The following is a 72089-nucleotide window of genomic DNA, read 5'->3' on the forward strand; positions in this document are numbered from 1 at the left end:
TTTTTTCATTATAGAAATGGTTCTTCCTATACTGTTTGCAATTTCTTGCCAGAGAGGAACACCGTTGTCAGCTGTGATCTTCTCTACAGGAAGAACATGGGACTTTGCTAGCTGAATTTGTTCAAGAACCAGACCACACTTTTTGAAAACCTACCCAAACTTGAGTTAGAGGTGTTAAAAATATGCATCTGACTTTTTTGTTCCTCGGTGGCTTGAGTCTGAGCTTATATCTGTGGCATCTTCCCAAACCTTTGTCTTTTAGTTAGGATGCTGTTCCATTACCGATTTGTTTTCTCTTATAGATATATTAAAAACTGTGTTCAGCTCGGCTTTTAGCCCTTATTTTTTTTTATAAGTTTAATCATTTCAGGCTTTTGAATGATTCATTATAGGATGCTTTTTCTGGTCCTTTGATATTTCTCATGGTTCTAGTCTGATTCCTAGTCAAAATGTGGATACTGGCAGTGCACTGTATCCTAGTGCCAATTATGCAGATGATAGAACTTCCCTAGTGTATTATCCCTCTTGGCTATAAAATTTTACTGTAGCTCATATTCAACAGATTACCCACTATGGTTTGCAAACTGATTTCAGAATTATCATTTTCTAAGAAGCAGTTTCCTGTCCTGTAAGGATGACATCTGGCTTCTTGTTCTGTTTCTACATTACACCACTTTTAAATTGCACAGATTTTGCCTTCATATTTTTTTTACCAGCCTCTTGCACATGACCTGTTGTCTCCTTCATTTGGAGATCCTCTGATATCTATACACCCACAAGCTTTGCCAGCAACACTTTCATACTGAGTCATCAATAATAATGTTACACAGCGTGAGGACAAGGACAAATTCTGAGAAAGCCAAACCAGGACACTGCAACTTAGTAGGTTCTTTGTTTACACCCTGAAACTTGTCTTTCAAATGTTTCTATAATTTCAGATGTGTGATTTATGAAACGGAATTGGCTGTTCAGACAACATGACATTCCTGTATAGAAGTTGTATTAGCCTCTCCTTGCATCCAATTGGTCTTTCACGGCACATGGCTCGCGAGGTTGTCCTTTGCCAAACAGGCATTCAGATATGGCAACCAAGCAGTCATCTGCAATGGCTGAATGTGAGGGGCAAATATCTGGCTACAGGCAGGTTACGGGCATGAATTTTTATAGCATTCTCCTTGCTATTGCTTGGGGTGCTGCAAGCAGGATAAATTACTGGGCATATCTAGCTGCAAATATAGCGTTTCTTTCACAGAGGATGTGGAAAAGCTTTTTCAGTATAAAACCAAAATCTACTGTGAAACGACCCCTAAGCATCATTTGGGCCTTGCTGCAGTGTCCTGGTGGTGAAGTGCATAAGCACTTGTATGTCTTGCGTAGCCTCCAAAACAACCACAATGGGAATCTATGTTTATAGATATGCCTGCCGTACAGATGCTGTGTTCACATGTAAAATTCAAAAACTCAGATATTTGAGTTTTGGGTGCTGTTTTGGGCTTTATTAACTAATGTGTACATTCCTCTAGTGTCAAAATCAAACTTATTTTTACTGAATGAGTGGTGGGGTGGAAACATCCAATTCATAGAAAGGCTGACATCCATTCATTATAAAAACCTTCCTTATTAGTGACATGATAAAAATGAAAGGGCTACTGCTGTATGTTTCCCTTGTCAGTTTTTGCCATAATAAAGATAGATGGTCATACTCTTGTGTTGAAAAATGTCTGGCTGTTACAGAAACTGTTAAAGGAAACACTTTGTGGAAGTTTGTTTTATTGTGAAAAGATCTGTCTTTGAAAAATAACAGAAATCCCTCATTATCCAGAAAGAGGGGGAACTTTCCAGGCTGCAGTGTCTTACATTTAATCTCTATGTTTAAAGCTCCACACCAGAGAGTGGTGACATTTATTATGCTCTGTTTTAACATATTTCCTTTCAGCAGAACTATCTGCCCATCAGGAATCAAAGCAAATCCAGATGGCTCAAGAACAGATGGCTTATGGTTTAAGAAGCATGGGACAAGTTCAGCCATACAGCATACAGAGTTCACAAGAGTGCTTTTCTTCTGAAGATTTTGAGTTGCTGAATACTGATTTTGCTTTGCTTTGCTCTTGTCAGGTTGTGCAAGCTAGCACGCATGAGAGAGTGAAAACAGAAGGTGCTGCGAAAGTGAAAGTTCAACATGCTCCACTCCAGGGAAAGAGCAAATTTCTTGTAAGGTAGAAATGGTACAATGAAGTGGTTGCAAAGCCAGAGATCTGAGAGTTATTTAAAAAACCCGCTTTGCTCTGAAATTTGAACAAGGGTCCTGGGATAGGTCTGAAAACAATGCTGGAAACAGCCATGGTATTGACAGGGAAGAAGAGTACGTGGCATCTGGCAACATGACAGTGACTTCCCTTTTACATGACCAGTAATATTTCTCTTGCAGAAGGGAAGGGAAGGGAAGGGAAGGGAAGGGAAGGGAAGGGAAGGGAAGGGAAGGGAAGGGAAGGGAAGGGAAGGGAAGGGAAGGGAAGGGAAGGGAAGGGAAGGGAAGGGAAGGGAAGGGAAGGGAAGGGAAGGGAAGGGAAGGGAAGGGAAGGGAAGGGAAGGGAAGGGAAGGGAAGGGAAGGGAAGGGAAGGGAAGGGAAGGGAAGGGAAGGAGACAAAATAGTGCCTGATTATGTCTAAAATGCAGACCTGTTTGCAACTATGTGACTGTGATACAGAATATCAGCAGACACTGCAGGACACTACAGTTACATATTTCAGTAATGACTCAGGGCAAATTTTTGTTTCAGAGGTCTGAAAGGCACATACGACAAACTCATTTTCTTACCTCATATCTGTAGCATGATAAATTTTCAAGACGATATTCATCACTAGTCTTCACTATCTGCCTCCACTCTAGAAGGAGAAAAAAGAGCACAATGATCGTGTCCACACGTTCCAGGTGTTGCAACATCCAGGGGATAATTAAAGAACAGGACTTGATTAGTACAACCAGTAAGACTACTACATATGATGTGTGAACATAATGCCAGTAGAGATGAAGTGCTTTGGTTTTGAAATACTTGTAAGGATGGAGTCCACGTGGTATTTTTTAATCAGTAAATCCCAGCTGTAGTACAAAGTCAGTAGTATTATCCCTATAATACAGATGGACAAAGAAGGAGAGGGAAATATAATCAATCAATCTTGTCTTTCAATATCATGCAATAGAGCAGTATTTGGAAAAGAAGCCGGCTCCTTAAAGCCTTACTTCAGTGCTCAGTTTATACACCATTAAAATGTAATGAGTGCAGTTTTTAAATTCTCAATACCTTTTGCAGAAAGGGAGTTTTGAGTAGGGAGATTAAGGAGTGGGAAGATTGAAACGTAATCTTAAGGAACTAAATTTTGAGTATATTTGGCTTCTCTCCTTTGAAAGACTTTCTGTTGTCCCCTTTGTCCTGGATTGTTCAACTAAAGGTTGGATGTCTTTGGTGTACTGGGGAGCCCAGAGCTGAACACAGTACACCAGTTGTGGCCTCACCAGTGCTGAGTAAAGGTGAAGCATCACCTCCCTCGACTTTGCCTAATAACGCCCAGGGCACCATTAATATTTTTTGCAGTAAGGGGTCCTTGCTGGCTTATGTTCAACTTGATGTTTACCAGAACATCCCAGGTTCTATTCTGACAAGTTGCTTTCCAGATGGGTGCCCCCAGCATATATTGGTATCTAGGGCTGTTTCTCCTCAGTTGCAGGACTTTACACTTCCCCTTGTTGAATTTCATGATGTTCTTACCAGCCCATTTCTCCTGCTTTATTGAGATCACTCTGGATGGCAGCATGACTGTCTAGTCTATAAGCCACCCCTGTCACTTTGTGTCATCAGCATACTCGCTGAGTGTACACTCTGCTGACTCTGCCTTATCATGCAGATCCTTAACGAGGATCATAGAATGGTTTGGGTCAGAAGGGACCTTAAAAATCATCTAGTTCCACCCACTCCGACCATAGGCAGGGATGTCTTCTACTAGATCAAGTTGCTCAAAGCCTCATCCAACCTGGACTTGAAGATGTTCAATAGGATTTAACCCAGTGCTGTCTCCTGGGGTAAATTGCTAGTTACTGGCCTCAGACTAGACTTCATGGCACTGTATAATGTTTTTATTATGTTTAGATTGCTTGTCATGTTTACCTGTAGACCTTACACTAACAATGAAGACTTAAGAAGATAAGAGGGGTGGGAAAAAAAAGTGGCTCCCGTATGGAAATTGAACGTGATAATTTTATTCTTTATTGCACTGTTTATCAGACATTACTTAATATCTCCATTTGGTTCCTGCATTCTCTGTTCCTTTCCAGTCCTTTACTAGAAAAGGAGACATCGCTGGAGGAATACTAGTTCCAGAAAGATCAGCATAGGTAGGCATAAATTAGGAAGAGCTTTAAGATACTATCTTTTAGAGTGAAGGACAGGCTAGCCCATTCCAGTACTGAAGACATAATGGGGACATTTCAGTTGCATCAGGGTCTCAGCTGAGCATACGGACCAAGCCTCTGATGTTAGTTCTTACACTTAACATTGCGTTGCTGCAGACTCTTACCTGACTGAACTTTACAAAACCTACTTATCTGGCAGAAAACATGAAGAATAATATTAAGCCTCTAATGATTCTGTTTCAGAAACCTTGCTCTTATTGTACAAGTAACAACATAAGTCTGACTACCTGAAATACAAATACAAATGTTTGTCTGCTGCAGAAAGGATTGATGCTGACATGACATGGATTTACATGAGCAGAACTGCGGAAGCAGCATGAGAAACACGTTCTGCCTAGCTCTGGCTAATACTCCCAGTCTCCTGGTTATTATAAGATTTCTCAGATTTATGAATGTCATCCCAAGTATAAATTAGACCACTGAGAGAGCTACAGGTCTCTGTCTGTTCTCCTTTCTTTTCTTCCAATCATTTTCAGCAAGCAAAATTAAACCCTTCCAGGTAAGAGTGGTAATGTATTATATCCATCTTGCATAATTTAATATAGACGATGTGAGACAATGGAAAATAAAAAGTCCAATGACAGTATCATCCAAAAAACTACCAAAACTTAAACTACAAACTGATTTTAAAGTATTCTCTTTTTCTTTGCAGAAATTTAAACCTTTTTTTATGAAATAGAACTAACTACTCAACAAGCACTTTTTTCAGGCTTTTGGTATTTCCTTAAAAGCAAGCTAAATATTAATAATAATTTTAGTCACAGATAATACAGTCAGAAGGACTCTTAAGATAAGATAATCTGACATTTTGGATGCATAAGCCATGGAGTTTTCCTAGCAAATTGTATTGAAACATTCCTTGTGTTGTAAGTTTACATTGAAAAAGTATGTGGGGTGCAGTTACCCGAATCAGCTCTAAATAATTTAGCCAGACTACCAGCTGCTAACTATGTTAACTGAGAACTCCATCAAGACTAATGAGTTCTGCTGAGAAACAGACAGCATTAACTCAAGTAAAGCACCCTGCTACTGTGATATTCTCTTACTCCTGATTTAATGGTTTAACTATTGTGTTGATTTTCGGCAGCTAAAGATCTTTTACATATATTTAAAATTTAACTCTGCTTCAGTCAGAGTTAATTCTACTCTGTGTATTATGTATATAGGACATAATGAACAGAATATATTTCATTTTAACAGCTATTTATGTCAATTAAAGTATAGAATCATAGAATGACCTGAGTTGGAAGGGACCCACAAGGAACATCTAGTTCAACCTTTACACCTGCATAGGACAAGCCCCAAATTCACAGCATGTGTCTGAAGGGATTGTTCAAATGCTTCTTGAATTTTGTCAGGCTTTGCGCCATGACTACTTACCTGAGGAGTTTGCTCCAGTGCTCCACCACCCTCTGTGTGAAGAACCTTTTCCTAACATTCAATCTAAACCTCCACTGGGTTGTTGTGTCCCAGGTGCAAAATCAGGCACTTGCTCTTGTTGAACTTAATGCAATTGCTGATTGCCCAGCTCACCAATTTGTCTAGACCCCTCTGCAGGGCCTCTTTGAAGTAATATGCTTTATGTGAAAGGAAGTATGGAACCTAAAGTTATCTATCAGAATATCATTGAAGATAATGTGGAATTCTCTGGCAAACTCGCAGCTTCCATAAGTACTCTTCCTAATGCATTTCCCAATGAATGGCCATAATTAATTTGGGGAGGGAAAGATGAAGTATAGCTTTCTCATTCCAAGATTTAGCCTGACAGGGAATTGAGAATAGAATATCACAAATGCAGATGTAATAAGAAGATACATATTGTAACCCTGCTGTACATACAGCTTGAAAACATTGTAAAAAGCTGAATTTTCCACTGTGTGTTCTTGAATACCCAATGAGAGTAGAGTAAGTGTGCTGCAGACCTTTCAGGCTGTTCTGGGAGTTTTGTTTGCTGCTTGTTGCATCACATTTATCTTACTTTTTTTATCACAGTTAAATGGCAAATCTACCTCTATGCCAAAGCTCTAGGATAAATGTTTTTTCTGAACTTCTAAAAGTGGTAAAATCTAGTGGGTCCTATATCCTGTGCAGGTCACAAATGAAAACCATTTAGTAGAAATGTTGTGGAATCTTATACATACACAGATGTCACTTTTAAATGGAAGAGCCTTTAAACTACAAGGGTTCTACAATAATTTTTTTGGTAGTTGATTGCTCTGGCTTTAAAGTTTTTGGTAAATGTATGTGGAACATGATTTGTCCTGGAGCTGATATAGTCTATGGATTCTTATTAAGTATATGGATATTGCCTACGGATTCTCATAGGAAGTGTCATTGGCCATAAAAATGACTAAAATATAGTGTATTAATTTAATATCCTCCCCCTTTACACACATATATTAGAAATAAAAAAAAACTTCCTATAACAAAATGTATGTTCTTCTCAGTTAAAGGAAAGAAAGAGTAAGATCATGAGAAATATTTAGTTATTTCTATTTTTCACTAGGTGCAATGAGTTACTACAGTGACAGTGGTCAAAAAAGGGGCACGCTAGACGTAATTGCATAGTTAGAGACAGACAGACAGACTTATCTCCCATATGGCTGAGCCCCCACAGCTACTAAACATTTGGCCTTATGACAATATCTAAAGCTGTATGGGTGCTATATGCAGAAACATAATACTCCATGTCTCCTCTTCTTCAAAACAAAAAAAAAATGTACTTATATCTAGACAAAACCACATTGGCATACATTTGAAATTAAGTGTTGAAAATCAGTAGCATTTTGGAAAATGCATTTATGTACATAGAAAGTGTGGGAGGGGTGTAAGAGCTTGAGAGACACAGCCACATGGCAAGGCTGTTTGCAAGTCCTCCAAGTTTTTTTTCATTTGAATCCCTTTTCCTTCCCAGAAACTGCTCTCCATAATAAGTATCACTTTCTCTGGGCATTTACAATTTGCCAAATTGAAAACCTCACCAAGATTTCAATTTTTTACCAGATATTCAAAGGATGGGAGTTGCATTATCTTCTCATCCAGGACAACTGGCTGAATAACAACTTTCTCTCCAGTAGTTTTTTTAACTTTATCCAGTGAAATAATAGAATTCTTTTCTTGAGCTCAAGCAATTTATGTGTTATATGTTGAGGTTTTCAGAATAGATTAATAACTTTCAGAATAGATTAATAACTTTCAGAAGAAGGGCCATAATAACCAGCCATTCACCTGTGTGAACTCTCAAATAGCACAAGCTGCAGAACAAAGCCTTGCAGTCCTTTGTCAGGTCAGGTAACACCAGATTAAGCTAAAGCATAACTTTTCGAAAGGTGTTCTTCAACAGCCTATAGATTTCAAGTCTAAAAAAATGGCATACACTCCTTTGTAACATCTTCAGCACCTAATTATGATCTCCTTTCTCCTATTAAAGATTACTACAGTAGAATTCCTACTAGCCGCATTGCTGTCCCCTAAGGTAAGAATACCTTATAGAATAAGGAAAAATTAAACTGTTTTTCACTCCTGCATCAGCAATTATTCAAGTTCTGCACAATTTTATAAGCACTCAGTTATTGCAGTGATGGGCACATCATAAATAGCCAGAGATTGTTTCCAGGGTGGATCCAGCATATCTGTACATGTGACTGCAGCATATGCTAGCAAGCTTCACAAGCAACATTCAGCCAGTGAAGCTTGCTAGCATGAACAACAATAATAATGCAGATGCAATGGCACAGGCTTTGCCCAGTCTATGCCAGAACCAAGGATACATGCCCCAAGTCTCTGTGGAGTCCTTCTGCTGGATGCCAGCCCAGATGCAAGCCTGTGCCCTTTTATCTCAGTGCTGCTGCCACAAATGCTGCTTAGCTGATGTTGAAGGGATGCAGGGCAAGGCTAAGGCTGCCCTGCACGTTGGGCAAAAGTCAGTAGTGGCATAGAGGTTCAGAGCGCAGACTGTGGTGAAGCAGTCTTGTCCTGGGAGCCTTGCTGACTGCCTTACCTGTGAGGCTGAAATAACTGGAACCACTGACTGGAAGGAGAGCTGTGAAGTGACCAGCTTCTTCTCCCTCCTCTTCCTCTCCTCTGCTTGCAACTGCTTATTTAGCTTTCTCCTAGTGAAGGAAAAATATGAACTCACGAAAGGACACTCTCTTACTGGGATGACTGGGGAGTTGACTGCTCAAGTGGTATGTGATGTTGCTGGCTCTGACCTTTAGGCTGGACTTGGAGTCATGTTAACTCTCATGAAAACTGGAGGAGCAAGACTTGGCTTTGTGTGTAAGACTGATTTTGCCCTACTCTTCCGCCCAATGCTAAGGCATAGCTTGCTTAACCTTAAACATGTTGAATGCCACAATCACATGCCTTTTGTGGAAAAATGAGGTAGTGCCATGTTTTGAAGCAGGAAGATCAGTGTCTTTTGCACAAGAAGATTCTTTTTTCTACGTTGCGTTGGAGGAAAACCAGATTCACAGTACTGGTTACATTAACTGTTGTGAATGTAAGGAATGTTTGAAGGGAATTTAATAGTTAAGCTGATTTTAAGGGCCTATCAACAAGACTGTCTGCAATTCAGCTCTGTAACAGAGCCACTTGAGTAGAGTGTTCACAAGTACATGATGAAGTTGACAGATTCAAATATGGTTGAAATTACTATAGGTTTAAACAAAGTAGGAGATAAAAATGCAAACACTCTGAAGCACTTTAATAAGAGTACACTAAATCATTCTCAAACAGCATTCACCAATACATGCCATGGGTATCTGGGGCTACTTATCCAAACTGTCCTGTGTAATATTGACCTTTCCTCACTTTCTGTATAAGAAGGCTTAATCTTTACTGAAAGATTCAGATTTACCACTCTCTAACTCCTCCTGTGTGTTCCCTTAGATTACTTTGAAGAAGCTCTGTATGCTTAGGCCACATTAGACACGGAGCTTGATCTGAAGTCATTTAAAATCAACTGCAATCTGTGGAGGAAGATGAATCTTGGACTCCATGGAAGGCATTAAGTTTAAAATACTGAATGGAGGCTACGCAGCTAAATCACTGTGCATTGATTTAAATGCACACGACCTTCTTGTCAAGGAATTAAACATGTATTGCATAGATAACCATGGGATTTTTATTTTAGGTGGGCATTTTAACAAATTATTTTGCATTTTGAACAGTTGCCAAACTCTCTTTCGGGTCAAAACAGTGTAAGCTTTTTGGCTTTGCTCATAGGCTTTTTGACAGCAGGTTGCCTTTTTTTAATTTCTGTTTTTCACTGAAAGCAAAATCTGATCAATTTATGATCTTTAACAACAACAGTCTTTGAACAGAGCTTGCTCTTAATTTCTCTAGCTTCACTGCCAGGTGGCAAATAATGTACAAATGTTTCCCCTTGATTTCTAATACCTGCTGCACACAGAAGCATTAATTGTCTACTAATGCAGCACAAATAAGGATAGCAGGCTTGTTGGAGACTATGACTGTCTTCCTTCCTGCAGGGTGATAATATCTGCTCAGAGCCATTACTGCTGTTAATTGCAGAAAATGAACTAGAAAATGCACTGGCCAGGTTCTCATGCCAGCTTATGTAAAGCCCTGCTACATGTCTCAGCCTTTAGGGCTGTATTTCTCAAAACAATAGGTAAAAGGTGGCCTGAAAAAGGACTGCAACATTTTAAATACTTCATCCCCACTCTTACTTCTATGCCTTCCAGAAGGAGTCAAACATTAAGTAGGGAAAAACAGAAGCAGCAAACTCAGTTTCAGCATTCCAGCTGCTAAATAATTACCAGTGTCATTGTAAAAGATGAACACCAGAGTTTTTTAGACTTTTTTCCTTCTAGAAGTATACAATGGTCTTTGGGGTTTAAAGGAGTTTAAATCATAATCTCTAGAGAGCATATCTCTAAAGCCAACATTTGGCAACTTGTTTAGACTAAATGTTTTTGAAACATTACAAAAGTATCCCAAAAAGTTCACTACCTCTCGACAGGTTTCTGATAGTACTTGGTGCACTGATTGCATTACTATATTTCAGGTTATGCTACAGCTGATTCAGGCTGACCTCTGCTGCAGGATGAGTTAGATGGTTTAAAGCCCTATTGTGATTCTTCTTTTGCTGGTGTAGCAACTTTCAAGATCATACTTGTAATAATCAATGAAGCATGGATTTTTTTTCTCCATCAGTTATCCCAAGAAACCCGAATATTCCTGTTTCAAGTTCGAGTGGTTTTTCAGGCTACATGTAATTCAAGTATTTGTCCTTTTAGCACTTACAACATCCAGAGCTTCTGATGCAACTTGAATGAGTCATGTATCTCAAAGCCTTTTTTTCTGGAGATTCTAGCTAAACAGGGAGATCTATCTTCCTTCCTTCCTTCCTTCCTTCCTTCCTTCCTTCCTTCCTTCCTTCCTTCCTTCCTTCCTTCCTTCCTTCCTTCCTTCCTTCCTTCCTTCCTTCCTTCCTTCCTTCCTTCCTTCCTTCCTTCCTTTTCCTTCCTTCCTTCCTTCCTTCCTTCCTTCCTTCCTTCCTTCCTTCCTTCCTTCCTTCCTTCCTTCCTTCCTTCTATATTCTTTTCCCCCTGTGGAAAAATAGGTCAGCATTGTGAAAGAAAAATGCCTCAAATTTGAAAATTTCACCCCCAGGTGAAACCATTCCACTATTGAAAATTCTTGTACTTTTAATTGTTTGAATAATAGATTATCTGAAGTCTTGCATGTTTCTTAGAAACAGAGTGAAAAATTTGATTATAAATACTGACTCCAGAAGTTTCAGAGTCTGAAATGACTCACAAAAATACAGGATGAGGAGAGAGGAGCAGGGCAGGTAAAGACCATGATAACAGAGCGTATCAGTTCCCTTGCATGTTGTTGAAGGATACTGGCTGAATAAAAAGAGAGAAGAAGTTCCAATTTTGTTTTGGAATACTATGTCTGAAAAACAGAAGCTATTGTTTACCTTATATTACAAACAAATATAATGGCATTTTCTCTGCAGCCACGGTAATAAAGAATCTTTGAAAAACATCGATTAGTCAGAGGAGAAAGATGGACTGAGGTAGTGAAAGGCAGAAGACGAACAGGAATTGCTATGCAAAGAACATTTCACAACTAATAATCCTGTTTTGTTCAATACAAGTTCTTGTGGTAAGTCCATCATCAACTTATAAAGGGAAATCAAGTCAAAGGGGAAATTTCAGGTTTGCAAATAACTAATAATTCTTCCCCAGACTGCTTAATAAAAAAGTTTTTCTTCTCTGTTCTTAGTTTCTTTATTTATGTTGTGTAGTTATGGTACATTTGAAAAGAAGATGAGTAGCCAACCTTTTAACACTTTAAGTACATTTTTAGTTTTTGATAGCACTTAGACCTTATTTGTAACAGTACATAGAGAATGATGCAGAAAGAAGTCACGCAGGACAATTTAATGTGTTCACATTAGGAAATTAGGAGATCAAGGATCGATATACACCTGTTTCTGTTGGGTTTGAGTTTTTGAAGTCAATGAGTACTCTAGTTGAAATCCAACACAAGAAATCCTTAAGTATTATCTGAGCCAAATGTTTACTGACATTAACAAATAGACCCCTTTTCCTTGTTTTTCATGCCAAATCTAAAATCAGGAAGGGATCTATTTTAGTTTATCATTGTCAACAAAATACTATTAAATCCTTGAATCTCTGAGTAAGTTTTGGAAGCATTACCCATTATACTTGGTAATTTGCCAGGTCAGGAGCTGTGTGTTTTAGTATTTGAATTAAGTTCAGCAAACATATTAAGCGGTAATACGTTCTATCCTTCCAAAAGATAGACTGCCACTAAAAATAAAATTGGTACGATAAAGCATTTTTGTAATTAAGGAAAACTGCTACATATATTGCATTACTGTAATAAATCACTTGACTGTGAGGCTTCACTTCTATCCAGCTTCTTTTCTCTACACATCCCTCCTCTCACCCATCAATTCTCACTGTTTCCTTCATGCTGGTCAACACTGCTGCGTAGCTCCAAAGGCTGTTACAGTCATTTAGAGCGGTGTAAGCCAGTTGCTTATGAGAGAAGCTGTCAAGCTGTAGCAGCAAAGTTTCTCTAGTGTTGGTAAGCAGATGTCACCTGGGGAAAGAACCAGATCAAGTAAGTCCCTGCAGCAATACAGTGTGATGTTAAACGCAATTGTAACGAATATGAAAGGGCTGCTCGTGAAGACAGCTAACGGTTTTAATTCAGTCAAGTGTGACTGTTGGCCATCAGTCTCAGCAAACCAATAATACAGGTTCAGCCTGAGCATGGGTCACAGGCCAGTTGTATGTCACATGTGAGTGATAAAATGCACAAGTGGTTAAGAGGTAAAATTCAAACTAGCCCAGTATCTAAGGAGATGAGGCCTAATTGCATATACAGAGGTAGAGGAAGAAGGAAATGTCAGCTGAGGGAACAACTGGACTGCTGCACCCCTTATATCAAAAAATATTCTGGCACAGCAAAGCAATGTACAATGTCTGACACACAGAAAAAGAGACGATACCTCTTATTCTTTTTATTCAACAAATTAGGAAAATCAGCTATGATCACCTTCAAAATAGATCCCTTCTGACCTCGCACACAGCTGCATATGTTGCTGCCACTGTTTAAAGCAATTCTGTGGATCATTTTCTGAAAGGCTGTTGAGGATCTCCATTGTTTTTGCCTTCACATCATCTACTAATGAAAAATGGGTTCTTTTGAGCACCACTTGATCTTTGGGAAGAAGGAGCCAGGTCTGATGAATATGGTGGGTTCTCAAGTACAGCAATGTTGTTATTAGCTACAAACTGCCTCATAGACGAGGTATTGTGGGCTGGTGTACACTCATGTTTTCCGACCGAGGGTAAGAAAATGTCTGTATTTGAACAATTGTCCACACATATTGAGTGAAGTGATGGAGTAGAGCTTTGTCTCATTGTGACAGAATAGAACATGTTCTGTAACTATCTCCTCATATGTCCCCTCTCACTCTTGGTTCCCAAGCTATAGGGTTAAACTTAGGGGTTTTTTTGTTGTGTTTTCCCTTGGTCTCATTCTCAGAAATGGCTGAACCTGGTTTTGGCTGAAATTTTAAAACCACATACCTACAAATCCAGCCCAAATTAGATATGCAGGTTAGGAAGCTTCAGCCAGATGACTAAAGTTAAATTATGTTTGAAAAAGTTAGACACTTTCAATGCTAGGAAGTGGTACTCTCCCCACCGATAATCAAAAAGGACTAACTACGTTGCATTTCTTCTGTGGTTGGCCTGTGGTTCACACTCCAAGCAATGCAAACAGTTGAATGACTTTTTAAAAAATAAGCTTATTTCCTGGGAAGTAACTAAAAAACTCATACTGTGGCATTTGCTGTTTATTGTCTACACTGAGAGAGAAATTGAACCAGAAGTGACAGGTATTAATTTATTACTTTATTTATACTGGAAATGCTCTGTTTGAATGTTGATAAGAGTAGGAAAAGAACTTACACAGAAGAGATTTTTTTTTCCATAGAAACTATGCTTATTTTCATATCTTTTTCCTTTCAATTTCTATTTGCCAGGTCTAGGAATTAAAGTGAGGAATCAGACTGGGGCTTAGTACATCCTCACAAGCACAAGTCTGAGCAATTCACATTGTCTCCTCATTACACATGAGCAAGTCTTGTTCTCAATGATGATAAAAGAGTGCCATAGAAAATGTAACATCAAGCTGCTATGAGTAATCAGATTAATCAGTGCTAGAGGCAGTCAGTGGCAAGTCAAAGAAAAGGAAGCTGTTTACATGGAGAGGTTTTTCATGAAAGTGCTCACATTCCTTTCTATCTGCATGTCCATGGATGAAGTAACGCATTTATAACGCTACATCAGACGCAGAGAAAGAAGATCCATCTTGTAAAATTTATCTAGTCCAGAGCAAGGATAGGAGTGGGTGAATGGAAGATAAAATAATAGTGAGTCTATAGCATATCCTCTACTTCCCAGCCAAAATTGCCCTTAAACTAGGTAACTAATACACCACAGACCTTCCTACCTAGCAATGACTTATTCCTTTATCCTCTATTGACTAGAGAAAAATATATCATTAGATGACTTATCAAATATATAACCCATGATTCTACTGTTGCTTTCTAATGCTGGACTCCACCTGTCTCAAAACCTGCACCATAAAGAAAACCTTAAAGAAAATCTGTCTCATAAAACTTCTGGGAAGATATTACTTATGTCATAGCTAGGGCAGAGGCATACTTCAAATGATTACATTCAGAAGTAGGAAAAAATTGTAGGGAGTGGACCAAGGTGACTGTATCTCATCACAAATGACAACTAGATGCTTGTACAAGGCTAAATGCTTGCTGTTCCTCCACTAAGAGAATTTTCTGGACTGCTGTATTATGGACACTTGCATTAAATATACAAAACTATAGAAAGACTTAGTCTTAGTCCTTCTGTTCTAGTTCCTGACAAAATCACTTGCTGAATGAAAGAAGTTTTCATATGATGGGGGAAGTGATTTTGATAAAACTGATGCTGTAGAGATCTGTGACTTCAAGCTGACTTTGTGGAAGAAAAAGTTTACATGAAAATATAGGCGTAGGATAGACTTGAGTTTCATGGTAGACTTCAGTTTCACAATAAAGTTAAAAAGTACCTTTGTGCTGTGATCTACTGAAAAGATAAACCTATGACCCTATATTTAGTGAAGCTGTAAGAAATTATTCAACTCATTTTGAAAATATAAAGACATGACATTTATCTTTATCCAGGGATGTGAAACATGGTTTAAGATGCTGATGGATACATGCCTACCATTGACTAGAAGTCCACAAGCACTTCACATTTTTAGTGTTTTATGTTCAGATGACGTATAATAGCTGGTATTTAAGAAAACGCAAGGACTTCAGGAAGCGATTTCCTGAATTAATATTATTCTGAAGGTACCAGCAGAGAGACTTGATATATCGAGGGGGTGTATCAATACACGCCTGCTTTACCGACAAACCAGAAAGAGAGCTCCTCCCAAGTGGAGTACGATCAAATGGTCGGTGCTGGAGGTAAGAGGCAGGACATTGGTCACACCTTTCAGCTCAGCAAACTACATCAAAGAGTCAGATCCTAAGATCCAGCAATTGATTCCTCTGAGAATAGAATTTACAATATAAATGCAATTCATGCCAGTGTTTACAGTTTTCCTGCATTTATAGATACCTGCTGGCTTGAAACATTGGGTTTTGCTGTGAATTTATCATCTAATTGCAGAGTTCCATTCCTATCCCCTACAAATAAGGAAATCAAAGCCTTTAAAGAATCTGTCTTCCATATTTTATCTTTGTATTCCCACAGAGATGTATCATGCTTTATGCGTGCATGTATGCATGAATGTAGGAAACCATGTGAAACTGTTAGGAGAAAAGAGCAACAAATCTAGATTGAGCCTAAACTTTGACCTGCAAAGCTATTGTATGGTTAGTACTCTATTTTCTGAAAGACTATAGAGAATCTGAGCCACCACTCAAGTGTTGTGCTTCATCTGAATGTTTCTGCTGAGGTCTAGTCTGTGTTTAGAGTGGGAGACAGGAAAGAAGAGAGGAGACTGAGCCACCACAGAAAATTCTGTGAATGATAGAATGTTAATAGCTTTCAGGCTGTGGGTTTGAGTACAGAATAATTTTATTTCAAATGTAAAATATTCTGATAACAGTTTTTAAACTGTGTCTGAAAATCATTAGATATACAAAATTCGTTATATATTAAAAAATATTCTACATTATATTACGTTATATTATATTGCATTATATTATATTACATTATATTATATTACATTACATTGCACTATATATTTGTATAAGCAACAATTGCTTTAATTAAATAGTCAAGAGTCAGTTTTCAATCTTACTTTAGGATCTGTATTGATTCATTTTTTATCATGTCTGTGTGATAACTGGACTAAGTGGTGACTAACTCAGTAGACTTACTGTCCAATTTAATCTGCTTTAATCCTTACTTAGGACTCAGATGCAGGATTTTGTTCAGCATAGCAGGTTAACCAGCATCATGGGAGTCCTGTTAGGTGTCCATATACACAAATTCAGTAAACAGGTATTCAAAATTCTATGAACTTGATTTCACCAACTGTCACCATCACTTTTCTTTCTACCACCTCCTTTGTAAATCTGAGTGCAAATTATCAGTCTAAGAGCTAGAACCCATAAAGTATTTAGCTAATGCAGTGTAAACATTCTAGCGGTGATCTTTTCAATGTCTAACTCTCAGAGAGGTTTCCAGAGCCCTAAGCTAATATTCCCTCTATAGTGCATGAGGACAGGTGAGAGATGGCTTTCTGAAAAGAAGCCATGTTGAGGATGAAGTTTTCTGTGTTATATTAGGGATTTTATTTCCCTGTAATATTAATTAGGTGAGTGACTGAATGAAAGCATCTTGGATGCTTTATCTCATTTTCATTCTCAGGGAAAAGTCATAATAAAGATGTCAGCTTCTTATAAAATGGATTAGATTGCCATATTGACAGTTCATTAGGGAAAAAAAAGCAACAAGAAATGCAATCAAACTCATCAGATGCAGAGAACAGATGTAATTTCTAGTAAATTCAAAATGTACGTAGGAACCTGAGTCTTGACCTTTGATCTTCTGTATAGAGGAAATAACACAAAAAAAATCCTTTTCCACCTGAATCAGACCTCCATTACCACCCAAAGTAAAGACCACATTAAATGAACGATGGGTACACGTGCAAGGTCCTTGTTTTATGTGAAAATTCCTGATCCATGTCAAGGAGTCAGATGCATAAAATAAATGTTTATAATTTAAATAACAAAATATCATAGACCACATATGAATAAAATATGAACAAATTGTAGTAATTTTTCTCTTTCTGACACTATGCCATTAGCCAAATGAATCTTGAGTTGGTGTAATATGAAATGAAGAACAAACAAGCACAAATCATCCCAGTTCATGGAAGTAAGAGGAATTTTTGTTTATTGAACAGAATATCCTATTAAGGTACAACCAAATATGTTTCTGGTGTGGTTTGGTCAAATTTTTGATCACTCTTCTCTGACAGTAGGTGCTTAATCATCTACTGAGCATGCACAGAGATTTGTGTCTATAATTTACCGTAAAGTTAATGGGAGTTCTTCTGGAAACACCCATGTGCCAGTGGGCTTGGATGAATGTTGACTGCTCACGACCTCGTGCAGATTCTTTATGCATAAGAAATACAGACAAGCATTTTATGCTTACTTGCTCACAGAAATAAGGCAGATTTTTCCTTTTTTTTCCTTTTTTAATCAGTGTATAAAGAAAGCAGACATGCTGTCACCTCATCACCTCTGATTCTGTAGAGAACAATAAATGGAAAAAGGTTTCAAATAAACATACATCAGTTGTTAGTGTGAGTCATGCTTATGAATAATGGTGATAATGAGAATGGCGTATTGTGTATCTAACGTGATATCTCCAGTTCTGAAGTAGGTTATTCTTCTGATTTTTATCTTTTCTTTATCCATGTGGAGTTTATAATGGCTCCATCATAAAGTTCCTTTGTGTATCTGCTATATAAAAGATGTATAGAAGGCAAAAAAAAACTTAGATGAAGTCCAGTCCTTTAAGTAAAATCTTGACACTAAACCATCCTAAGCAGTTGCTAACTTTCCCTGTCTTTTGTGGGCTTTGAACCCATTCTGTGTAGAATTCTATCAAAAAGACAAATGGGTGTCCCCTATTTTAAAAATGGAATTGAAAAGCATTGTGCAAAATGTCTTTTTGCCTGAGTAGTAGAAAATAGCACTTCCTAAGTGAAAGAATAGGTTCCTTTTTTTTTTCATTTCTGAAAAAAATACATTACTGCTATGGAAGTTATTACCTTATACAATTAGTAATAAAAGACAATACTAGCGATGATTTCTGCTGCCTGTCTTGTACTTCAGTCCACTCTAGTCTGTTGCAATTAGTTTAGACAGAGAGGCATATAAAGAGGGGCATGTAGATGCTCACACAAAAATACACACTGCATTCTTTCCTCTGAACACGCTAAGTTAATGATCTCTCTCCATACCTATTTAGAAGCAAGAGGAAGATATAAATGCAGTTAAAAGAGGAAGAAATTGGTTAAAATGCTGCCGGATATCTAGACATATCTTTTGGTAAAATGATCCCCAGTGAAATACGATTCTTTGTTCCCCAAGGCAACTTACATTCTCTAAAAGAATTAATGGAGGCCGTTAAAATAATCTTGGATTGGCAGAATATCACCTCAGAAGAGACTTTGACTAGTCAGTATAGCAATAAAACCAGCTGGACAAGCAGAAACATTTTACCTGTTATTCACTGGAGAAGAAGGAAGAATCTAAATCTATTTAGAGGAGCATTTTTTTTTTTTTTTTTACAAACACTGATTCTTGTACAAAAATTCTTGCAGAATATAATAGAAAATTATAATGGTCACAATAGTAAGCTTATACTCAGGTGAGACAGGAAAATAAAAATAAATTTGTTAATAACCATATAACTTTGAAATTCTTCTGACCCAAAGACAATGATGTGTAAAAACATTTGTTGCTGTACCAAAATGTCAGTTTGGTACTGGTAAGTAGTAATCAGCTTTCGACTCGATACATTTAATGTAACTTCAGTGTTTTACTTGAGATACACAGTGAAGTGACTGATGATGAATTCAGGAGAGCACAAGTGCCAGTCACAACAAATCACGTCTGTTTAGTGCCTGTATTATCGTGGCTCCCATGAATAATTCTATTTTAACTATCGTCAGCAGCTATGGATAACTTCCAGCAAACAGCAGAAAACAACAAACACAGGTAATATATTTCAATGTATTTAGCCTAAGATAGAACTTTTTCATATTTTCTGGACTTATTCATGTATGAAAGCAAACTAAGTTTTCTGCTGCCTTTCCTCTCTTCTAATTAAAACATGAGAATTTTACTGCTTCATTTTCTGTTTCCTATTTTAAGACTATGTTATTCACCAGTCAGGCCCAGATGTCTCTCCCCAGATTAACAGAGGACACCAGGCACATGCTTGTAGGAGAGCGCAACTTTCCAGCGCCAAAGTGGCACAGGTGGTTGACATAAGCTTGGATAGAACTAATCTGTGCCACCCCTGTTCTAGAGGTAGATTCACCAGGAAAGAGGTGATGTGACCCAGGGTCACCGCAGAAAGTGGTGGTGCAGTCAGCAGTGAAGTGAAATTTCCCAGCTGTCAGCTCTGTGCTGTCCTCCCGTATGACCTGTTGCCCAGGGCTGCTGCAAGCCGGTGGTCTTCATTGAACTACGTAAATAAGATAAAAGCAAAACTGTAACAGTTGCAAAGCCAAGCACTCCAAACTGAGGAAATACCTCAAACTAAGGTATCCTTTACCAGTGGAATTAGATGTCTTATGTGCACATAAGCGTGCTATCCACCCATCAATACATGCACAAGTATGTTTATATTTATGCTGCAGTACTGTCTTTAATTACACCATAACATAGCATTTTTTACTCCATTCCCTAATTACAGAATGTTTATAAACCAATAGGTTGGAGACAGAACACATTGTTTGCCCCTGTGGCCTCATGTCTAATTTGCAGAGGTCACTTCAGCACTAGAAGGTCATCTACCTCTACCTTGATTAAAAGACACTTAATTACTCTTAACAAGGTGTAAAGGAGCTGGGTGAACTAAATTCTTTTTTTAAAGACATTTTCAATCTCTAACTGCGTTGTCGTAGTTACAGCTGGGGAGTTTGGGACATGTACTACTGAAATTGATTACTCAGACATGCGTGACTATGATTCATCAGAGAGCTTGGAAAAGATGCACAAGTTCTTCCTCAGCCCCATCATTTCTTCCTTTATTACTTTATTTGAAACAAAGCTTGGACAACACAAAAATAATTTGGTTTTATGATAGCCATAGGCAGAATAAAAGATGTTCCTTTATACCTATGCATGACAGAATTGTAGGGTAAAGATTCAATTTGAAACAATGGTTTTCTTCACTTTATTTGCTAACCATTTTGAGAGCATTACATTCTCATTTCTTTCAGGCAATCATAGATTCTGGAGACTGGAAGATTTGTTCTTGTATTAAAACCATAGGCCAGCTACTCTTAACATTTTTTTTCTGTCAGTATTTAGCTATCAAATACTCTAAGGAAAGTTAAAAAGACAACCGTGCAATTGAGAAACAATCCACCCTTCAGGGTTTCAGAAAGTTTTTCTCTAACAGGTAAACCAAGCTTTTGGGATGGCACATTGAGGCAACAGCATTGCCAAAGAACTAACATTTTTTTCTTCTGAATAAGACAATGCTGGATGTTGCCATGATGTATAAACACATTAGTTCATGTTTAAAATCTTTTAAAACTCTAGAAACATTGACACTTCTGAATTCCCACTTCATAGGCATTATTATAGCTGACATATGAAAAGCATCCTTGAGTTATTCAACCTAGTCAACAGTTTTCTCTTCATCTTCCTTCTAGTTCTTAGCCATTTTCTGACTCAGATGCACTCATGTGCATTTTCCCACATGCAGGCATGACCTGGGACACGCCTACATGAAGCTGTCCTTCTTGGCTTGTAGTTCTTAGTTATTACCCATGGGGTCTTCAGCACACTTCATGGCAGCTCCCACCCTGAAGTGCCATTCCCTGTGAGGACAAGGTCAGTGAATAATGCAATGAATAGGCAGTCTATTTAAAGTCTTGTTTTTCTAAATCAGTACTGGTAAAAAAATACCTTTTCAAAACCAGAACAAATTCATGCCCATTTTTAAGGTGCCTGTCCACCATGTGCATGGGGACCTTGGATGCACCAGCTCCCTCTGTGTTTTCCACAGGAGCCTCTCCCTGTCAGCTTGTCACCTTGCAACAGCTTTTGGTCTGCTCTGGGTGTTCGTCAGTGGTTCACCACCATTTAATGGGGATTAAGAAGTTTGTAATTGTTCGTAATCCTTTTGACCTTCTTCCTCCGCTGAGAACCTGGAAGCAGGCCATTTCACTTCAAGCAGAAGCTGTGGTAGCTTAGGACAAAGCAAGATTTTTAGGCAGGGGTAGTATTTTTTTTATTGGACCAATTACTGTGGTTAGAGAAAATAGATAGCTTTCAGGGGTGCAGGGCCTTGTGCAGGTCTGAAATGAAAGCTGCAAACTTTAAAGATAGATGCAGGTAGAGAGCAATTACTCTGAACTTAATTTTTTTATTTTAACAAGTTAGATTGCCAAAAAGAAATGGCAGCTGGTATCTGTGAAATGGAGACAGTGTGTTAACAGAGGGAGGAGCAATAAACTGTTAGCTCAAAAAAATTCTGATTTATGAGGTTATTCCAGGAGCATAGTAGCCTCATAGAGGATGTGACCATTGGTAACCGTTCGACTAAGGTTCAATGATTTCAAAATGCACTGTAGTAGTTGTGTATGAGCATGCTAGGAAAAAATGGAAAATAATTACTTTCATCTAACCACTCCAAACTGATGAACTAAATTAAGCAGCAGACTAAAATGAAGTGATTCTGAAGTTTCCCCAATCATTTTGCAAGACTCCAAAATGCTATTTAAAATGACCACAACAGACACTGAACACAAAAAAAACACTAACGCAACAACAGCTGCCCCAGCCTCTGCCTGATACAGAGCCATTCAAACACCTTGAGTCAATGAAAAATCTGCTAACCTAAGGTGAACTGTCTGTTCCAAAGCCAAGATGTCTCCCTAGAGGAACAACTAGATGACATGCTTCTATATATGGGAAATTAAAATTACTTTGCTGACTCTTTCTTTCATACTGCTTCCTTAACAATCCAGAAGTTAGCTCCAATACCACTTCTCCTACAACAACTTCAAGAAGAATCATAGAATCACTGGGTTACAAAAGACTTTTGAGATCATCAAGCCCAACCGTACCTGTCCGTGACTGAATCATGTTCTTAAGCATTTAATCTATTCTTTTTTTAAAATATCTCCAGGGATGGTAACTCAACCATCCCCCTGGGTAGCCTATTTCAGTGCCTGAGAAACCTTTCAGTAAAGAACTTTTTCCTAATGTCCAACCTGAACTCTTCCTGGTCCCCTGGTGCAACTTGAGGCCATTCCCTCTTGTCCTAAATGCTGAATTTGAAATCTCAAGTCCCTCTTGGACTGCTGTACTGGCTACTTCAGGAAAAGAGTGAGAAGACAAAAAAAAACCAGCCATCATTATAATTTCTTCCTGTCTATCTTAAACCACAAATAGTGCAAACATGCAAATAGATGACATTATGACTAATGAAGTCAAGGAAGATGCTGTGCAGAAAACAACATGCTTTCTCCACAGTAAACCAGTTATTGACTGTAACTACTTCCCCATTATAGTACTGTCATGTGCACCAGAAATACCTCTAGTCTGCCCATCACTTTTTGATAGCATCTCAGTTTGTCCTCACTATGTCTCCAAGATGAATATCAACCATCTGTGCTCCAGCTCATAAAAATCGAAAAGTCATCTATTTCATCCTCACCCTGTACGGTTTCATTTCACTCAATTTTTTTCAGACAATGGACATAGTATAAGCACAAAGATAATTCTATAACACTTCGACTTTATCATGAGCTATCTTAAAAAAAAGGGAAAATGTAAAGGAAAATAGACTTTTAAGATTTTTTTATCACTAAGTCTGTGCTGTAGCTTATTTACTTAAGTGAAAGCTTTATTATTTACACTCAAAACATCAATTTCCTCATTGATTTTTATCAAATGCAATAACAATTGTCCCTCCATCAAACTGTCTTGAATATCATTGCACTGAAATCACCTTCAATAACCTAATCACTATCAAACTACAATTTACCAGTTGTGGTAAGAGACTCACAGCTAAATATGCTCGCCTGAAAAAGTCAGTCACTACCCAAAATAACGGAGCTTTGCAGACCCCACCTCATCTGCTCTGAAGAGATTGCTCATGGAAATTGTTTTAATAATTTAGATGTCTGTTACTGGACAGGTGTACTCTTATGGGCAGGTGGATGGCATCTGTAAGTTAAAAAGACCTAAAATATTGCCAAGCACAATTTTTACCAGCTTAATATGGAACCTATATAAAAAATCATTAAAAACTTACAAGGCCCTGAACAAAAAGAATTTTTTTCAGAACCAGAACTCCTACCTTTCATATACGTCCAGTCTCACTAACTTCAGCCCCAGAAACAAATACCCCGGCGCTAGCAAGTATGTATCAAAAAAATTGAGACTGTATTTGAGCAGCAAACATTGAATTTGGTAACACATCTTCTTGCAACTGCAGTCATCCTTGGAGACTTTACAAGATATATCTGCAGCCCATCCACGGTGCCATATGCCTTCCTGCAAAAAATAGCTAAGAACAAACAACTGTGATGCACCAGAATGAGCTCACACAGTCAATGATGGACAGAAACACCCATCTTCCAGTGGGAGATACACAGCCACACCATCTTTGAGATTTTTAAGATTCACACAGAGACACAAAGAAACACCTCCAGAACAGGAGTACAAGTACTAGAAATCCTCTCTTTTACAAATATTAAGAGATTAAAGCCTCTTTTGAGGCATGTTCTCATTTAACAGCCTCCACCTCAAGGTAACTTCTCTAGCTTTGAGGGGGATAAATGTAATTCTTGCTCTTTCCCAGAGTATTTAACAAGCTTATAGCCTCCACAGGTACTCACTACTTTTTTTGTTTCAGTCTGACGGGTTAATTTCAGCTTTTGCAGCTGCTGTTTCTATTTCAGACCCAAAGAGGGGCTTATGTGTCCAATCAATTCTGTGTTTCTTCCACCTTTAGCAAAACAGTCTAATGAAATATTTCACTTTGTCCTGCAAACTTTGCTTTACTTCTGCTCTTAGACCATCATGGCTATACTACTGCTTCTGCAATATCCACAAAAAGTGCTTAGATCTTGGTATTCATGATAGTCTTACATTTTAGCTCCACGTTTGTCACGTCGACTGAAGTCCTAAACTGACTTATTTATGGAACCATGGCTGGACTTCTGGGGTCTTGCAAACACTGTCTGAGTTATTTGGGTTTATCATGCACAGGAACTTGACTATTTCAGAGCCATGTCTTTGCCTGGGGAAGCACTGCACAGCCCTTGGGCAGCAGTGTGGCTCTGCCAGTTGACAGTGATACCTGATTGCAGGATGGGAATCTGCCCTCACAGAAGGCCATGAAGCCAAACTCACTTTCTGCCTTCTGGAACCAGCAGCTATCAGAATTATGTTCATTGCAGAAGTAATGAGAAATTAATAACATTCGATGTTTATACAGTGTTTTCCTAAGAGATGAAGTCTATACTTCTGAGAAGCTGGTAAAACTATTATGATCTATGAAATGGAAAAAATAAAGCACAATGCAGACAGAATGTAAAAAAAGAGCTTGAAATCGCTACCTTTTTACCTAAATATCTTGATTTTCATTGGTAGGAGTCACGCACACAACCCATGGAATTTCAACCCATGGAATTTGCTTTTCAAACGTGGATGTCAGAGCAAGTTGCAAGTGCTTAGAACCTCTGAAGATCAGGCCAACTGCCTAGCTGACTAATTGGGAGGAGGAAATGTGTGAATGGGGGTAGGAGGAGGGTGGTAGGTTGTGTCTTGTTGAAGCTCCTGTTTTTGCCAGTGTGGGCCAGGTACATGGAACATTTCAGTAACAGTATGTTGAATTAATTATTTCTCATCTCAGTGTTAATTCATAGGATCACACTACCTCTCAAAGCAAGATTTTATTTTCCTAAAGAGTTCTAAACACAAGCTTAGTTAAATCAATTAACATACTGTTCTCTGCACACACATGAAAGCCAGAAATCCCTTACATTCCAGAGGTTTTTCGAATCACATAAAACCAGGATTTAGGAACTGTAGAGCCACGTGGTCCATATGAAGCATGTGAGGAGGGAAACAGCAACCTGATCTAGAGCAGGCTCATGGCTCTGTGTGATTTCTCTCCATTTTCCTGGAGGCACTGAACCTCCAAGAAGGGGATACCCTTCTTCCTTTGAAATGAGTGATAACAATATTACTTTCACATTCCAGAGAAGAAAAATGCTTTCACTATTCAGAAGAAAATAGACAAAAAAACTGGGAGGTAGATTTGTACCCATTACTCCTGCTGTCTGGCAATGAAGGTCCTCCACCAGCCAGTCTGGTCCTAAGTGTGAGTGGGACTGGGGCAGAGGTTTTTCCAGGAGAAGGAGTTTCCAATTTGGCACTTGGACCAGTAGTCTCGGAGTTTTGTACCTTGGAGAGTACAATGCAAATTTTATATGTTGTATTTAACTTTTGATGGATTTGGGGTTTGCTTTGTGTGTTTTTCTTTGGTTTGTTTTGCTTTGTTTTTTTAATTCTAGTTAATTTGACTGTCAAGATTTTCAATAGCATCAACAGCAGTAATTTAAATTCTGTTACCTGTTGTGGGTGGCTTATGTAATGTTAAATTTTTACTTTTGTGCAAAACATCCAGCTGCCAAGATCATAAGCATTACATAAAGTACTAAATTAAATAACTAAATGAGAGGCTTTTCAAGGACTCAAAGGAAAGTCAGAGCTTTGGCATAGCTCAGGAAAGAGCAGAATGACAGGAATAAAGCTATTAGAATGTGATTTCCTCTCAAAGCAAATTTCATGTAAATACTATCTCCTTCCAGAAGTGCATAAATATCCCATCAAAGTCATGGCCCTTTGTTGATAGGCTTCATATATATGAGTAGAAAAAGACAACACCTACTTAAAAAAGCTGTCTCCACTCCAGGAGACATCATCATCTCTGTAGTACATAGAGAAGTTAAATTCCTGATGCTGGCATCAGGAATCAGTTCCGGAGCCAGGAGCTGATCCCCACCTGATGTGTTGTGTTTCATTCCTTGTTCTGCCACATGGTCTTCCTGCTTATGTACATCCTCCTCTTCCTTTACAAGGAAGCATATAAACTGATGTCAGACCTGAGCCCTATTTTATTGCAGAACCGCAAACAATTCAGAGTTTTTCTGAAGTTTTGAATTTTGAAACAAAAATTATGCCACTCTTTATTTGTCTTTGCTGTCACATAAAAAGGGTGCAGAATCAATGTAAACTGTAGCAATTCCAACTCTATGCTCTTGAAAAGCTTGCAAAGTGACTGTATCTTTTTAACTGCTTCAGCCCTCTGTCCAGTTCTCTGGCCTTACAAGGTTATTCAACATGTTTTAGCTGATGACACTTCTCCTTAACAGATCTTCACATGCTAGGACACAGTAGGAGTTGGAGTGAGAAATGAAACTGCAAACAGATCCCACTGTTCCCAGATGGCATGGCTTAAGACTGTCCTCTCCATCTTGTCAAGACTGATTTATTTACTGAAGTTTAACGTTACAGCAAACACATAATTAAAAATTTCACATCTGTGGAAATAAGAAGGGAAATATAGTGTTTGGATACATTACACCACCCTATATTAAGCACATGGAAGATTCAGTGGTAGCAATGACAATAGAGATAGGGTGGATTAAGTCACTAGAAATGAAGAGGTATTTCATGCAAAATGGTATATATAGTGGAAAAGAAACCTATCCATAAATGGCAGACAGATATAAAACATGATGGAATGTCTTGATTGCAGTCTTTACGGACATCAGCTATTAACCATGCTATATAACAGTGCAAATAACTTTCCTGTGAAATTGTAGATCAGTCTTGTGCCCTTAGAGGAAATATTATGTGGTATTTCAAATTAGTCTTTAAAATGATCCTGTGTAGACGTGCTCATATCAGGGATAATAGCAGCACTCCATGTGAGATGATATACATTCAAGGAAAATAACTGATAATGACCATGATCACTTCAATAAACCTATGGTTAAACCACGCACAGATATGTACCAGGCTAACTGTAGCTTGACAATAAAATCAGCTATGGTGTATGGTATGAAAAACATAGCTGTTAGAACACTATTCAAAAAATGACTACTTCTAAAAAGTACTGCCAAATAAGGGGAGAAAAATTATGGGCACAGCATATCTGTCATAATAGCTCATCATTTATTAATATATCTTTGATTGGAGTCTTTGGAAATGTAACTGTAACTTATAAGGGATCTGAACACGGAATAGAAGCTCTTTTCTTGCTCATCTTGATTTAAGCAATGGCAGGGACAGTGCTGTTGCCAGTGCTGCAACCTGAAACACAAATACGCTGAAAGTCTGTGGAATAATTCTTCCACTGTATGAGTTCATGAGGGATAAAGCCAGTTTCTTCCCACAGTTTGCTCATGGTAGCAAGTATGAGGTTTATATCACTAGGTATTCAAGTGCTGAGGGTAAGTTAGTTAACATCTTCTTTCAGTCTGTACTTCCAGAATGGTAATTCTCAGGCCATTTGGAAGTGTAACCTTCCTTTGCCTCGTGCCTGTTCACCCCTTTTCGTTGCCATCTCCAAGGCAGGGTGGTAGGAAGTGGCTGGAATTACTGGCTGTAAGTACTGAAGCTCATTTGTTCACTCTGGTTAAGCTGAGCTGCTGGCACTTAGAGGAATTTTGCAGTGATCTAGCCAGTTGAATCACTTGTAGCTCAAAAAAATCTGTTCATGCCAGGATTGGAAATGCTACCAGCTTAGGAGGAAACTGAATTGCAACAGCTATATCTCATCTAACACTTCATGAGCTATTTCAGCCTTTAGGTTACTCCTCCAAGGCATTTCTGGAATCTAGGTGTAACCATGGGGGACAGAGACCTGGAAGAGACTTCCTGGATCATTTGCTCTTATGTAGAACAATTTGACTTCAGTAAAGGCTTCAGTAAAACCTTTGACACAGTTTCTCACAGCATTCTGCTTCAGAAACTGTCAGCCTCTGGCCTGGACAGGCGTACACTCTCCTGGGTTGAAAACTGGTTGGATGGCCGGGCCCAGAGAGTGGTGGTCAATGGAGTTAACTCCAGCTGGAGGCCAGTCACAAGTGGAGTTCCTCAGGGCTCAGTACTGGGTCCAGCCCTGTTCAATGTCTTTATCAATGACCTGGATGAAGGCATTGAGTGCACCCTTAGCAAGTTTGCAGATGACACTAAGCTGGGAGGAAGTGTCGATCTGCTGGAGGGTAGGGAGGCTCTGCAAAGGGATCTGAACAGGCTGGACTGCTGGGCCGAGACCAATGGGATGAGGTATAACAAGGCCAAATGCCGGGTCCTGCACTTGGGGCACAACAACCCTATGCAGCGCTACAGACTGGGGGAAGAATGGCTGGAGAGCTGCATAGAAGAAAAGGACCTGGGGGTGCTGGTTGACAGCCGACTGAACATGAGCCAGCAGTGTGCCCAGGTGGCCAAGAAGGCCAATGGCATCTTGGCTTGTATCAGAAATGGGGTCACCAGCAGGTCCAGGGAGGTTATTCTCCCTCTGTACTCAGCACTGGTGAGACCGCACCTTGAATACTGTGTTCAGTTCTGGACCCCTCACCACAAGAAGGAAGTTGAGGCTCTGGAGCGTGTCCAGAGAAGAGCAACAAAGCTGGTGAGGGGGCTGGAGAACAAGTCTTACGAGGAGCGGCTGAGAGAGCTGGGGTTGTTTAGCCTGGAGAAGAGGAGGTTGAGGGGAGACCTTATTACTCTCTACAACTACCTGAAAGGAGGTTGTGGAGAGGAGGGAGCTGGCCTCTTCTCCCAAGTGACAGAGGACAGGACAAGAGGGAATGGCCTGAAGCTCCATCAGGGGAGGTTCAGGTTGGATATCAGAAAAAAATTCTTCACAGTAAGAGTCATTGGGCACTGGAACAGGCTGCCCAGGGAGGTGGTCGAGTCACCTTCCCTGGAGGTGTTTAAGGAACGGGTGGATGAAGTGCTTAGGGACATGGTTTAAGGAGTGTTAGGAATGGTTGGACTCGATGATCCAATGGGTCCTTTCCAACCTTGTGATTCTGTGATTCTGTGATTCTGTGTGTGACACTTCAATGCACTAAAGAGGTTATGTTCAGAAACAGAATTATTCTGCTATCACTGGAAGGTTGCTCCGATAACTTTGGCATTAGAATCCTATTTCTAGTTTCCTGCAAACTCTTCTTTTGTCAAAACAACAAATTTATTCTCAAACTTGGTTGTTTTCGTCACTGCATCCCTCCACTTGTTTGTCTCACATGTAATTATAAACAGCAATTACATATCCTCTCCGTTTTCATTTAGCTGACACAAATAAAGTTCTTCTGTCATATTGTCCTGTCTTTCTCTATCCCTTTTACATACTTTCAGCATGATCTTTGCAACTCTTTCTTGGACTCTGCTGGTCAGAATCTGATAAAGATTTCTAGACGAGGTCTCTTCATTTCAGAGCAGTCTTCACGTTTTCCTGTTGGAAACACCATACATGTTATGGCTCAAGGCTGATTTTCACTCTCTTTTGGTTGGTTACCTTGGTGAATTGTAATTGTCGGTGGTCACCTGGTATATCCAGGACTTTGTCACTTCCCATTTGGGAGCCCAAAGGTACAGTAGAATGTCTTGTATCACCATATACTTTCTCAGGTAAAGTTCCAGATATTTGTGCTAATCCTGCCTTTAAAGTCAAGACTTCTTGCTGGTAACAATGGCTCCCAGTGTTAAGAAAGCATACATGCTGAATTTTGAGGTGTGTAAGAAGCTCATCTATATGTGTACTATACAAGCAAGATTTACGGCAGTAGATGAGGAGTCATCTTGTGCTGGAAGCTGCACAAAAAGGACCCTCCACCAAATAATTGATGATCCACAAACCTCATTGTTGCAAACTCTGCTTTGCCATGCTTTGGAATGAGAAGAATATTTGACTGAATAACAAAAATGTGGACTGGATACTTTGGCATAGAAGAAGCATTGCATTTCTTAACATGATTTTTTTTTTCTTCCAGTTAGGTTCTTGCTCTGCGTTTGAGTCTTAAAGCCAAATACATTTTCGTAAAATTATCATCTCCTTAGAATTTGAGCCACTGTTGGCATATTTTTTCTTTGACTGGATTACTTGCACTTTATTCTCTATTGTATGAAGGCAGCTCAATGCTACAGGACATTTACATGTGCTTGTGAATTTCGTTCGCAAACATATGGGTGAATGCTCAGTCACTTCATTTCTGTCTGTGAGGTCATAGTCAATAGCACTCAAGAGGAAAAGGTCTTCTGATTAGGCAACTATGGTATGAGATTTGATCAAAAACATGTCAGCACCATCCACAAAACATGTCTTTGAAGCATTCTGATCAATAGCAATGACTTGAACTGTTAGGAAAAGTGTTGCCAGCAGGTTGAGGAAAGGAACTCCTCCCCTCTACTCAGCACTGGTAAGGCCACACCTGGAGTGTTATGTTTACCTCTGTGCTCCCCAGCACAATGGAGACATGGACATGTTGGAGAGAATCTCATGAAGGGACAAAAAGATGATGATGGGACTGGGACATGACTCCTATAAAGAAAGGCTGAGAGCTGAGTTTAGCCTGGAGAAGGTTCAAGGAGTATCTTATCAATGTATATAAGTACCCGGAGGGAGGGTGCAAGGATAACAGAGCCAGGCTCTTTTCAATGCTGCCCAGAGGTGCAGGCTGAAACACGGGAGATTCCTACTGAATATGAGGATACATCTTCTCACTGTGAGGGTGGCTTAGCCCTGGTATGGGTTGCCCTGGTTGCCCAGGAATACTGTAGATTCTCCATCCTTGGAGATATTCAAAAGTTGTCTGGCCACAGTCCTAGGCAACCAGTTGTAGATGGCCTGGCTTGAGCAGTGGGGTTTGGACCAGATGACCTCCAGAGGTTCCTTCTATTCAGTGATTCTGTGATTCTATAATACAATTTTCACTCAAAACCACCCTCCTCTTTGAAGGAAGATGGAAGCAAATTTGGATGATGTGAAATACCTCCTGGAAAAAATGACACCTAACAGAAGACTAATATTTGAAGGAGTAACATTAGAAGTAGTTGACCTTAAGCTATAGAACTTCGTGCAGCAAAGTCTATAGATAGATTGCAGTACAAATGTTTTTTCACCTTGCTTAAGCTAAGAAACACAGCATCTTCCCTTCCTTAGGAAAATTATTTTCAATTTAAAACCTGTACGAGCTATATATTGAATTTCTCCATTTGGGTAGTTGGATAGGTAGCAAGAAGGTGCAGAGGGAATGATGGGATAGAGAAGCAAAATACTTGCCAAATCTTTCCTTGCTTTGTTTTCATTACCCGAGAGTTGCCTGCAAACCACAGTATTAGCCATACATGAATGGGTACCTTTTGGAAAGAGTTACAGATTATTTGAATATTACTTCATCTTTATAAACTAGACTCATGAGGAGAACATGAAACTGGCAAATTTGTATGTCCATAGTTCACTGATGAAAAAGCATAATTGTCTACTAAGTGCAGCTGTTGATAGAGAAAAGATATGCAGCACAAGGGATTTGAGAACTAAAGTACAGAGAAATTGTAGATATTAATCAGAAACTCTATATTTTAAGTCAGCTAATCTACTCTAGTACAAAACTGTAGCTAAAATGACCCTCTAGCAGAGAATAGCAGAGAAACTCTAAAACTCAGATAACAATAGTCCCAAGTTCATATAAATTCAAAAGAACTATTACAAGCAGGCTATGAATAAGCTGTAGTTTGGGAACAGAACTGGAAAAGCTGAAGCTCAGTAACCAGTGAAAAATTGCCGTTACGAAAATGCGTCCAACCAAGCATAAAATCTGCCAGTCCTCCTCTTGTAGTGCTGGTGGTAGAGATCCTCTCACTTCCACTCTTCCACCCCAGATGCTGTCAACTGTCAACATCTTCTTCTAGCAAAAGAAATCTGCAGCACTTTGTTGGAGTGCTCGAATTACTGATGAATCATTTTTACTAATCCAAATCCAGAATGCATTGCAATGTTCACAGTTCTGCTGTAGGTCCTTCATTTATACATGATGTTCAGTACTGTCCAAGGCAAAAAACACGACAGGCTTATATTTACACAGAGCAGCTGTATGTAGATTTACCTCAGATAATTTCAGAAGATAGCTAAATAATATTACCACACTTGCATGGTAGGAAAGAGTGATTTTCTTAATTGGCCGGTAGCAGAACTAATGGGAGAAAGCCAAACGCTGTGGGGTACCCTCCTATTGCCCTCTCTCTGCTAAACTGTTTTGCTGCATGAAAACAAAGTTGTAAAGGACAAAAAAATGCTTTTACATCTCAGTATCATAGTAAATTTTATCCAACATACGTTGTTTAAGCAATGTTTAAAAGCTTGTCTTTCTCCAAACCTCTAAATTTGCTAAACCTTATACTACCAAAGCTACCGCAAAAATTATGAAGAGTAACTATCACTCACAGTGAGAATATGTCAGACCAGGTGTTGGAGAGGTCTTTTTATGACCTACTGGTGTCTCATGAATATGTTTGGAAGACAGACAGTTTAGAGACTAATGTAAGTACTTTTCATAAAAATATGTGTATCTTATGCTCTGCTTTTAATTATAAAAGACACTTGCATAAAAAGAGATCTTTGCTCCTTTGGTCATCAGGTTCTACTCTTCCTATTTCCATAACCAGCTACAGACTTCAATTTTTTTTTTTGTGAAGATAAGGCTTAAATACAAAAGAATGAATGAACAGAAAATATGGAACACACATACACATAATAGCTTCTTAGGTGGCAGGTGTCACCAACTGCTTTAGATTAAATTGTTGCTTAACAGAAGACCCATCATCTTCAAGGAGGTATTGTCCATACTTGATTGTCATGCAAAAAAAATTTTTGCAATTAACATGGTGAACCCCTTTTCACATTGACTCTGATGACCCTTCTTTCTCCTTTTTTTTTTTCTTTTCCCTTTCTTTTTCTTAAGACCACAAATGTAGTATAATTCTAATTTCCTTTACAAAATGCAGTGGGTATCCTTGCAACCCTGAGGACACATGGCTGACCATAAAAGGCCACATAAAATTCTGTTCTTAAAGAGAGACTCAGAAGAACACTAGCCTAATTCCACAAAAAAGAAATCTGCATAATAGAACTTAAAAGAAGGAAATAACTTCTCCAGATGAAACAGATCAGCAGGTGTATTGAGTTTCATGCAGAGATGGGATAGTATTGCTTTAAAGAGTAATTCCTTTTTATGTTTTTTTTTTTTTTACAGGAACAGAATATATTGTCTAATATTTTTATTTCAGCTTCACACTTCATTTTATGGAGCACGTTGAATCATTACCCCTTGGGGAAAGTTAGGCATCACTGATGGCAATTCAATGAAATCACATTGAGCAAAAGGTGAACATTTGTTAGCACCACAGAGGAACTTATGTGACACTTCTGTATAATGGCATTTACACCTACTAAATCCTTCTTGTGACGCCAGTTGCTGGCACGTAAACTGAAGCTCCACCTGCTGCAGCTGGATTCATATCTAGCTTTCTGGAGCAAACAGGATTTCCAGAAATATGACTGACAAATGAAGCATAAACTATGTTCTATTATTCATCCTGCACCATAGTGAGTATATTTGAACTTCTTTCTTGGCCTGTGTCTTCTGGAGTAACTCAGAGAGATAAATGGTTCTGTCAAAATATACCTGAGAGAGAAAGGCAGCTGTAGTGTAAAACTAAGCACGTGCCCATACGAACAGATGCAGATGGATGCAAAAGCTTATGAACTCTGTAAGTTGCATTACCAAGGTGGTATGTATAAATAAATGTAACATGACTCAGCTTTTAGAATAGGCAGAGTCCTATCCTGGTGTTAGTCGACAGCTTCCTTACTAAAGATGGATGATATTCAACCCAGTTGTAACACGGATGAAATTATCCTACCTTTCTTCAGCCATAAATTTAGGCAAAGAGTTGTAGATGGAAGGGTAAGCAGCTAAAACTCAGTGTGAAGATGTTCTTCAAAGTTGAGGACAAGGATGTCTGAGATGGAAACAGTCAAGCTGGGTTTAGAGAAAGCAGCCTGTGTGGGAAGGAGTGGAAACTGAAATGATCAAAAGGGAGCTGGTTGAGAAAAGGCCCTAAGCTTTTTTTTTTTTATGTTGAGATGGAGGAGAACAGCTGGAACTTCACTGGGAAAGAAAAAGGGAGCAAGATTAGGAAATGACTGGATATTGTGACAGAATGAGAGAAGTGTATAATCAGACAACAGGAGGAGAGGTGATGTTGTCATCATAGCAGAAATGTTGTCTACAGGACAGAGTGGCAGGTGGAAAAAACAGAGGTTATTTTCAAGGCCATTAAGCTCAGACAGTTTAGAGGCAGGCTGAAATGTTGAGTCCATCAGAGAAAAGGAGCTTCAGATTGAAGGAGATGATTTATGAGTAGTCAGTAGAGAGGCATAGAAAACGAAATTAAAGAAGCTGAAAAGACATTTAGAGCTTGTGTGTCTGTCTCCCACATTAAAAACAATATGGGAGAATGCTGTAAGCCCTCATGGTAACCTAACCCTGACCTATCTACTTGCCAAAAGTTTATGTAAGATTGAAGTTTCATTTCAGCCACAGATGGGATGGTTTGGGTTCTCTCCTTACTGAAGAACATGATGCTCCATTGCATTCTGTCAAATGCATTTTATCTTTCTGGAATGAGTCAAATCCTGTGGAAGCTTTGCAGTTCTAGTCTACTTTACAAAAAATATTTACAATCTCAAGCAAGGAAGAGAAGAACATTACTTTAGGACTCTTCTATGCACACTGCTGGTAACAGATTGCAAGCTTAGATACCATATTAATATTGAAAGAGATGATGATTTTAGCTTTTCAATATCAAAGACTAGCTGAAATAAAATATCAGTTTCATTCCTTGTCGATTTCATTTGTAGCCATCTGTCAATCAAAGACACAGGTGAAAATGGATAAAATGGTTTCTGTGTTCATCTGCTTTTAGGATAATGCAGGTATATATCCAGATGTGCAGATTTGCTAGTGAGTACTATTTATTCAAAAAAAAGCAGAGAATTTCAAATCGTCACTTATTTATTGCATCTCTCAGACAGCTATTCCCTAGCTTCAAGTATTTGCATAGTCACAGTATATATGCATTTACACCAAATAGCAATGGATTTTTTTTAAAAAAAAATTTGTAGCTGTACTACAGAGCGCTTCTGTTCTGATGAATTCACCTTTTTTTTTAATATAAAGGGGATCCTTCAAAAGCCACTAAACCCATTTCACCCAGCTCTGTTTAGATTCCTGAAATCTAAACAAATTTAATCCAGTTCAACTGGAAGGTGACACAGCATTGTGCCCACAAAAGACAAAGACCTAGTGACAAATGTCACCCAAGGCAATGATAACAAACAAGTAACTCTCCCAGCTACCTGCCAGACAAGCAGTGTTCACGCTAATAGGGTCAAGAATTGTCCTCAGCCCAAACAGACACACAGCATGACCCACTGTGCTCTGTGATATTCATTAGGGTCCAATACATTGCAAACCGCAGAGGAACACAAAAATATCCTACTGCCCTTCTCATGGGACAGAGGAATAGTACTCCTCCTGTGCAGATACCACACTTGATACTGTTGCTAGCTGTCTTCTTCATTGACCTTCACAGGCTCTGGGAGCACAAATTCTTAAGGGTATGAAACAATTAAAATGTCTGTCTGCTCCTTATGAAATGAGAGGAAAGAAACTCATCAGGTTTCAACTAGACCAAAAAAACAGACACATCTGCTCCTGTCATCAACAGCTTATGGGATGTATAGCTGAAGGATTCCTGGTGAACAGCTATGATTATTAACATGGGGAGATCAGGCCGTGGGAATAAATGCAATAGAAAGCTGCAGGGGAAACATGCATTACATAAGCAGCAGGCAAAATCTAGCTGCATTTATGGTTGTTGTTTTCTGTAACCATGCGAACAGCTGACAAAACTAGAGGAGGCCCCACGGCATTTCTTGAGTAAGTGAAAAGAGGTCAATGGAGTTAGATCAGGAATTAATTCAGCCCATAATATTTTGAATAATTGCCACCTATTGAGCAAAAGGAGTATGGTCCTAAAATGAGCTTAGAATAATGGCATTTATGCACTACATGGACTTAGAAAGAAGTGGTAATTAGGAAAGAAAATTTTAATTGACGACCACAGAGAATGTAATCTACCGAAAGAGTGAATTATAATTGTGATGAAGCTTACCCAGACCCAAAACAGGGTCATTCAGTTTCCATATTCCAGACTATCCTCAAAATAGAATGTGCTATAAATTAACATCTGCTGTGTGTAGGTGTCCTAGCCTTGGAAATGCTTCGGAATGCTCTTGATTTTATTTTCTTCAAAATGCTTTGGTTTATTGAAATGAAAACCTTTTACAGATATGTATCAGGTATGACAATATTTTTATTGCCTGAGGACAGAATTTCCACTGAAGAGAGTTGGTATTCTGATAATATTCAGTGAATATTTCAAACAAGTTTATCAGGAACCTATGTTTAATCTTTCACCCTGCTTGCTTTGAAATCTCACTTCTTTTTCCACTACTGTTTGTGGAAACTCTACTTTCCATATTTATGAGGAAAAATATTTCTGAGACCTCATTGTTTTTACAACACATCAGAATTCTTCTATTTCTACACAAAATTAAAATACTTAGAAGCGACATTAATTTGTTGCTAGTGATTCATTGGCAAAATAAAAGAGGCAGTTATTAGCTGCATAGCTCTTGCTCATTAAAAAAACATCAGATTTTTTTCAGAAAAATATCCAATTGCTTGCCACTTACACCTTGAAAACAATTCTTGTTGGTTGCTGGAGTGGTTGCTCATAACAACAAAGGAACCTTCACAGATGCCTCACTTAGAAAGGACTGCTAGGATGGACAGAGCTTTATCCATCACACATTGCAATGTCTTCCAAATACTTAATAAATTTCAGTTTAGGATTGTGAAAGCGCTTGATCTGTATTTGTTTATCAGTTTCTAATTTTTATTAGTGCATGAAATAAATCATGGAAAAATGTATCTGTCACACGATGAATATAAACTATTAAGCCTGCATTGTAGATAGTAAGTAAAAAAACAAGTGTCTTTGGATCTTGCATAAGAAATGAGGAAGAGGCTTGGGGTATCCCAAGGGTATCCTTAGGATATCTCATATATATGTATAAAAGAGCTGATTTTCAGGCACTTTCATTCAGAAGATACAAATGAAAATGCCGAGTTAATTGTACTATGCAAAGCTACTTGGAGCAAGACAGATTGTGGTCATACTGCTAAGCAGAAGAGAGTCAGGTATGATCCCTAGTCCTCTCCATGTGTTGTAGAGCTAGCTCCTTCAGGCTGCGTAGATCAGCTGATACAGCCCTTGGCTCTGGATTCTGTCCCCAGAACCATCTGTGAGGTTTCTGTGGTGTTTCTGTGCCATTTCTTCACATTTTTTTCCAGCTTGGAGTTTCTGGAACACTGTGAAAGCTATAGTGTGGTCCACCACAGTGGTTTCCGTATTGCAGGACAACGAGCCATGTGTGATATTTCTTTGGGAGAGATGATAGAAGACTCTTGACAGGGAAAAGGCTGAAGAGGGACTCTGGGAAGAGGACTCTGGCAGAGTCAAGCTGGGCACAGTCACTTCCATGCTACCTGTTGAAAAAGGTGTGAGTGACCTCTTGTCCAAACTATGCTGGAGCGATGCCTTAGAGAGAGCTAGCTGCTGGCCTTTGGGAAAAGCCAGGGAGCAAATGGAGAAGCAAAATCCAACACTCAGGTCTGCTTTTTGGTCTCCTTTCATCTAACAGTCTGCACTTACAGAGCACAAATAACAAATAGATCAGATTTTACATCCTCAATCCTCTCCGTTTTCATAAGTTCAATGAACTGTTGCAGATTGCACACGTGAGGTTAAAATAAGGTCTATTATGTTTAGAAACCAAGATCATAATTTCATTCACTGTATTATTTGGTCCTGCCACAGTCGTCTGTGAGTAACGTCAATGTTTTGCCCAAACTATTTTAGAAGACTAGAGGCATTAAGAGCTAACATTACATTCCTTACTGGAAGGCATCTTTTCAAGATTGTTCATTTTGAACATCGCAGCTCATTTTCCCTCTCAGAAGAGTGTAAGATTTTTCTATAGAGTCATATAGAGCGAATAAAAAAGTAGTGGGAAAAAAACCAGAAAGCAACTGAAGGAGATCAGAGAAGTCCTTTGCTTTAAGGCAACATCACCTGTACTTAACCCATCCCTGAGAAACATTCGTAGATCCTGTTTTTTAACATTTTCCATGGTGTAAATCTACTACCTTTTTCCTTCTAGGAAGCTTTCCTATTTAATGTAAATCTTTGTTGCAATTCTAGCTCACTGCTTCCTATGTTCCACATGGGTCACCGTGGAGAACTCTTCGCTCCTTCCTATTTGCATCCACTCACTACATGAATAAAAAGGCTTTGTAATATGCCTCTCGGATTTCCCTAAGTGAGTGTTTTCAACCTCACAGTTGTGGGCTGTGTTTTTCTAGATTTGTCTGGAAGCATGGAGCTTTCTGGACAGAGTACCCCTGCTGAGGCCACATGAGTGCTGGCAAAAGTGGAGGGTTTATTTAAGTGCCTTATACTCGGCACTCCTTTTTATGATGCCACACCACCATCCCATACACAATGCTTCTCAGTTTCTGTTCAGCATCTCCTCTGAGCTTTCCATTGTCTTTGAGGTCCACAAGCAAGGGGTTTTATTCTCTCTTTCTGTGCAGTTTCTGTGCAACACCAGACTCCATGCAGGATATTGCCTATCCGCCCTCCAAATACCCTCTGGTTTGACATGATCTGCCAACAGCTACTTCCACAGTCTTGTTTTCCAGTCAATTTTGTCTCTTATTGTGGCTCCATCATGTCCAATTTCCTCAGCCCTTGTTACAAAACTATCATCTGATAGAGTCAAAAGTGCAGCAAAACCCCAGATGTAACTCCTGCATGTTTTTACTTCTAACTACAAAATCTGCCTTGGTATCATGGAAAAGAAGTTGGTTTCTAAACTGTTCCTAAGAAACACATGTTGACTGCTGTTTGTCTCCTGGAATTTCATAGTTGTTTACAAACAATATGATTGATGAATGGTATCACCATATTTCTGGGAACTGACATTAAACTGATTTGTGAAACTTTTCAGTCCTTTTTTTTTTTCCTGGTTTAGAGCTAAGCCCTAGTTACTAGTTACCATTTTCTATGGTCATATAGTACTTTATCTGCCCTCCTCTGTATTTCTAAAAGCAGAGTGAATTATAGCAAAGGTATCGCCAGTTTAGGTTTAAAAGTCACGACAATGTACAAAATAAACTCAATTTATTTGAAAGAAATTCAATACTTATGTGGGTTTTGTTCCTTAGCCAATCAGATTGGAATATAATCCAAATATTGCTAGATGGACCAATATTTTATTAACCTTCCCTTTCCCTCTCCTTTGGCAAAGAGCCCTCCTGTCTTGCCCTACAAACTCAACAACCAAGAGAAAGTAACAGCCTAAGAAGAGTTTGTTCGCATGGCATCATTTCAACTTTAACAGCAGAGGTAGTTACTGCCACAATGCAATGTCTTCATCCTGTAGGAAGTCCCATGTAATTAGGTTTTTTATTTAAAGCAATTTGGCCCACTGCTGTAGTATTTCTAGGTAAATAATTTCCATGCATCAAGAAGAGTCAATTAGGTTGAAGTAACACTTTCCCACTAGAGTGCAAAATGGCAGTACTCTGTTGTGTGTTGTTGACAAATGAAAAAGACACCCACAGGCTAACTGCACACAAAGTTAAAATACAATATTGAACTGCTGGGAAAAATTGTGCCTTTTCAAGTATGCGCTGCCACTTCAGCAGTGTTTGTTCAAAAGTCATTACTAACCTTTGGCACCTCATCTGGGCTACTGAACACTTGCCACTAGGGTTGCATTAATATCTGAGCAATGGCAGCACATAAAATGGTCAAGGAGTTGTGATTACGAAATGGAAAACCCAGCTAAAATCTATGGTAGTCATCAGCAAAATCAGTATCATATTTCAGATATGTATGAAATATACTGTGTTTAGTGATATGCTGCAAAAACGAGTTTTGTGCTACTATCTTACAGTCAAATTAGTCCTTGTACTGAAGTAATTTCCACCTGTTTTTACGTTTTAGCTTAACCTTTCCTTTGACAAGCTGCTTTGTTTGTCAAGAGAGAGATGGGATGGAGGAATAAAATTTGTTAGAAAAAAGACATTTTTTTGATGGAGGATTTATCTGTACAAACAGACCTGTCTGCATTCTAGGGCACTAACCTGACCTCACTGTGTGGGTTTCCCATTAGCGTCAGTAGAAAGAAATGTGCATTCCTGCTGCAGGATCCATCCAACGTACTTCAGACCCTCTGCCTTAGAATGAGAGAGATGAGACCTTCAGTATGCCTATCACTCTCCATGGACCATAAAGAAGTCCAACCCTCTAGCTCAGAGGTACATACAGGGTAGATATTTCTGTTAAGAGGAATGACTTCCACAAGCCTGACAATTATCTTCTGACCACTTACAAATAATGGTGAAATATTTCTGAAAAAAAACATCCGGAGTGTATTCCCAGAGCAGGTGCCAAGCTCTGGAATCCCCAAAACACATGGTATTTCTAAAGAGGTGGTTTTGTTTGGCTTTTTTTTTTTTTTTTTACCTACATTTCCTTTTTTGTTCAACTTTGATAGCTAATCTATTGTCAATCAAGCTGAATTACAGTACGCCTCTTCCCCTCTTCAGTTCACACTAAGCACGATGATCTGTTTGAGACAACTCAGTTCACTTGGATTGTGTAAGGTGGATTTTTTTTCATATTGCACTGACACAAATGCTTCCTAGCTCAGGGAGGTGTGGGGAGACAAGAGCCTCAGCAAAGCAGTTGTTGCCCATCCCATACAGGGAGGCAGCCCAGGCCATGGTGTGGCCAGAGACCTCAGCAGAAAGAACAGTGCCTGCCAACCCCTAGGTGACATTTAGCTCTTTTCAACCCGAGGTGAAAAGTCAGAAGTCCAGGTATGTTGCTCCCAGTAGGAAAGTTAACCTGATATTCTCTTCCCGCAGCCCCATCAAAATGAAGGTTGTTTTCCTTTCAGTGCAAAAGGCTCAAGTTACTCTGTTGCCTGGGGAATTTTGGGGGGCATCTTTTTTTGTGTTCATCTATCCTCTTTCACATTTTGAGGCTGTAGCTCTGCAGCTGAAGAAGAGATCAGATGTACATCCATCATGTCTAGATTTTGGTTAAACATTAAGTTAAATCCAAATGGTAAATTAAGGGTTTAAGTCCTGGATTTGTCACTGAAGAAAATATGACAAGCTATATCTGTGTTTTCCACTGGATCTGTAGCAGAAAAGTCAGTCCTGCTGTTTACCACCCTCCTCCTGGGGGTCAAGGCCAGGAAAGTGTATTTATGAATTAAAGTTTTCCACTCTCTGGAAGTCCTGATCCCATTCTTGACCTATTTGGAATACAGAAAGATTATGACTTAGTTTTTATCTATCTGAAGACACTCCTAAGAGATGCAAAGCACCAGAGCAGCACTTGCAGGTTCCGATAGCCATGGAAACAGGAGGCTGGGAGCAGGCTAGAAATGTGCCAGAGTAGAAACAGAGATCTTCAATTTCTCTTTATGTGCTTGTTTTCTTACTTAACAGGTTCAGGAACAGATTCTAGCTGGGTCTTAATGCTCCAAGAATTGTGCATTTATAAACAGAGAAAAAAATATCAAAAATACACAGTAAATCTGTGACCCGTATATTGAAAAAAGTAATGGTAACCTCCTTTGATGATTCCAAATACTCCTTTCAATGTCAGTTGTTGATGTTTATGCAATTTGATGATGTTCAAATATTACAGTAAGACACTCAGTTCCTTGCAGAATACCGTTGATACAAAATTTGCGTCTAGGGTATATCTACATGTTTCAGTGCAAATTCAATCTCCCTTTTACATGCACAATATGTAGCTATGCTTTTATCTATGCAACATCCCACATAACAGTATTCTGGTTTCTAGAGTCAGTGTTGTCATAGCATTTAATACCTTATTGATGTTTATTTCTTTAATGCTTGTCCTATGGTGTCACATATTTACTTAAAAAGTGAATATCATTAAAGGTCTCATAAATTCCTGGTTACAAAAAAAATAGGATTTTTGAAAATGATCTTGTATTTCTGAGAAAACTGTCATATAAGTCCTGAAAATTGGACTAAGGAAAAAAATATGAAATTGGCTTGCACCTCAAAGTTCTTTTCAAACTCCAGAATGAGCATAAAGTTAGTCTATTTTCTGGCCTCATATGTAAAATGACTCAAGGATCAAGATTCTAATTCTCTCTTAGTGTAAGAAATTAATGACAATTTCCTTAGTAACCTGGCATTGTAATTCATGAATTGCACCTTATTTTGTTAACATTTTAATGTTCTGTCTCACTCCCATCTGAGATCAGGAATGAAACAGCGTTTTGGGGATTCTAACTGCTGTGTTTTTGTTGGCATGGCTGATGACAGGTGGCACCCACCAAGCATCCCGGCAAGGTACAAACCAACCCACTGGTGCTGGGGTTGTTGCACTCTCCTGGCTTCTCTTGGGGCCTGCCATTTCCACAAGGAGAGGTGCCCTGTGAAGGGCTTTGCACCTGCAAGCCTTGTCCCTTTTAATGTTTGTCAAGGTATTTGTCACTACAGTCCTACTGTGCTGGCTTTGGCTCCTCCTGCTGTACACCCCATTTTAACATTGTGCAAGCCTCTTTACACCCAAAATGTGTCCACAGAGTGAGAAAAGGGAAAAATGCAGCAAGAACAGGCACCGCAGCAAGCTTTAATCACTTAAATATGGAAGTCCTTAGGCGATGAGGAGTGTCTCACGACGGGCTTCTACACTGGCTGTTGTGATACATGACATAAAATCATAGAATGGTTTGGGTTGGAAGGATCCTTAAAGATCATTTAATTCCAACTCCAATGCCATGGGCAGGGACACCTCCCACTGGATCAAGCTGCCCAAGGACCCATCCAACCTGACCTTGAACACTCCGGAGGGCAACCTGTGCCAGTGCCTCACCAGTCTCATAGTGAAGATATTCTTTCTTATGTCTAGTCTAAATCTGTCCCTCTCTAGTTTATACCCATTGCCCCTGGTCCTATCACTACAAGCCTTTGTGAACAGTCCCTCCCTTGTAGGCCCTCTTTCTTGTAGGCCCTCTTCAGGTGCTGGAAGGTCGCTATAAGATTTCCTCGAAGCCTTCTCTTCTCCAGGCTGAACAAGCCCAACTCTCTCAACCTGACCTCGTACGGGAGGTGCTCCAGTCCTCTGATCATCTTTGTAGCTCTCCTGTGGCCCCTTTCCAACAGTTCCATATCCTTCTTATGTTAAGGATTCCAGAACTGGACACGATACTCCAGATGAGGTCTCATGAGTGAGGAATAGAGGGGCAGAATCCCCTCCCTCACCCTGCTGGCCACGCTTCTTTTGATGCAGCCCAGGATACAGTTGGCCTTCTGGGCTGCGAGCGCACATTGCCGGCTCACGTCGAGCTTCTCATCTATAAGGACCCCCAAGTCCTTCTCCACAGGGCAGCTCTCAATCACATCATCCCCCATCTGGTATTGAAACTGTGGATTGCCCTGACCCATGTGTAGGACCTTGCACTTGGCCTTGATGAGCATCATGACATTCACACAGGCCCATTTCTACAGCTTGTCCAGGTTCCTCTGGATGACATCCCATCCTTCTGGTATGGTAATTGCACCACTCAGCTCGATGTCATCTGCAAACTTGCTGAGGGTGCACTCAATCTCACTGTCTATATAATTGATGAAGATATTGAACAGCACTGGTCCCGGAATGGGCCCCTGAGGAACACCACTTGTCATGGATCTTCATCTGGACATCGAGCCATTGACCACTACTCTCTGAATACGATCATCCAAACAGTTTCTTATCCACCGAACAGTCCATCCATCAAATCCGTATCTCTCCAGTTTAGAGAGAAGGGTGTTGTAGGGGACCATGTCAAAGGCTTTACAGAAGTCCAGATAGATCACATCCATTGGTTTTCCCATGTCCACTGCTGTGGTTACCCCACCACAGAAAGCCACTAGGCTGGTCATACAGGACTTGCCCCTGGTGAATCCATGCTGGCTGCCACTAATCACCTCCCCATCTTCCAGGTGCTTTAGCATAGCTTCTAGGAGGATGTGTTCCATGATCTTCCCAGGCACAGAGGTGAGGCTGACAGGTCAGTAGTTCTCAAGGTCATCTTTTCTATCCTTTTTAAAAATGGGCACAATGTTACCCTTCTTCCAGTCACCAGGGACTTCTGACTGCGATGATTTTTTCAAATATTATGGAGAATGGCTTGGCAACCACATCTGCCAATTCCCTCAGGACTCTGGGATGCATTTCATCAGGTCCCATAGACTTATTGGTTCAGGCTGGCATTTGTTTGCTTCCTAGGGATGCAACAATGGCATAGAAAAAGAACAGGCTTGTGCATTTTTTTCACCAAGATATGCAGTGATGGAAAGGTATGGGGGATCCTTAAATTGCTCTAGCCCAAGAGGTAAAGAGGCAGGTAGTCTAATGCTGTGTCAAAAGATCTGGTGATATTTTTCCAGGACTGAGAATGTAAAACTTTTTTTTTTTTTCATTTACTCTGAAACTTCTGAGAAGCTGAAAATATTGGCTGATATCAGCTGATATTTCTTGAATATACATTAGGTATATTTCCATGCAGCTTTTTCATGTAGGAAATGCAAACCCTCTACAACTATGGATAAAGAAATGGTGGTGAAGTTTTTAACTATTTGTCCATTGTTTCTGAAGCATTCATCTCCCTCGGTACCTAAGCCAATTTTTCTGCCATGGCTGCAGATGTAAATCTCCAGTGTCATTGGAGATGGACTGAGTTATAAAAGCAGCAAGAATTCAGAAGAAATAAAGACTGTTCACTGGAGCTGAAATTGAATCTCTTTCTTTCTTTTTATTCTACATTTGTAATCTCAATTTTTAAATTCAGTGCAACAGAGCATATTACAGAAGGGTCGTGAAAAGATTTTTTATGATCTTTGAACGATAAGTAATGAAATAGAAAAAATTACAGATAGAAAAGACGCTCTCAAGCTGGAACAGGCAGATCTTGGTTCCCTTTCCAGTTGTCATCTCATTTTATTACTTGGAAATCAATTGATAAAATTCATAGCAGCTTTTTAATATAAATGCCAAGACCATTTAAAAAAAAAAATTAGACCTATAAGGAACTTTAAAAGTGGAAGCATTTCCGCAGTATAAAAAGGAAAGACCTTGTACCTTGCCAGATTTCTATCTGCATGTAGGCAGCTGCTATGCTGCATTCTTCTCTGTGGAGCAGAGCCAGGGCCGGTCATGCTGGGAGGCCTTGCGGAAAGCACGACAGAGGAAAAAGGCCACGCACTCCGCATGACTCAGCTTATCTTCCTACTCTAAGTGTCCTCTCACTACAGTCATACTGCTTAATTTTTCATTATTCATAGCAAGAAACATCAGAGATTACCAAAAGAAATAGGAAAAAAGTAGATTTTCAATAAAAAAAAACAGATAAACTTAAAAAGGTTAGGAATAACTGCAGTCTATTAATAATCGAGAAAGAGAACATTTATCTTACAGATGAATTCCAGGTCTCTCTGAGAGAATAAATGTTACTCACTGTACATCTTTATTGTTCAAGCTGTAAAGTAAGGATAATTTCATAATAATTCAGCTAATAAATATTAGTCCTTCACTCAGGAAATATTAAGTAGTACTCTGAAAATAATAAAGGCAGTTAAAAAGAAGTCACGTAACCCAAATAACCTGTGCTTAACTTCACTACTTTGTCTCTGAAGGTTTTCTCACAACCAATCTTCTTTCCCTTATTAGCATTTTCCCTGCTTAAATAAGGAGCTTTGTGAGTGACTATCTCCTCACCATACCTACCTGATCACAAAAGATTACATAAAGTCAAGGTACATCGACCACTGAGCAATGTTGACATCTGCTCAGGTGGTAGCAGAAGACTTGTTGAGACTACAGTAGTGGGGCTTTGCCTACAGTTCATGTCCCAGAGCTCAACCAACAGCTACAGGAGAGAGGTGTGCTCAGTGCTAGGTGGTGGGTTTGGGTAGTGAAGTAGTCCTGGAGAGTATAAAAGTTGACATCCTGGGGCAAACATCATTTATCATGTGTTGAGCTGTACTAGAAATGCATTATAGAGTTTACGTACTGGTTAAATATGGAAAAGGCTACGTACAGACATGTGTAATGTGTGCAAAATTTGTAGTATTCAGTAACAGATGGCCACTTGGAAGATATATAAAGCCTCCCCTAGTCTTGAGAAGATAATCTGAAATGCACATATTCAGTCTGGATTACAAGAAATTAATGGTTGCAGCAGGTTATGGCTTCAGTTTTTGGGAAGAGGACTGTCTCGTTTTTGCCTGTACCAAGATACAGTACTGAGCCATAGCTAATTTCACTCATATTCCTTGTGATATCCTTCTTGATTTTGTCTGTCTCCTTTGAATTTTTCCTCTCCTGTTCCTATTACTATTTATCTCTGCTGTGCAGGGGATTGTTTTATGTTCCCTCCAGCTCCTGTGTAGGAAGTCTCTCTGCACTTTCTGTCTTCATCATACTCTCCAGAAACCTTCCTGCAGATGATGAATTGTCTTGGTTGTGTGGATAGGCAGAAAGGTTTTCTGTATTAGAGAGGTTAGTGTATATGACCCAGAAACGTGACTTTTCTGTCCCAGATCTGGCCTGTCTTCCTGGCATCCAGTTTTGGATTTTCCACTTCCAATCCAAACTCAAAGGACATTGAGGTGCTGGAACTTGTCCAAAGAATGACAACAAAGCTGGCAAAGGGGCTGGAGAACAAGCCTTATGAGACATGACTGAGGGAATTTGCGTTGTTTAGCCTAGAAAAAAAGGAGGAGGCGAGACCTTATCACTGTCTACAATGACCTGAAAACACATAGTAGCGAGGTGGGTATTGGTCTCTTCTGCCAAGTAACAAGGGATAGGAAGAGAGAAAATGGTCTCCAGTTGCACCAGGGGAGGCTCAGATTAGACATCAGGAAAAAATTTCTTCACTGAGAGGGTTATCAGGCACTGGCACAGACTGCCAGAGAGGTGGCAAAGTCACCATCCCTGGAGTTATTTAAAAGACCGATAGGTGGGGTGCTCAGGTATATGATTTAGTAGTTTACAGTTAAGGTTGGATGATCTCAAAGGTCTTTTCCAACCAAACTATTCTACGATTCAAGACTGTGCAAGACTCTTCCGTACAACATGGTAAAGATATAGCCTTTCTTATTCATGCAACTGATATTCTTATCCAGGGTCTAAGCTGTCACCTAACATCTCGAGCAAAAGCAGCCTTTCTAACTCTCATCCATCCAGAAAAATGCTATACATTTTATTTTCCCAGTCTGCCACATTAACAATAGCACCCTTGACTTTGTAAGTGCACATTAGCTCTCTAGGGTACCAGCATCTGCTTTCTTCTCTGGGTCTCTTTCTGTGACCTATCACTTCCCATACTCTAAAAAAGTAAACGCTCTTCCGATTGTCCCCAATACCAATCTCTGTCACAAGTCTTTCACATTTTCAAACAAATATTTTGCTCTTTTCCCCTATTCTAGTGCTTGGAAAAGACTACCCCACAAAGGTACTTTATTATTTCCCCTCAGTTCCTACTTCAACATTTTCCTTGGCTACACCACCTACAAAAACTGGTGACTGCTCCTGTGCTTGTACCACTGCCAATGCTGATTAATATTGTCTCCCAAAGTCCTTCTGCACTTCCACCTACCTGCATTCATTTGCTCTCTCATCATCTTAAATTGTATAATAGATCCAATGAGTTAGAAATTATGGCTGTGTTCTGTGTTTGTCTGGTACTGCAATGTGTGTTCAGAAAGTCATTGTTCCTCAGCACTGTATCAATGCAATTCTAAAAAGGGTACTTTCAGTCCATCTCTTAGCACCAGGATTTTTGTTGGAATTAATAGCTGAGCAAGACAACAACTAAAGTAAGAACTGTAAGCGGAGTTGATGTTTTATGGTGTTGCCTCAGATGGTGTTAAAGAATGAAAGACATGTTATTAGATTAATTTTTCTACTGTGAAATAAGATAGGTATATCTAGGCCAGCACTAGAAGTTAATTCTTCAATCAGTCTTAAAAGCTTCTTATGATGCCGCCTACCCTGATGAAGATATTCTACAATACATTGTGAACTATTGTCCCTTTGTTTCCATTGATATCAAATTTGATTCTCTCTTTCTGCAAGTTAATCAAACAGCAACTTTTTCTGTCTCCTTCAATGGGCAAAACAATTAATTTGATTGTGGTTTTTGCAAAGGACTTCTTCATGTATTTGAAAATGATCTTCATTGTCACTAAAAACAATTTTTTTTTTTCAGTCTTGCTTTACGGGTCACACTGTGTCTCTAATCTTTATTGTTTCTTTTTTTTCTGGACTGTTTTGGTCTTTCACGAGATTTGCTGTCCAGAGCAGGACACAGTAGTCTGTCAATGACCTAACCAGTACCAAGTAAATGAGAGTAACTACTCCCTTAAGAACTTGTATTAATACATCTGTGAATGTCATCAACCATTTTTAAGGCAGGATCACATTGCTAATTTATATTCAGCTCACAGTATACAATGCCCCCAGGGCTTCTTCTGGCAGAGTTGCTGCTTCACCAGTTATTCCTCATTTTGTATTTGTGCATTTGGTTTCTTTTTGTTAAGTGTATCACTTTGCACTTGTCTTTATTGAATTTCATCTTATTGATTTCAGTTCCTTTAATTCACCAAGATTATTTTGAATTCTTATCCTGTCCTTCGTGGTGCACACAACCCCTTCTAGCTTGGTAGCACGGTCAGATTTAATAAGCATATTTTGTCATGCAGGCCATAGCTGAAAGTATTTCATAGACTCATCCTAAGGAATGACCTCATTGGAAATGCTCTCCCATACGACAGTGGAACATCTATAACTACTCTTTCAGGAGTGTTTCTCAACTATTCCTGCATCCATTTTAACACATTACTCTCTTGCCCGTATTTTCCAGTATTTTTAGGGAAATGTTGTGTGAAAGTCAAAAAGCTTTAACAACTTCAGTACCACATTTGTGCATTGATTTGGCCTGATATGCCATCAAGGAAGGTAGACCAGTCTGAAATGGCTTGTCTTCATGAAAACCTCCTAGCTCTTTCCTACCCTCTTATTCTCCTTCAAAGGGGCTTTACAAATAGACAGTTTAAGAGTGTGCTTGTATTTGGATATATGTGTGTAAATGTCTGGGGTATGACAGTGTGAGTGCTAGCCCCAGCCTGGCGTCACTGTGCCATGTGGACACCAGGGAGGCAGCAGCCCAGAGGGTTGTGCTGACCCCACACTGGAGGTGTCCCAGCCTTGGCAGCCCTTCAAAGGGACAGCACAGGACCAGAAATATCTACTGTCATATACCAGTCCACACTGGTGTGGCTGCCACACTCAACACTCTGGTGTGCAAAGATGCATCTGAAGAATGACATTACTGCAGTACTGCACTTGGGCAGTCTGTCTGTCGTGACACAGTTGTACCTGTAGTGGTACCGCCCTGACCACTGATTGTGACTCAGTTTACTTTTTCTGCAGGTATCAGACTGCCTGCTTCAGCATGTGACATGCAGGATGGGATGAAGTCAGGGCTTCCTTTATTCATCACCCTTTTACAGACTTTCTTTTCCCATGTAATTCATAAGGGTAATGTACCTGATACACCTGCCTGATCCATAAGGATCTTATGGCCAAGTGAAGGAATCCAGCCTGCAACAACGTAGACCAGAATGTGAAGGAAAACATCTCTCAATATTTCTATATCTAACATATTTTTATATTGCATACATACACAAACATAGGCACTCTGTAGGGTAGAGTTCAATAGGGCTTCTGGTGAAAAGGCACTAGAATTACTTTTGAGCAGACACCTAAAAACTCCTTTTACCTTTTAGAAAGGAAAAAAAGGAGAATTATAACATACAATTAAAAGGAAACAATGAATAAATGGCAATTTCACTTGCACGCAATGCAAAATTTTGTTAGAAACCCCTGATCCCTGTTTAACTGAGATGAAGTAGTAAAAATGGAAAGGTCAGGAAATAGTCAGGAGCTGTACTCTGTTGCAGCCTGTTGGGAAGAGTGAAGGAGTAATTAAGCTATCAGGCAGATAGGCTGATTAAAACATTAAAAATTTAAAGAAGTTATAACAAAATTAATGCATTTCTGAGATTCTATGCAAGATCCAGCTTTGTGGGAGGGATGACAGAAATTGTCCAGCTTTTGATTAGCTATAAAATGGAAATAATCCCATTATTAAACTAAGTGAGCTTTAAGAGTTATAAGTAAATATTTTGCAATTAAATCTAAGCACTTCTGAAAACATACATGGTCACATTACAATGCATGTGCTTTTAAAGGGGGGGGTGTGGAGATTTAGGAAAAGATAAGTAGAAGAAAACTCTTTCTTGACATTTTGTACAGGCACAGAAATGACTGGGAGAAAATTCAAGGAGATTTGTAGAAAGTAGGGCTGTCATGGCCTGGAAGGTTCACGCAGAGCATCCCCTGCCCCAGAGCAGAATATCTACTGCAACCTGTTTTAAGAGCCCCTAGTCTGACCTCTCCTCTTCCCAAAAGCCTCCCATGGTGGGCTGTCTTTGGGATCCCCCAGCAATCCACGGTTTCACTTCACCAACTCTAGTGTTGTAGAGTTTTTCCTAAGGAATAGTCAAAACTTTCATTGCTGTAATTTTAGCCCACTGCCTTCAGTCCCAGTCCCAGCAGACATGAAGAGCAATTTGGGCTGGATACAGCTGCCAACCCCAATGGCAGCTGTCAGTGCTATGCCTGTCAACAGCACACTGTCAGGAGGAGGACTGAGTGTGGAGTAGGGATAAAACGTAGCAATACAGGGGCACAAAGCTCTCTATATTGGTGAAAGCACTGCAGATGCTCCTATCCTAGATCACCCCAATCCCAAAAGCTGAAGTCAATTTGATGACGTGGGAAAAAAATCTCCTCTACTCTGGTCAAAAATAAAAGACACTATAGTACAGGGGTGGTCTGCGTTTTTTTTCATGTGGGACATTATGCCCTGGTGAAATCTCATTTTTCAATGTCTTATTATTGATCCTCCCTCTTGTTATTTCACCATGGCAACATTTTGGCCCCATTACCGAGAGTACAATTAAGACTTCAGATTTCTAATTCCAAACTGCAGATGTACTGATGGATATGGAACACCCACGCCCGAGATGTAGTATGTGTGCTACATAGGCAGATCCTCTGCAGCAGAAACACATGCTTGCTTCCTCGGTGATGATTACACTGCCATGGTAATATTTTCCTCAAACCACAGATCAGCCAGAAGTAAGTGGAAGGCAGTGAGGCAAGGAGGAAAGCGGCAGCAGAAGGGCAACTGGACTAGGAGGGCAGGTGTGCATGAGAAAAGGGCTAAGTCAGAAAGGTAAGCAAGTATGGGAGAGAGGCAGAGGGTCCAGACAGTGCAGAGCAGAAACAGACCAAGACAGAAGTGTTGGGCATGAGATAGGGTCTACTGGGAACACAGCAAGATGGAAAGAAGATGATGAGGGCAAGCTACAGAAAACCTCCCTGCAAGTGGTGGAGAAAAAAAGTGACATGGGAGAAGGAGCAAGATTGAGAGATTGGGTAGAGAAGAGAAACTGATGGAGCAAATAGTTCGGATGGAGGGAGGCTGTCAGGTTAGGGAATAAAGCAGAAATGTAAAAAGCGATAGTTTTCTCCTCCCAGATGTTAGCAGAAATTAAATGCTACCAACATCTGAGTAGCTAGTATCTGCTTAGGCATCTGACTTTTTAGCCTGAGGTAACTGGAGATGGTGATGGTAGACTTCCTCAAATATTACTACGCTTATGAAATATAACTCTTTGCAATTTAAAAATCAGCCACACATCTTGAGGGACAAGCGTTATCCTGGGAGTTTGCAAGATATGAGGTTAGCAATAAGACTGTTGGCAGAGAAAGCATTTCCTCCCTGCTTGAGTTATCCTTTTTCTTAAAAAAATAATAATGGAAAATGTAATAAAATGTACCAAAATGCATGAAACCTAATCACATAGCTACTTATTTGTATTCAGCAATCAAATCCTTCCAAGGGAGCAGTTATTAAGTGCACAGAATCCCATAATGTTCTCTAAATATCATGTGCAGAAGAAGCAGCAAAGCACAGAGGAAGCAAAACTGCTGTCTCATGGCTCTCTTGTTTTTATCAAGCCAGTGCCCAGTGCAGGTTGCAGTTGTGGTGTTTGAATTGCGCCCGTGGATCCTAAGAAGTGGGAAAGTGCCTTGTTGGTATCCTCTGTATCCGTGGGGGAAGAAAACGAGATGCTAGTTATTTCTAGTAGAAATTTGGCTTGTCAATAAAGTGGCCACTTTTAAGTTACGCTTTGGGAAGCAGTTTATCAAAAATTCAGTCTCACCATAGTAGGATCACTGAGGGACAGGGAAGGCTGTAGATAAAAAAGGAAGGGGGGGAGGAGCTGTGTGTGGAAAGGGCAATGTACAACAGGAAAAAAAAACAAACCAAGCCAAAACAAAAAACCTCCTTTTTTTTTCTTTTCTTCCATACCAAAACTCAAGTTCCTTTAGTCTGGAAAGGAACCTAGGGTGAGCAGGAGGCTGACCTCCATCCTGAAGGTGCTGGTGATCTCCTGCACTACCAAGGTCTCTGTGCAGAGGTCTCTAAGGTTCAAAAGCCCCTGAACAGTGGAACCAAGGGTGGTGAGAGACCCGTGGGGTTAGGACGGGGTACAGTCCTATGCTGCAAAACTAGCTGTGACCTAAGAAGCACCAGAGGGGCCTTTGCCAGCTGCCCTTCATGTTTCTGCTTCATGGGAAAGAAGGACCAAGGGCAGCTAGCAAGGCTGGGATAATCCTTGGTGCAGCATGAGGGGGCTGGGGCACAGCTTCTCATGTGTGTGGCGGGTAAGAAGCTGACAGCTGTCTGCTTTGATAAAGCTGAAGTTCATAAAAGAGCCATCTTTCTGCAGGTTGCTGCTTTGTATATGAAAGTGTCAACAGCAGTTAAGAATCCTTTGCCTTGCAGACATGTGAAATACTAGGGCTCCTACATTTATATACTATTAAAAATATGGATCTCAATGCATAAAAGAAAGCTACAATCCATGAAAATTACTGCCCTGAATTTTGTGTCCCCATATCCTACTGAACTTAGAGGCATACAAAAGCTTCTTTAGGGAAAGGCAGGGGAAAAGCAAACAAACAAACAGACAAACAAACACATAGACTGCCTAGATGTGAATTGTATTTCCTTTATTTTTTTGATTTTGTGAAAAACTGCTTGTAACTGAGAAGAATAATTTGTCTTTAGCTGCCCTATTTACATTACAAGAGTGTGACCAAGAAATCAATGCACTTAGCAAAGGAGGAAGGAACCATGTTGTAACTAGGTCATAAACACACTAGCTCTCATTTGCCTTGAAGCCTTGCTCTTCTCTTTTCTATTTTGTGTTTCAGTACAAAAATACATTGCTCTTTCAAAATCTCCATTCCCAAACTTCTCCCTAATGTGAGCTTTTCATTTTCATTTTCATTTCTGAGCACTAGTGCATTTACTGTTACAGGATGCATACACTCTATGTAAAGTCCATCAGAAAATGAGAGAAACGGAAAGTAACAAGGCCATGTCGTGCAATATCCCCTCTTGTAAATAATCCAAATAAAATATCATTCATGTGATTCATGTTGAACATTTAATGAGGGTCATCTAAACCTCACTCACATCGTGTTCCTTATTGGTACTTCACTGGTAAACGTGATAGGTGTTTTAAAGGGCTGAACACATGTCTTTAGCGATGCAAGCTAAGATAACACGGATGAAGAGAGAGACAACTTGACCTGCAACACAGCAAGCCACATATCAATTCCCTTGATTTTCCTTTCTCCAAAGGGGTTTTGCGGTCCCAGCACAAGGCAGTAGGTGGGTCTCAGGTCAGATCACTGTAACATTGTTCTCACCTGGAGCCTCATGAACGTTCCCTGGTGTATAACTACCATCACTGGAGGGAATACAAATAAAACTCTCCATGGGCAGTGAGATAGGCAAACAAAAATATTCAGTTATTCTACATTTTGATGATTCTGGTCATCTCAAGCAAGAATAGTTGTAAATAGCATGATAATTAAATTCCTAGAAAGTAGTAAATCAAACACTCCTGCAGAGGACTGCCATGATCTCAAAATGCTGCAGCACTGAAATCGGAGATCAAATAGTACTTCCAGAATGTAACAAAATTAAATTCAGACTCACAACAGGAATACTAATGTGTCTGAGCAAAAGTAGTTGCAAACAAGGATAGTCAGTGCAAGAGGAGACCTATGTTTTACATCCGTAGTGACAAAGGAGAAGTTAAAGTTAATGGCCAGCTAATCAGATGTGAATTTCTATTGCTAGACATCAGCAACAAGGCTACAGTTATATTGGCAAATCATTGTTATTTTGCCTGCATAAACTCTTAGTAATTTCAACAGTAATTCCAACTTTCCTTGGGCATGTGGCTTGGAGGGCCAACACAGCATCTTGGGTAGAGTTACAGGAGATGCTGCAGCTCCTAACAGCAGCAGCCTGACCACTGCCAAAGGTAGGGTTTTTGAAACAATATTTTTTAAAATCAAAAAAGACACTTGACTTTTTAAACTGTGGAGAAAGGACTTTTACAAATGATATATGATGTTTTGCTGGCTGCTACAGATGGAAGCTGGAAGAAGAAAGAAAATGAAGCTCCTATAATAGAAAAAAAATTATCTATTTCACACAAAGAAGTTATCTGAGGGAAAGAAGGGAAATCATAGTCATGAAAACAAAGCACAATTAAGAAGTGTTGCTTGTAAGGATAAAAGGGAAGATCCTGGATAACTAAATGGGTATCCTGGTGTGCTCAGCATCTGACCTCTATATGGAAACACACCAGATAGATCTGTCTCTTTTGGGTTTTCAGACTGGAAAGCAGCCCCGAGTCAGGGTGATATTATCTAATTTTCAGGATCCACTGCTGAAGAATGCATAGAGGTTTTGTGAACACCACTTACCTCCCTGCAGCTCTGTTCTCACTCCTGTCTGAGCAAGGTGAGTGCATGGTGCAAAGCTGCAACCCGGAGTCTCTATGCATCCATTTCATTTAACTGTCAGGGAAGGTAAAAAAAGGAGACCAGAGTTTGGCTGATTGACATTAATATTCAGACGCTTAAGCAAAAGAGATTTCTGAGATTGTACTCGGTGGATGTGTACACATACACACTCCCATGTGTACCTCTCTCTTCCTCCACTTAATCCAATGGTTGGCTCCTTACAAATCTGACATTGCAAAGAGGCCAAGTTCTAATGACTTGTTAATGAAGACAATAAGAAAGAGAAGGAAACAGTGGCCCTTTGGAAGGAAAGGTTGCAGTTTCACATACTCATGCCTCAAGCCCTTACCTACCAAACAATATGCATAGAGGGAAAATTGAAAGCTGCACTGCAGTAGAAGATGGAGTCCATGGTCCTGTAGTCCCTGTAGGACACTAGAGAAGCCACTCCATCACTATCGTTCCATCAGAAACATTTCTGTTGCGTTTCCAGCTTAAGCAGATCAACCTGTTGTGCTCTGCAGAAGATGAAAGGGATCAGAACATGCTTGGCATGCATTGCCCTTTTGCGATGTCCTTTCGTACATGGCAGCAGAATGGCATGATACAGATATCTCCAGAGGGCTGTCATGGCATGATGACTAATGGACCAGTAAGGGAACATTGTAACATCCATTTATACTCATGCACTGGCCAAATACGGTGAGTTTTATGTTCTCCACAAGTTTCAGTCATTTAAAGCAGTCTAACTGCTTTAAATATTAGCCCCCAGCATATTAGAATTACAGCTTGTTCCTGCATGATTTTCCTTCTTTTTGACATACCCTTTCTCCTATCTTTTCAGATGTTTTCACTTTAATTCTTCCAAACTCAGAAAAATTAGAGCCAGGGTTTCCATAGCAACTTTAACTCTAATCCTTATTTGTATTACAATAAAATTATTAATTTAATGCTCATGAGGGCCTACTATCTAACCTCAGCATGAAGACCCTGCTGGTCTGCTGAAGTACAAGTCCTTGCCCAGATCCCTGGAGACAGTAAAGGATAAGACACATATATGCATATTGTTATTGTATTTCCAAGAGGCAGAAATTATTGAGTAAGTCAAGAATAAGACCAACTCAATGCTCAAATACTTATAGCTAGAAGTTATATTTAGTACAGTTAGTGATGCTTTTTAATCACCAAGGAGGAAAAGGAAGTTATTTAAAACTGTAATTGCTGAGGAAGTCTCTGGAAAGAAAACAGATACTTCTACCAGGTAATTGGCTTTGTTGGTATATTAGGGTTCTTGGAATTTTATGGGAGCTAGTAAGTGCCTAGTTCAGTCTCATATAACAGTCTCATGTAAGTTTCATGCAAGAACTTCATGATACAAAACAGTCATGTATAATTGTAATATACATATATATACACACACTTATAAATCCAGTCTCATATAGCAGTCAGCATGTGTCAGTTAAAGAGTTTAAGATTAAAAACTCCTTTTTTTTTTTTTTTTAAACATACAGTCTTCTCATTTAACTGCATATCCAGCCTACATATCCATAAATATCTCCACTACAGAAGTATGGACTGACTGAGCTGAAAAATATGTGTGTTTGGAGACAGACTTCTAAGCCTATATTCAGACACTTCCAGAGAGATCTCTTTTTCAAAACATGTACTGGAATTTTAGCAACAAACTTGATTTACTTCATTTGAGCTGATAGGTATTTAGTGCTTTAGAAAATTAGAACAGTTATTTGAGTGCCTAGCAGAGAATAAACGGCATAATTGTTGACAATCACTTTTAGAATCTTGTATCTTTGTTTGAATCTTATTCAGAATATAAGCAGGGGTATTAAAATAAACTTGTATCTTGCCAGGAAAATGACTTTGTAATGAGGAGTTATAAATTCAGAGACTACCTATGTCTTTCTGAAAACAGAAATATTTACATATTTATGAAAAAAATTCATCCTACTATAGATTCTACAGGCACAAAAATTCTTATGTCTTGGAGAATATCTTTGGCTGTAGAGATGACACGGGATCATAGCAAAGTGCAGTTGCCTAAGAATCACATAGCCGTTACTTGCAATGACTATGCTGGTTGGTTGGTTGGTAAGTGTGCAGACAGTGGCAGCCATCAGGGGTCCCACAAAGGAAAGATGTTTTGCTTGCTAGTGGGGGGGGTTATACGTCTGGCGCTCTGGTGCTGGCTAAATCTGATGAATGCTATGGCAGCCTGTGCATTCAGTTTGCCAGGAAGGCAAGCAGATTAGCCTGGCTGCCAGTCCAGGCAGCTTTAGACCCCTGTCCATAACTATAATTCTAGTTCCAAAGATGGATTTTAACGCGTTCAGTGTTCATTTGTTCTAATAGGTTATCATGAAAATTATGGCAGCTAAATACACAGAAAACAAAATAGACAGTGCTGGAGGGTGTTTGAAAGATGAGATGCTCACGTCACTCATCTACAGTCATTTCAGTGGCCTAAAGTGTTCAGAGACATTGTTACATGATGCTTTCTGCAATGTTTCTAGAAATCCAAATGTTTGTAAGCTTTGGTGGCTGGTAGTGAATCATGTCTGCTGAGGGAGGCTAAGGAATTGTTGGATGGATGTTTTAACTCTTGCCATTTTGGTGTGCTGCTCCTCTTTGAACCCAGCCATGACATGTCTCACAGGTTTGTTGGCTTTTTTGCGTTCCTCAGGCTCATGCACTTGATGTAACAATGGCAATAATCTCTTTCCCTCCTCAATTCAGAAAATAGCTTTATGAAGGGATGGTGCCGTGCAGTAAGTGATCATGGGATTCCTGGTGGTGCTGTGAAAAGACTGCAAATAGTGGATATAATTGCACATCCCAGTAGGCTAAAGAGCCTAAAGAGCCAGCTTCCAATTGAAAGGATAGCATTCAGATGGTGAGCAAGTAATATTATTTTGGGGCTTACCATTATGGTTGTGATTTATATCCTGTCTGTATGACTTCTACCAACTTTCCAGAGAGAAATGAAAATAAACACTCACTGTAGCATAAAATATCACTTCCTTAAAGCTACAAATTACAAGTTACATGCTCTCCAAGCCTGCTTTGCCGAGAACACCACTAGTTTAAAGAAGTTTCTAATTTCTTGTATCACTGTCTGTGATGACACAAGAAAAGAAAATGCTATTTCTCTCTGCAGGTTCCTATATACTTCAAAGTGTGGTATATCCTTTGACATCTATATATATTACAAACTGTATCATAATATATTGGTCTTAATTCTTGGTGGGTTTTACACACTGAACACTCTTTTTCTTTGGGTTTTAGTTTGGGTTTTAAAATGATTTTACAGGTAACATTTTTTTCATTAATATTAACCAAATGCAACACTGTGACAGGAGATGGAGAAATTAAGTGTAGCATCCACATCAGTCACAGTATCTGGCTCCTCACCCCTGTGGTGAATCTTGTGGCTGTGAATATGGGCCAGGAGTGAGATAAGAAGAGCAAGTGACTCTCCAGTCGGCTGGCTGCAGATCTGTGCTGGTAAAGTCTGCACAAAATAGGAATTAAATGCGACAGTAACATAAATTAAATCATTGTGTATATCTTGTCATTTCTATTTCAAGTAGCCTTGTATATTTTGCTTTTTAGTTACTAGTTATGTCAAGCTTACCTGCTATATGAATTAAAAGCACCAGCGAATACCCTGATTGAACAGTGACTTACTATAGCTACTAGAAAAAGAAGACAAAGCGTGTAAAGAGAATGTTCATTGAGGGAATGTTCTCTTTAAGACGTATATACATGTACATATATGGATATATATGTATGTACAATATACTTCTAAAAACATTATTTCTTCTACTAAAGTACCTGAAAGGCAGAAAGCATATCTATGAGAAACAGTTGAGTTCTTCTCTACGTAAGGCTTACTCAATTTGTGGCGGACTAGAGAAAGGGTTGTACAGACTAACCATTGAAGTGGATGGCCATTTGACACAGTAGCCATTGACCTGTGCCAGCAAAAATGCCCAAAACATGAACAGCTTTCCGAGCATGATGTTCAGAAGTAGAAACTACCTTGTGACTATAAGCTGCATATAGCATACAACTATGAAATTCCCATTATTATTAACAAAACATAGCTGTCATCTGATGTAGATCCAGCCTTTCAGAGTCATCTACCTTTAGTCAGGATTTTAGTTAAGAGAACCAAAGCTGTTCTGGCTGTCAGCAGTGACTGTTTTCTTCCAGTTGTTGTACATGTGTGTCAGAAGAGTAATCATCTAGAAAAGTCAGCACTGACTTTAAAAGGCTCTAAAGTGTCTCCTTTTTGATCCCAAATAGACAACTGTTGGAATCAAAGCTGGTTTCAGACTGCTCCTTTCCCACCTACGCATTACACTCATTCTTAATACTGTCAGTGAGACTCCCATAGGTTGGCTCAATACCAACTTTTCTTTGTATTGTCACTTCTATTAACAAGATGTGTTTAAAGTCAAATACCCTTTTTTCCTAATAAAAGAGAAGTTTTAGAAGAAGCACTTTGGATTTTCTGTCAATATTAGTGCTACTTTAGGTACAGACTTCATGCAGCTCCCACAGAAGTCTACTAGCCTAAGAACCACTTTTAAAGTGAGAAGACACTACTAAGCAGTACTAAGGCTGCAGCTTTCAGAAGAGGAATGCTACCGAGTTGCCAAGACTTACAACTTTCCTGCTTCTGACTTATAACTTTCTTGGACAACTAGGTCTTTGCAACTGCTCCTCAAGCTTTTCACACGGTTACAGTACCTGTTTCATGAATTTAAATGTTGCTTCCGCAACTGCTCAAACTTAATCTGTCTTGAAATTGCAGCAAATGCATGATTAATCCTTTAAATCATTTCACTGCAGTATAATGAAAGCTGCTCATTAGTCCAATATTTGCAGATGAGAAAACACTTAGCAGAAGCAAATGCTTTTACTTAAGCCTTGCACAGGTAACAGTTCGTGTGCTATCATAATGTACCATTTCTTCATTTGCAAAAGATAACCAAGGCAAAAAAATCCTTTAACAAATACTGGAGTGTTCTGACTTTCTTATTATATCCTCAAGCACATTTTTTAAGGGTGTAACCAACAGAAGTACCCATAATGTTTCTTCAGCACTTTTCTGTTCTGCGCTGTGCCCCAACCTAATGGTAATTACACGCCACAGTATCCAAACTAAATAAATAAAAAAAAAAATATTTCAAGTACCAGATCCGAGAACGGTTAAGCCATTTCCTCTAGCTCATATCCACACATTTCTTGTGCCTTTAACAACACGCTGTCCAAATGACTGAGAGTAAAAGAAGTCATCTACACACAGACACAGAAGAACTCAGGAAAGACCCTTCAGAATCTGGGAATCTCATTTTGTTGGTGCTTTTAATGATTTATCTTATTGCAACAGCAGGCTACTACCTCAGAAATACGATGTTAAAACAAAATGTCTCTTTCAGACCTCATTTTCCCCACACTCTCATAGTAGTTGACAGTGATCAATAGATAACCTTTCTACAGCAAGGCTGAGGACTGCTCATAGCCCTGATGCCTGTTGTTAGGACATTTCTTGTGTCACTGGCTGACAGTGGTACAGTCTTGGGAAGGAGAAGAACAAACAAGACCACAGTGCTATAAGCTCTCCTGCAAAGGCTTGTTTGTTCTCCCTGTACCCCACTGTTTCTTCCCAAGATGACTACCTGTATGCTTCCACCCTGGCCATCGCACTGCAACAGCGAGGATAATCTCCCATTTACAGTAGGTCTCAAAGCCTTTGGGAAGTGTTAGTTAAAGTTTTTCTAGACATCTCAGATTTAGGTTTCACTAAGTTTTGCTTTGTAGTCTGAAGGTTGACAGTCGTTTTCTGACCTCCAAAGAGATTCAGGTACATACATGCCTACATCTCACTAGAAAATGGAACTGAGGCATCGGTGTGATCGTGATACTTTTGCATATGTTTAGCCATTCTGTTTCAGAGTAATTGCTATTTAAAAATGTTTTAATGGCCACTGGATAGTGATATGTGACTTGCAACAGACGAAGTCTTTTATGTCACATTTCTTTTACACATCGATGAACTTTTAATTATTCGTCGAAGTTCAGAGGACAGAGTTCACAAAATCATCTGGCAAAGTGTTTCTGAGACAAGACACATGTCATGAGGTTACAGACTGTCTCTGCTAATGAATGGTTGAGTGGCTTCTGGGTTTCCCTTGAAGAGATCAAATTACGTATTCGTGGATTCGTGGCTGAAATGGGAACCAGGAGATTTCTTCCAATGAGAGAGATAATATAGCATGTTTTAGTTTTCTCATTTTAATATATATTTTTACAGCCTCATGGGTGCAGGGGTGACAGGATGAAGAGCCAAAGCAAGTGAGGCTGCTTTTTAATGTAAAGTGAAAATTCCCATAATTGACTGCTTCTTAAATATATGGCTTTTACGGCTTTTGAAGGAAACAAGTTTGATCATGTGTGAAGATTTTCCAAGGTCTCATTAAACAAATTAAGTTTTTTTAAAGTTCAGTGCTAGGGTGAGTGGGCAAGTATTAGACAGACTTCTAAGACAGTCAGATTTCATTTAATTTTGTTGTGACTCAACCCACCTCTTCAATAATGGAAAGTTGTAAGGTAGTTGCAGTAATAGGTAAATATTTGTTAGTGCCATACTCTACAGTTAAGAGCTTGGCCTGTTCTTGGTTTTCATTCTGGACTTGCAGGGCATTCGTGAAAATGCAACATAAAATCTCCTAACAAGCTGATTTTCACAGTATGTTAAAATGCTTATACAAGGAAAAGCATATTGATTCTCACACCAGCCCCTTCCACTGTAGCTGATGCCACTCAAAGGTTTGATGAACTGCAAAGCTTTTTCTTTGACTTCCTTAATGATCTCTAGAAAAGGTGGAGCAATAAAGCAATTTATCAGCTGTATCTGTGAGAGAAAAGGAACCATGGACAGCCCGTCATGCTGGAAGATATTAAGTGGTCAGGAAAATGGGTGTTTAAATTTGGATGATAAGCTTTTCATACTTAGGCTTGTTATTTAGTACTGTATTTGTAAGTCATCTATCACTTTGGAGTTTATATTCCGATTAGCCTCTAGACTGGTATTTTTCAGCCTGTTCTGTTTGAAGGGCTTCCTTTCTAGGAAAAAGCTATTGTTATTTGATGGGACAGGGGAAGGGTACCAAAATATTATAAACTCATTGATAAAATGGAAATATTGATAGTCAAAGACAGGGTTACTCTTCCTCTACTGACAAATAATATGCAGCTTTTAGGGATATCTATAAGTCTGTAGAGGAAAAGAATACTTAGATTCTGGAGACCATGGCCTCACCTAGAAAATTGTGTTGTACAAGTTCCTTTTCAAACGCAAATATAGCACCATGACAAAAACCACAGTCTTTCTGTATTAAAGAGTCATTCCCCAGAAAATAAATGGAAAGTGAAAAAACATTTCTAGTAAAAGGAAGCGAAGGGATAAATAACTTAGTAGGTTTTCTCTTGCTTGTGTGTTTATAAATACAGACAGTAAAATTAAGAAACTCAGAATTTGTCAGTTACAATTAAACTCAGAAAGCAAAGAAATATTATATAGATGATGTATTGGAAAACTTGTTGATAGCATTTAGTGAATTGATAAAACTAAGGAGCATACTATGAGTATATCAAAAAAATCCTTTTTTTAAAATTCTCAATCCAAATAATTTCCATAAAGTACAAAGTTTATTAAAAGGCTGTTTTAAAATGCAGAATAGGTTTTACTTTTCCTTAAGTGCCTCATTAAGCCAGATACAGAAAACAAACTGCCCATCTCTACCTTCCCCAATCTAAACCAGTGGTTATGCTTGTTCATTGGACCTCTGCTCCACACTATTCTCTCTCTGTCTCTGCAAGGACAGCATTGCTAACCAAGAAGTGACGTTCAGTGGGATGAACCCTCCTCACTCACCTGTTCAGACAGCATGAAGCCATCCTGCCATGGAGGAAAAACCTGGTGTATCTGCCCGATAGAAAAAGCAATGCCTTTCTTTGTTAGGTTGAAGTGACAAATTTGAATGATTGTGCCTCCTTTAATAACCAGTGTCAGTTTATTTCTGTCTTTTTAAAGTATTTTTGTCTCAATGGACACATGTGACATGAAGGATATGATGGAAGGCCTAAATGATTCATATGGAATGATACAATTCTTGGCTTTTTGATTGCATTTACATTTTATCGATTTCTTTAAAAAGTAACTAGTAATAACTAGCTAGATGTGGGAATACTTGTGAGGAGGTACTTGGTACTTGCAGGGAAAGGGAAGATAGGACAAAAGAACAACAGGAAAGATGCATAAAAACATTCCTGTTCTCAAAATCAGAACTCATTTTGGTGTCTTGAGGTGGATATCCAGAAACCAGCAATTAAAAAAAGTGTTCATTTTCTGAAGATTGAAGCTATAAAAATCATAGCCCGTATAACACCCATCTGCCTTTTAAGAAGAGAGAAAAGCCCTACCTTCTCTGAATTCTGCCGTTAGTCCATTTTCCACCTCTGAAACTAGAATTTTGCTCATGACATTATTCCCATTTTACAGTGAGGACCCATTTTGTTGATATACAGTAATTTTTCCTCCTTACTGAATGATTCATGCCAGCAAACAGTAGTTTACCTTTCTTTTGTTTGTGTGCTTGAATGGCACGCTGACCATTTTTTTTTATGTTTGTGTGATATAGTTGATTGTACTGTTGTTCGGTTTAGGGGAAAGGTTGTCTTTGATTCAGGGTGAAGGAAGGGCTATGAGGTGGCAAGGAAAGGGCCTAATTTGAAGGTTAAAAAGTGAGGTAAAAGAGGAACGTGATTAATTATCAATTACTGCACTGATGGAGGGCCTAAATGGCATGCTTTACACTGAAGAGTTCAGTTCAGGATACCTCAGTGAATTGCAGATACCCCTAAAGGTGTATAGACTGTTTATTTTATCTAGAAAGACTGAGCTGTTCTACAACAGGTGAGTGATGGTGTGTTTGGATACCTTATATGCAACAACTTATCTGATTTGGCAGAAGACTTGTTACAGACACAATCATCATGAGCATCATTTTAACCCCCTTCTGACTCAAGGAAAGTCCTTTACTTTTTCTTACTCACGTCAGTCAATATACCTCATTCCATTTTCTTTATCCTTCTTCCTTGGAAAAGGAGAACATTTTTCTATCTGACATTGAACCTTTTATTTGTAACTTTCTACCTGAAGAAATCAGTAATGGCTCTACATCGCTCTTCGTGCAGCTAGAGTTTTGCATGCACATGCCATTTCTGACTACCTTATGGAAATGTACCATAACAACAATTAAACTTTTATCTGATCCCAGTGTCTACTAATATCACAGCTGCTTCATTTTTTTCCCCCAATTATGATGTTCTGCAGAAGGGATTACGAGAAAAGAAAAATTGGTAAACACTCCATAAAATCCAGGGCTCTACTTCTCCAGTTCCACATTCAGCTCCCTGTCTTAAAGAAAACTCATGCAGCAATACCTCAGCTTTGCTCTTTTTATACATCTGTGGTCACACAAAACCAGTCTGACCTGGTTAGCTTAATCAATCATACAGTATAAAGAAAAATCTTATACAGTAGTGGCCACAGCCAATGAACAGCCCCAAAGCTAAGTGTAGTTTAGAAGCCTTATGCATCACTCAATTCAGCAGAAGTTACTGAAAGCCAGAGTCTGGAAGAAGGTGAGGACATGAAATAATAAAATTATCTAAATATCCTGCTGACTGCAGATTGTTTCTTCACCTTCACACATGAGATCACTCAGTAGATTGCATAAAGGTGAAAAATTCATCTTTGAGAGTTTAGATTCATGATGAAATTTATCCATGAGATACCTACTAGTGCATAACTTATTTCTCAATGATTTGGCTAATGTCGAGGCAATCTATACATCTAGCCACATTAAAAAGAACAATTTATCTGTTTAGTTTCTGGTTTTACTGCAGTTGCTGTAGCCAAAGGTATATTCTCTTCCTATTGTACTTCCTGCAGCAAGATTACTTTTGCAATGGTAACAATACTCTAATCTTTAAAATTGTTACACACCATCTCTCCTAATAGTCAATATCTGTTTGCTTTCCAGAAACCCAACAGTGAAAAAGAAATCTGCCTGGGGGCATGAGTCCTCAGCAGGGTCCAGTTTTGTAAGCCTATAAAGCCCTTGGACTTGGGCAGCACTCCCCAGGACATGTTGTTTTCTTGTGTTAAAACAACATGCCAGTTGATCTCATTTACTCTTCAAGAGCTTTGCTATCTTTATATAAAGCGTACAAAGCACAAGCTGTTAAAGATTTAGTCAAAAGTTTTCCTATTGACTGAGACTGGTATCTAATATGAAGAGTAAATGCATAAGAATGGGAAATAGTGATTCAGATTCAGTGTCTTCAGGATTTCAGTACTAGAGGATGTATTCAGGCCAGTGCCCTCAAGATTCAGCAATGAATATTCTTCATTTTGGTCCTTGCATGATCCTATGGGAATGGGTTTCTGCGACTGAATTAGGCACATGGGGAAATATTTTGAATTATTTTAAAGCTGTGGCCTGATGATTTCAGTTCTTGTTCTGTGAGAAGTACTTTGTAAGTTATACAATTTTTACCTTCTCCTTGTCATTCCCAGAGATATGCAGCTTCCTTCTCTTTTTCAAATGGAAGAGGGGTTTTTGATTTGTTTAGTTTTGTTTTCAGTTTTGGTTTTTGGTGGTGTGTTTTGCCCATCATCACTTTTGCATACTTAGGGAAACCTTTCCCTGCAGCAAATCTACAGATTGACTTCTTGCCCAGGGAAGGACCATTATCCACCCTTTGTGAAAGGAGGATGTAAATTGCACATGGCTTTGAAGAAGCAGGTGCCACTGGAGGCACATCACTGAAAGAACAGTCCCTTTTCCCCTACTGTTCTGTTTTGATTCAGACCCTGACTGACTACCAGGCTGATGTTTTTATTGAGCTGACCTCAGGGACTTCTCTCTCTCTCACTGGACTTGTAATTGCTCAGTTACAGCTTATAATTATGCATGCTTTCTCTAATTCTCTCCTTTATTGTAGTGTGTACTGATTTGCTGAGGACAGCTGCCAGATATACTGTACAAGTAATAATAAAAGGTATAGCAGTAGTAGTATTTTTCAGCTACAGATTTTAAAGCATTTCTTAAGTTAGCCAGCGCTCATTACAGGTGAAGAAAGTACAGGGCAAAAAAGTCAAAAAAATTACAAGGTTTTGTAGAAAATTACTGGTTGAGGGGGACATGGAAGCAAGGCTCTCTTGTCCTCTGCGTTGATAGTGTGTTTCATTGTACTATGGCTGATGTGGGACCTTCCCAGCCCTTCTGAGCTGTGTGGGTTTTGGTAGCGCTTCTGGTGAAAATACAGAAGTGCTTAGCTCTGGCACCTGCTCTGGGAGCAGCGCCTACTCCTCTTTTGCTTTTCTTTTAGGTATTCACATGTCACAGAACAGCTGAACTAAGAAGAGACTTTTGGACGTCTTCTAGTCCAACCACCTCCACTCAAGCAGAGACACCTAGAGCTGTTTGCCCAGAACTGTGTCCAGGCAGGTTTTGAATATCTCCAAGGATGGATACTCCACAGTGTTCACTGTGTCTCCCTATAATAAAATATGCAGCACAGTTTTCCCTCCCACAAACTTTGTTGGTTTTTTTTTAATCCAGGTGTGGATTTCATGTATGACTTGCCACTAGTACCTATTGTTTCTGATGGCTGACTTCAGAAAACAAACTTAAATCCTTTGTACTTTTGTCCTCATGTCTCTTCCCACTACTAGGGGTATTGAAGTTTCACTTATTAATCATCGTAACTAATACATGGTGATAAAGGAATACATGAAGTTGATATGACAACTTTACGTTAATAAGTTTAGGACACTATGTTACCAAAATTACAAAGCCTTAAATAGACCTTGCCAAATGAATGAAAAATAGAAATGTTGTGCGATTTTAGAATATTTTCTGATGTTTCTCATGTCTCATTTGTGGTTCTGGCTTGCTTGCTGTGAGTTCAAAGGTATGACGTTTGAGATGGAGAGAATAAATAATTTTTAGAATTATTGCCTGTAAAACAACACAAATGGGCTTTTGGTAGGCTTCATTGATTTGGAACCTGGATAATCTAGAAGCAGTATATTATATATATCATTAGAAATACAGGAATCTTCCTTCATTTCTCCTACCTCTACGATAACCAGAGGGATAAATGTTATGGGAATTTCAGATGGCAATTGAGAAGACAGAACACTTTCTGCCCTAAAAAAAAAATGTGATTTTTTTTAAGACCATGGAAGGTCTTTCCTATAAAAATTCCTTCCTGTATCTTGCTTAGATATTTCTTCTGCTTTCACATGTTTTAAACTGAAATTATTAAGTCACTTTTTTATTTTCCAGTTTCTTCACAGTTTTTATTCTGTTAGAGGAAAGAGGAATAGCTTTCCTCACATTTTGCTTGTTTTGATTTTCAGAGCAATAGAAAGAAAATGAAATATCTAGAAGCTTTTATGAGAAAGAAAGAAATAAGGAAAATGATAGCTGTCTATATAAATTCATGTCTATATACGAACACATAAAGGTGAACCAGACTCAAGTAATTTTCTTCTCCTCGCCTTCAGGTATGAAGTTGGAAACTTTCTACTAAACCATTCTCAAGTCTGCTCTTTGCAGGAGTGGCTGCTCAGTAGCCCTCATGGGGCTCAGAAGGGCTGCCTAGCAAAGGCTGCTGCTCCCTCAGTCAAGATGGCCTGGGCAAGCATGGCAGAGATGAGGTGGAATCATGAGGTGGAGAATTAAGGGACACATCCAATAAGGGAAGCCCCGTGAGTGAAATGTGCCATGCACCTGTGAAATCAAGCACTTGTCCACCAGACCTCAGCCTAACCTGGAAAACTGCTTATAACAGAGTCCTGACCAAGGAGTCCTCCTGGGCTGTATTTAAAAAGTTTCTGGAATGAGTTTTTTGCTTGACTATCAAATCAGTTGGATTACATGTGTAACTTCATGGATTTAGCATGAATCTATTTATTTTAGTAGTTCTACAAGTCCTCACCTCTGCAAAAACTTTTACCCATTGATTATCAAAGGTACCATCATGTGTATGCTTCTGCTTCAGAAACCAATCTCCATTGATTTTTGGTTTGGATTTGAGAGATTTGAGTTTCCAACACAAGCTCTTTCACATTGTAAAACAAGAAAGTCTAGCTGACAAAACATAAAAGAGAAATGAAAAGGAAAAGAACTAGATGTACCTATATCCAGGGTCCCTAGGTTTCATCAGGGAAGTTTATTAAGGAACAGATTTAGACCCTGCAGAAGGCAATGGAAAGACACCAACCGACTTCTGTGGGCTTTTGGTCAGGTTTTAAACCCTTAAACTCTCCATATCCTGTGAGCTCCCTCGTCACATCAAAATGTACTGAAAATTCTCTCAGAAGAGTGGAAAATATTTCAAACGAAGTATGGGCAGAACCCCACAGGAAAACGTGTATTATAAATGTGAATGCTTGATTTGATTTACTTATCTCTTTGATATTAGGAATATATTGCAGATTAAAACAGCCATTAGCGTGTTTCCAAACATGGAAAAAACGGCACTGGTGGTTTCCTTGGGCTGCTAGTATACATTGCATCAAGGATTTCTGCTAGTCATACAGGTTGGGATTCACTATTCATCTTTGTGCATAAGATGGAGAATAAGAGGCCATTACGTTAGTTTGCTTTTCTTTCTCCTAAAGAAAGGGGCATTAATTTAGAAAGTCAAGCATCCACTGGATTGCAAAGAAAGGCTGTAATATAGAGATGAATTTCAGATGTCTCCTCTGCCTTGGGGACTTCGTTAAAGCATTGAAATATAGAAAATCTCCTAGTTCATTTGCATTGCTTGAACATGCTCTCATGGCTTTTAATAAAGGCCATGGCCGCCTTCACTAGCTGTGCACAAGAAGGTGTAAGACAAATGACAGGTTACACATGAAACAGACAGTGTGTAGATGGAAAGTATGGTGGAAGATATTCCTGTCATCATACAAACAAACATAAAAACTTACCAGAAAGTTGGTGAAACAATGTATCATATTGAAGAGACATCTATCTTTCACATTTTTACAAATAAATACTAAAGAAATGAGAGAATCCTATGCCCAAAGAGTACACTATCACAGGAGAACACTTTTGAGTGAAGGTATCACAGAAAGCTATCAGAAAGAATATCTCTTTTCTTTGTAAAGGCTGTCCTTTAGTAAGAGATTAGGGGTATGTGTGCATTTAGCACAGTAAGATGAAGGATAGGAGGGAATGTGTTTGCTGTTCACGGATCCATGAGGGAGGAAAAATAACCGCTCAAAGTCACGTTGGCAGAGGGATGGATAAGTTCTACGAGGCCATCAGGAGTTTGTAGCTCTCCCAGTGTTCAAAATACAGGAGAATTAATCCAGGCTTGCTGAACTACTTGGGCTTCACAGAATGATTTTAAGTTTCCTCCATGCCTCTTCTGAAATGTCATGTCTCAAATACGTATTGTGCCACAAGTCAAAGGCATGTGAACATTGCTGATTTAATTTTTTTTTTACTAATTTCAATATTTTTCATTTTATGTGCTCAGAGGTAATCATTATTGTAAAATCTAACAGATATTGGAAGTCTCTGATCCGAGACAGTATGTCCGGTCTGTATAAAAGCTCACGTTTATCTATACAAAGCGGTTACATGTGGTGCTAAATAATAATAATTTCCAAAAGAATTAAATTTACGAGTGTTTTCCAAAGAAAATTACACCTTTCAGTAGATCAAATAACTTTTAGGTTGCTCCAATACAAAGTAGCATTAGTGATTCATTTCTATAATTCCAGATCTCTTTGAAAAAATAATACATGTGTCTTATTAAAGTTCTTGAATACTTTGGTGGGGAAAGTATCAAATCCATCAGTAAAAAATACATTCCATTTTGAAGTTTCACAACTTGTCAAAAATCTTTCTTCACTTCTCTAAATAAAATTTATTTTTTATATTTCATGGCAGCAACACAAAACACTTTAGGAATACCTGACAGTGCTGGAAGGGGCAATATATGGTGAAGACTGCTATCAGTTGATCAAAGCCTCTGCAAGAATTTCTAAGATACCAGAGGTGCTCTTGAGGAGTATCTGGTTTACGTGCATAATGCGAGTTAATCATTGAAGATTTCAATGGAAATCTTTGAGAAACTCCATACAAAAGGGAGGGAAAATAGTGATAAAGCAAACGTAAGCAGAATGTAAGCAAATATAAGCTTTTTTGACAAGGGGATCCTTGTTCTTATGAATAGCCCGATGCTGTGATACAAAAAACTAAGAACAATGGCAATAAACATGAAATAAAACAGCCTGGGCAACTTAAAATGTGTGCAAATAAAAAACGAGATTAAGGATGTCTACCTTCAAGTCCACAGGTCTCAGAAGGCTCAGCAAGGCCAAAAATTTCAAACAAATGAATCATGACGAGATTCTTGGAACTTTGTAACTAGATTGGTGACTGTGCCTTGCGGCACCACAGGCTTCCTATACACAGAAGGCAGAGATGAATGCTTTGTTTCTCAGACTGGCCTGGACAGGGGGCACCACACAGACACACAACATATAAATATATATATATGTACATATAGACATACATTATATATCATATGCATGTATAATATATATGTGTGGATATATAGCCTGCCATAGCTGGGCCAACCTGACTCTACAGTGAGACAAATCAAGGCTTGTTTTCAGAACTGCCTGCTCCTTGGAAATAAGAACACGAGAAATTGTTTAGTTACCATTAGCAAGGTTTTTGAACCATCCTGCAAAACCTAAACTAAATTGTTTTGAGTAATGGCTTCTGTGTAGCTGTTGCCAAGATAAACATGTTTGTGAAACCACTGCTGATGTCTGCTTGCACCCCAAACTGCTCATCTCCAGAGAGTGCTGCTGTCGTTGTAAGTAGCATGTGGAAAAGTTGAATGCTTCGTTCTATTCCAAAATCTTCTTTTCCTCCTTTCCACAGAGGATTTATGAGTCCTTTGGGTTTCTATCGACAACTCATTGGTGCCACCGAAGACTAATAATGTCTCTCAAGTAGTTCGAAGCAGAAAAGAATTTTCCTTCCTTTGAGCCTGTAGCTTTAATTTTTCAAAGCTGCTGGTATGACTTTTTTCTCAAAGAAGGCAAACTAGTTAGAAATAGAATTTTTTTTTCCTGTTCAAATTGGAAGCAAGCAAGAACTTAAAAAAATATTTTAAGAAAATTTTTTTTCAAGTGTACCCAGCTTAGTTGTTAAGATTCACAGGGTTTGGCTGGACAGAGCAAGTCTTCACTCATTCTCACATTTAACAGGTAGAGTGTTTGTTAATGAGAAATGCTTTAATCTCCCTCTCTAATGGTCACAGTGTTGTAAAATGTCTTAT

This window comes from Cuculus canorus, chromosome 1, assembly GCF_017976375.1.
Source record: "Cuculus canorus isolate bCucCan1 chromosome 1, bCucCan1.pri, whole genome shotgun sequence".
Classification (NCBI taxonomy): domain Eukaryota; kingdom Metazoa; phylum Chordata; class Aves; order Cuculiformes; family Cuculidae; genus Cuculus; species Cuculus canorus.